The sequence below is a fragment of the Spea bombifrons genome, chromosome 12, assembly GCF_027358695.1.
Source record: "Spea bombifrons isolate aSpeBom1 chromosome 12, aSpeBom1.2.pri, whole genome shotgun sequence".
NCBI lineage: Eukaryota > Metazoa > Chordata > Amphibia > Anura > Pelobatidae > Spea > Spea bombifrons.
This window is the reverse complement of record NC_071098.1, coordinates 27900857-27972945: the sequence shown is the minus strand read 5'-3', so window position 1 is coordinate 27972945 and position 72089 is coordinate 27900857. Positions and strand designations below refer to the sequence as shown.

At 41.4% G+C, this 72089-nt stretch overlaps 5 protein-coding genes across 5 annotated transcripts in view; all 5 read left to right on the top strand.

Annotated features, from left to right (window-relative positions):
- Positions 1 to 24326: 24326 nt before the first annotated feature.
- Positions 24327 to 27149, top strand: LOC128470581 (C-X-C chemokine receptor type 3-like). Its single transcript, XM_053452463.1, has 2 exons — positions 24327 to 24413; positions 25934 to 27149. The coding sequence occupies exons 1-2, from the start codon at positions 24402 to 24404 to the stop codon at positions 27020 to 27022; spliced, it is 1101 nt and encodes a 366-aa protein (XP_053308438.1). The 5' UTR covers positions 24327 to 24401; the 3' UTR covers positions 27023 to 27149.
- A 5263-nt stretch (positions 27150 to 32412) lies between these two features.
- LOC128469716 (C-X-C chemokine receptor type 3-2-like) lies at positions 32413 to 34141 on the top strand. The gene is made up of 2 exons (XM_053451519.1): positions 32413 to 32457; positions 33110 to 34141. Exons 1-2 carry the CDS (start codon positions 32413 to 32415, stop codon positions 34127 to 34129), a joined length of 1065 nt encoding a protein of 354 aa, XP_053307494.1. The 3' UTR covers positions 34130 to 34141.
- Positions 34142 to 36290: 2149 nt separating this feature from the next.
- On the top strand, positions 36291 to 42915 carry CEACAM19 (CEA cell adhesion molecule 19). The gene is made up of 6 exons (XM_053451518.1): positions 36291 to 36376; positions 39866 to 40231; positions 40355 to 40392; positions 40661 to 40853; positions 42107 to 42150; positions 42398 to 42915. The coding sequence occupies exons 1-6, from the start codon at positions 36328 to 36330 to the stop codon at positions 42404 to 42406; spliced, it is 699 nt and encodes a 232-aa protein (XP_053307493.1). The 5' UTR covers positions 36291 to 36327; the 3' UTR covers positions 42407 to 42915.
- Positions 42916 to 47306: 4391 nt separating this feature from the next.
- On the top strand, positions 47307 to 60705 carry BCL3 (BCL3 transcription coactivator). The gene is made up of 8 exons (XM_053452707.1): positions 47307 to 48586; positions 53193 to 53367; positions 56105 to 56213; positions 57039 to 57234; positions 57556 to 57644; positions 58342 to 58419; positions 59498 to 59665; positions 59865 to 60705. Exons 1-8 carry the CDS (start codon positions 48211 to 48213, stop codon positions 59955 to 59957), a joined length of 1284 nt encoding a protein of 427 aa, XP_053308682.1. The 5' UTR covers positions 47307 to 48210; the 3' UTR covers positions 59958 to 60705.
- Positions 60706 to 65302: 4597 nt separating this feature from the next.
- CBLC (Cbl proto-oncogene C) overlaps positions 65303 to 72089 on the top strand; it is an 11616-nt gene continuing 4829 nt past the window's right edge. Inside the window, exons 1-3 of the mRNA XM_053452704.1 lie at positions 65303 to 66032; positions 69649 to 69798; positions 70547 to 70703. Coding sequence (XP_053308679.1) covers positions 65731 to 66032; positions 69649 to 69798; positions 70547 to 70703 — 609 coding nt within the window. The 5' untranslated portion in view covers positions 65303 to 65730. The remainder of the gene's footprint in view (positions 66033 to 69648; positions 69799 to 70546; positions 70704 to 72089) is intronic.

Here is a 72089-nt window from a genome sequence, read left to right as displayed (position 1 = left end):
TATCAGATTAAAACAATGTTTTACCCAGTTGTGGTTTTTGTCCCATTATATATAATGTTCGCAGACAGCTGCATATTAACCATTTCCACTAAACAACCATAGCTGGGGGGCACTGTAGGAACAATATATAGGGGGGCACATTAGATACCACAGTCAAAACTGAGGGGGGGATTAATAATTCCCACTATTAAATCATACCACTGAAAAAAACATAAATATACATACATATACAGTATATATATATATTCCGGTCCCTCTGATGTAACAAAATGAGTGTCCACTTATCTATCGGATCTCTCAGATTACCAGCCATGGCTAAAGGTTTGAATCTCACCTTCGCGGCAAACCAATCCTTTTCACTGGCATGCCTCTACCCCTTCGGCTGTTCCATGTATCTACTACCATCCATAGGTTCACCATATGGGTAAATACACAAATGTTTGTAAATATATATGGGGGGTAAATGTTCCAACCCACACCAGCCAAAGCATATAATAAAGAAAGCAATTACTTTTCCTATCTCCTATATAAAACATCTTTATAAATTGTTCTGTTTAATACAGGCAATGAATGCAAATCGTTACTTTGTTATTAGTTATTTATTTCATATACAACCAAAAAAAATGTTTGCTCTTCTGTGCAATCGGTGTAATTGTTTTGGTGATATTTTGGTTAAAAACAAAAGAAAGATGAGAGTTGCGGCAACTAAACCTGGATATCAATGAATTTCCTGTCCTGGAGTTATCTCTCTCAGACTTTTTTTTTTAAATAATGCTAAAATGTAATATTTGAGAGACATGGCAGATCTGTTTTTATGTGGTCATGCACTGCAGCAGTGAAAGGGTTACTGCGGCAGTTAAAGGATAGTTAAAGGGAGTTAAAAGATGGCTTTGCATATTTTGCACTGATGCGCCCCTGGTGGTAGGTTGAGGAATTACTCTGCTGCTGCAGTGAACTTAATTAATTGTAATTAATAAATTAATAAATAAATTGTTTATTATAATTCTAATAATTATTATTTTTTTGCCAATCCAACTGTAATAAAGAATATATCCAAATATGAATAAAATTAACTAAATCTCTAAAGCTCCAATGATTCATGGTGGGAGATTCACATCAGCCGCACTTTTTTATTCTAATAGATGAACGCATTCATGTTTGTAAAATGGTTTATCTTATCAAAGAATACAGGCAATGAATGCAAATCTTTACTTTGTAATTATTATTATTATTAATTATTGTTATTTATTGATTGATTGCATCATATTCCACAGCGATGTACAATGGATAAACAAGCAGCACATAACAAAACAATTTTGAGCTTTTAAAAAATGACAGTTTTTATTAGTTATCCATTTCATATACAACTAAAAATTATTTTGCTTTTCTGGGTCTAATTAGTCTGATTCTATTATTAAAACATTCAGAAAATATCCTGCTGGTATCTAGTAACTAAGCCCTGCTCACAACACCAAGCTCCTACTATTATGTCACAGAATCTTTGTGATGTCATTGTTGATACCCATGTAAGCTCAAGTCAGACAAAGCTTTCCATCAGTAGAGCAGCAGGTGGTCAGGAGTGTTCTACAGATCCAGCTTTGGTGCCATTGCTCTTAGCGAGTTCTTCAGGAGATTAACCATGGATGAGAGATACGATGAGGTATGAATAGTTTGGGCCAGATTTCATTTCTACACAAAGATTATTTCTATGACGATATCAAAATGTGAAGAAAAAGATGCTTTATGTTCTTTCTATTTGCAGGCAAACTATTTCACAACACCTCCACAGTTTGGTGTTAATGAGGAAGGCCTTTCTGTCCTTACCATCACTGAAGGTGGCATTTTCATCACCACCTATATGGACGATGGCCTTTCCATCATGAACATTTCCTACTACGGTGTTTTCATCCTTACCGTTAATGTCTACGGCATTTCCATCACAACCATTACCAGAGATGCCATTTCCATCATTACCATCGCCGGTGATGAAGAGGAGGAGGAGGATGATACTGGATATTACCCCGAGCCTCCTCCCTTGGAAGAAATAGAGACTCCCTGGGCCCATACGGTCAGTTCTTAGGTTCTGTTTAAATAATTTACTAATGATTTAATTTTATAAATTTAATTCAATATTTTGAATTCATGATAATTTTAAGAAAAAGATGATTTACTTTCTTTCTATTCGCAGGCCAATAAACTCCCGACTCCTAACCCATTTGGCTTTGAGGAGGAGGACTGTTACATCATAATGCCAGATGAGGATGAGGAAGAAGACGAGGAGGAAGACAGGGAGGAGGAAGAATGGGTGGAGGACAATGACCTCCCGACTCCTAACCCATTTGGCTTTGAGGAGGAGGACTGTTACATCCTAATGCCAGATGAGGATGAGGAAGAGGAGGAGGAGGAGGATGATACTGGATATTACCCCGAGCCTCCTCCCTTGGAAGAAATAGAGACTCCCTGGGCCCATACGGTCAGTTCTTAGGTTTTGCTTAAATAATGTAATAATGATTTAATTTTATAAATTTAATTGAATATTTAGAATTCATGATAATTTTAAGAAAAAGATGATTTACTTTATTTCTATTCGCAGGCCAATAACCTCCCAACTCCTAACCCATTTGGCTTTGAGGAGGAGGAGGACTGTTACATCTTTATGCCAGATGACACAGAGGAGGAGGACGAGGAGGAGGACGAGTCGGTGGAGGACAATAACCTCCCGACTCCTAACCCATTTGGCTTTGAGGAGGAGGAGGACTGTTACATCTTTATGCCAGATGACACAGAGGAGGAGGACGAGGAGGAGGACGAGTCGGTGGAGGACAATAACCTCCCGACTCCTAACCGATTTGGCTTAAATGAGGAGGACTGTTACATCCTAATGCCAGATGAGGATGAGGAAGAGGACGAGGAGGAAGACAGGGAGGAGGAAGAATTGGTGGAGTACAATGACCTCCCGACTCCTAACCCATTTGGCTTAAATGAGGAGGACTTTTACATCTTTATGCCAGATGACACAGAGGAGGAGGATGAGGAGGAGGACGAGTCGGTGGAGGACAATAACCTCCCGACTCCTAACCGATTTGGCTTAAATGAGGAGGACTATTACATCCTAATGCCAGATGAGGATGAGGAAGAGGACGAGGAGGAAGACAGGGAGGAGGAAGAATTGGTGGAGTACAATGACCTCCCGACTCCTAACCCATTTGGCTTTGAGGAGGAGGACTGTTACATCCTAATGCCAGATAACACAGAGGAGGATGACGAGGAGGAGGAAGAGTCGTTGGAGGACAATAACCTCCCTACTCCTTACCCATTTGACATTTTCATCTTAATGCCAGATGAAACAGAGGAGAAGGACAAGGAGGAGGACGACTCGGAGGAGAACAACAACCTCCCTACTCCTCACCCAAAATATGATGATATCATTATTTCTGATGATGATGCAGATGGGGAGGATAAGGAGAAAGAGGAAGAGAAAGAGGAGGATGAGGAGGAGGAAAAGGAGGATGAGGAAGAAGAGGAGGCTGGCAAACATGGGTGCTTTCCCTGCAAATGGAGACCCAAGATCAGATCAAGCCAAAAAACACCTGGCCTCCTGAGCAGACTCCTGTCATTCTGGAATAGGAGGATTATGAAGAAGGGCGTGCGTGTGGATGATTAAGTCATCGCATTTGTTGTTGCTTGTAGAATAAGTTAGAATAAGTTAGAAAAAGTTAGAATAAGTTAGAATACGTTAGAATAAGTTAGAATAGGTTAGAATAGGTTAGTATGTTAAAAATAAAAATGTTAAGTTGCATTAAACACAAGATTCTGTCTTATATTATCTGTGAAACTCAACAATAAACTCTCACCAGATCCTTCCATCACCAGGACCAACCCCACAGAACTCTCTGCCTGCTCCGTCCAACCATTTACTAAAAAACCCTACTTTACAGCAAACATAAAAAACACGGAACCTGCCGGCAGATCACTCACTGTATTATCCTCTACAACTCCAGCTGTTAGGCTGTTCCACTCATCTACTACCCTGTCACTAAACTAAAAGCTCTTTACTTTTCATCTAAGCCTCTGGCCCTTTAGAATGACACTTTCTGATGACCTTAATGCTCAGGGCTAACAGTTCTGGCAATTAATGGCCAAATACAGGTTCTAACTAGATAGCCGAATGCTAAGTAGGCAAACAGGCTCTTCTTTTCGAAGAAATGGGGTCTTCCAATAACGAGTGCAGACGGGGGGCATTGGGGTAATTACCGGATTGATGCGGCAACAAGGTGTTGTACTCGACGTAACCGATTGCTAGCTCTTTAGCTTTTATAGAACCTTAACGACGACGACTAAGGAATAAATATAAAAATATTGAAGTTGAACTGAAGTGACATCTGTAGCAAAAGCCATATTTTTGGAGCGTATTTTTCTTGCCTCAATTAACAAGTAAGATTTTGTCAAATTTTTCAAGATTTCTCAAGCAGAAAACATACTTCTGACAACAGATGTGATGTAGGTCATGAGAAGACATAAGAGTTCTGGAATTTGTATTTTTCATTTGTTTTTTTTTTCAACTAGCGCTGTCAAATTTAAAAATCATGTATTTTTAACTCTGAAAACAAAATATTTGTTGCAGTTAACGGCTCGCTTGCAGAACACCGTGCTTTCAAGATCTTGGGGGGTCCTTATAAAAACTATGATTATATTTATTATAATATAATCATATTATAGTTTGTATATAAATGTGTATATATATATATATATATATATATATATATATATATATATATATATATTTATATTTATTTATTTATATGCCACTCCTGAAGCAAGAATAACAAGAATCTTGGGGGGTCCTTATAAAAACTATGATTATATTTATTATAATATAATCATATTATACTATATATATATATATATATATATATATATATATATATATTCAGGGCCGGACTGGGACTGAAAAGCAGCCCTGGAAACATTTGGAGAGCAGCCCCATATAGTTTATCTCGCGATTGAGCTCTTATACCCACACGCACCCCTTATACACACCCGAGTCACACTATTTGCCATACAAATAACTATAAAACATTCTTTTTATCATATTATTTGTATTAAAATACCAGAAAGCAAAACTGTTAAAAGGCCCTAATAAATGAAATATATTACACATAATGGGATCAAAACATTTACTACTTCAAACATTTTTAGATTGAGACATTTTTTGCTTTTGTTTATATTTCCTTTTATTTGCCAACCTGCCCCCCCAGTTATGCACATCTGCCCCAGACTTGCCACTTTTAACCCCCTATATGCCCCTCTGCCTCCAGAAATGCCTTATAACCCCTATATGCCACTCTGCCATATAGGGGGTTAAAAGGCATTTATAGAGGCAGAGTGGCATATAGGGGGTTAAAAGGCATTTATAGAGGCAGAGTGGCATATAGGGGGTTAAAAGGCATTTCTGGAGACAGAGTGGCATAAAGGGGGTTAAAAGGCATACCATGGGGCACTCCAGAAAAGCCTTATGCCCCCCATATGCCACTCTACCTCCCTGATATGCCTTATACCCTCCTATATGCCACTCTGCCCCATGATATGCATTTTAACCTCCTATATGCCACTTTGCCTCCAGAAATGCCTTGTAGCCCGTATATGCCACTCTGGCATTTAGGGGGTTAAAAGGCATATCATGGAACAGAGTGGCATATAGGGGTATAAGGCATTTCTGGAAGGAGAGTGGCATATAAAGGGGCATAAGGCATATCAGGGAGGCAGAGTGGCATATGGGGGGGCATAAGGCTTTTATATAAAAAAATATTATACAGTTTGTTAAAAAAATACATTTGTTTACTGACCTTCTACTTCTTCCACTTTGGGGCTTTTTCATCCTGGCCTCCGTCCTCTGGTAGCTGCAGGCCGCCGTTTTCTATGTAAACAGGATGTCAGTGACAGGACATCCGGTGCTCCAGCAGTCTGAGTGCGAGGGGGCGGAGCTTTCACCCCTCACGCTCCTCCCATCACTATGCGGCCATCAGATTGATGGAAATTTAATCGAAAGGGCCGATGCGTGCTTTTTTAAATTGAATATGCCGGATCGGCTTGCCATATAAAGTAAAATAAAAAAAAGTATTAAAGTAGCTCCGGCCGGCGGTGTCAGCACGCATCGGCCGTTTCGATTAAATTTCCATTAATCTGATGGCCGCATAGTGATGGGAGCAGCGTGAGGGGTGAAAGGTCCTGCGAGGGGGCGGAGCTTTCACCCCTCACGCTGCTCCCATCAGTAGGCGGCCATCGCACACGGCCGCTGAGTGCTGATGCCGCCGGCCGGCGCTGCTTTAATACTTTAATAAAAAAAAGAATTGAAGTAGCGCCGGCCGTTTAGATTAGATTTCGGCCAGCCGCCCGGCCTACGAATCTGCCGGCCCACCGGGAAATTCCCCGGTATCCCGGTGGGCCAGTCAGGCCCTGTATATATTTATATATGCCACTCCTGAAGCAAGAATAACAAATACAAGTAGCCATACAATTCCTATAGCTCAGCATTGACTAGAATAAATATTGCAACATAAAACAAAAATAAAGGAGACAGCTTTGGCAAGTCTGCTAAGTGATTCATTAGCCATCTGCGGTAGCGACTGTTCGGGGAGGCCCCCAGGAGTATACTCCAACGGGGGCAGGCTTCGATCCTACCCCTAAAATCCATATCGCTACAGCGTTGCTGATTTACAAGTTACTGTTTCACTTCAAAAGAGCCATCGAAGAATCGATTTAAAGGGAAAGACACCAAGGAAACGCGTGGTTAGGATGGTTGTTATGAAATTGTTAGGAAAGACAAATTAAATATCTACGGTCATCAAATTATTGACGTATTAGTAATTAATTATATATCTATCTATATATATATTGTATGTACATAATACACACACACACATATATATATATATATATATATATATATATATATATATATATCATACATAGCATAGTTCCAAATATATCTGAAAAATAGAAAAATAGTAGACATTATAAAAAATATAATTATGCTAGGCATCTATTTCTCTGTAGGAATCATCCGATTGTTACATTTCAATCTGTTTTGCAGAGTATAAAACCCTCATTCCCTTTAGTTCATGGCGACATTTGTAGAAGTCCTCGTTGCAGATTTTGGGGCGGAAGCACAGCTTTTCATGCATGCCTTCTATATGTCAGGCAAATCCAGATTGGGCTGATCCCTGTCCTTCCCCAACATGGCAAAGATGGTGGTGGGGGGGGCGAATTGTCAGCCCAAATCCGAGCAGAGAAAAGAAAAGGCATTGCACTTCATGGAACGTGACAAGCCGTAGGGATATTAGGGAACCTCGGCGTGCTTCGCTGTATTTTTAACACCTCTGGCTCGGTTGAAATGGCTCCATCAGTCATTCCCTAAGTCTAAACAGACAAGCTGTGATTTTTCTTCCAATAACACGCCGGTGACAGCGAAAGGAAGCAGAGGTACCGTTTAGTACCAGCGAGCGAAACCCTGCTTGCCAGCTCATTACGGCGTTTTAACCCCTTAATGACAAAGCCCGTACATGTACGGGCTCAAGATGCATTGTTTTCAACGGGTTTAGGGACCGCCCATTGTCCTTAAGGGGTTAAATCGACAAACCAGGTGTTAGCTCTTTGGGGGGAAGAAGTAGATAGGAGGACACGTTGTGGAATATACGTTACGTCTTTAGACTACAAGCTCGGTCAATAATTAGCGGTGGGTACCGCACGCAAAGCTCTGAGTCTTTTTGTCTGCGGATGTCCATCACTCGTAGTCGTCACCCTGGCTGATTGATTGTTGTTTTTATGAGCGAAGCCGCTGATTACTAAAGAACAACACCGGGAATTAGAAGGTTCTGTTCTAATACGTCTCTAAAAATCTCCCATACCATTATAACGTTTTCTTTAATAGAATGTGAAGCCTTCCGGGGCCCCTAGGCACACATCCACGTACAGAACCACCAACGAAGGTGGACCTCTGGTACGTTGGAGGGTATAGTTGACCTAAACTTTGACTTTTTACATTGTTGATAGCTATTTATGTTATTGGGTAAGGCTTCCAGAAGAAGGTCTTTAGGGCTGTAGAACCCGGCAATACTCTCATACCCAGCAAACATTCTAACCGAGGGATTAAGGTCCCAAAGTGGGGAAGTATCTTCCAAGGAGCCTCACGCTGGCCTTTTAGAACTCAGTTTAGATCGTGGAGACACTTTAATAGCTCTAGTACACCTCCTCAAACTATCCGGCTCTGAAACTACATATTAAAACGCGCTTATTTATTCAGCAACGTACAGCAGCTCAATGGAGGGCCTGTAAACTCACCGAGGCCTTCACTCAGCAGGAAGCTCGATACCGCAAACTTTTATCCTGGCAGGAAACAGGAAGCATCAAGTACCTGTCTGTTACCCTTTATACAAGATGATTTATGAAAGAACTTCGTCTCTTGGATTTAACCCACAGGGTGTCAAATAAGTGAGAAATTATGCGTTGTTGGGGATATGGTACCCAGGATTAGCATCTCGGCAACCAACATGGCACTGAAAGGGTTTCCCCTTCAATAGTATCATACTTCGGACCTTTCTAAATGAACTGACCCTGAGATTGTTTGAATGTTAACCCTTTAATACCCCACTGTAAAGATTATGTGTAGTGATTGACCAAATGGCTCCAATACCAGTCCTCATGGAAAGATTGACCCACCTGCAATCAAGGAGGGATTTCAACCATAACATGCATATTCCCAACTGGGATTCTTATATATGACCACAGTAGTGTAGAATAAGAGGTTCCATGTGCCCCTTTACCCTGTAACCCTTAGATTGGGGCAAACCACCTGAGACTCAAGGTGTAAACCCAGAGAGTTTCCAGGTATCCATAGGATATGATGTATTTTTCAGAATTCCTGGTGTGATTTACAACTACACTTTTTCTGGCAAAGTGTTTCTTCTTTAGTTAAACCAAAAGTTACATTGTAGACACACAACTGTATATAAGGAAAAATAAATCACATGCAATTTACCCCCCTCCCTTGTCCCTTAATCAGTCTCCAATCCAGAAAGCATTGTGCTTCGCTCAGCAGGAGATACAAACCTAATTTAGACATATAAAGGTCAAGAACGTCTCCAAAGACTAATGTAATCTAAATTGCGCATGAACGTTTAATACGATCAGCAGGTCAAGAGAAACCTTGTATCAATTGCAGCGCACATTTTTCTACTATATTAGTGCCGTTCCAGGTTACAAATAACATCACCGATCTGTCGTTCTCATTATTTATAACCCCAGGAACTGCCTTTTAGTTTCTGAGATCATGACACATGGTACGAGTTGCCAAAACTTTCCAAAATAGCATGGGGAGTCACGCCATAGTTGACATTCTCCTTAAGATCTTGAAATGTCGGATAACTCTAGGGTTGTTCCGTCTCCCCTTCCTATCAGAAATCCATTGTACGGTAACATGTACAAATCCCTTGATGCCTTAGGCGACCTAGAGAAGAACCAACCAGTGGTATCCCCACCAAGGCCAACGTCTTGGTCACTTACATGGTTGGGCCGGCTGGTGGATGTAGGGGCCTAACGCTGCCTTCACAAGTACAAACAGAAATAAGAATGGACTTGGAATCTGTAGGAATCTGAAAAACATAGATTCTGCTGTGAAAATCCACATTTCAAGTATTTATGGATAAGAATTAAGCAAAATGAGATGGTTTGGCTACAAAAGGACGGCAAGGTTGCCCTGGGTATGTTCACTTTTCAACTTTCTGACTTTTAATGCCTCATTGTTGGAGGGCTTAGTATAGTGGGTGACGGAGACAAAAAATATCATGTGCCTAGAGGCCTGTCACCATTAGACCCAGGCATGATGGAGTCAAGTAAGCATTTCGATTGATCTTTATTTTTTTATTGTGTCCGTATTCACTGCGTTGTAAGGAGTTTTGGCTCCTCCTCGTGGACTTGTCTGTTACTGCAAAAGTAAAAAGCCCTCGATATATGACATACGTGCACCTCGGTTCATTTTGTGATACTATGTACAATTTGCAAATTAAGGACGTTAGATTTCGTAGCGTAGTAGACCATATGGTCCATAATCAGGGATTTTGAGTACATATTAGTTTGTAAACAGGTACTGTAAGTAACCTAACCTCAAAAGAACCCCAAAGTGGAACTCCATGGGCTATCTGGCCAACATAAGAAAGGATGAGGACATCAGAAGGACCATTTAATGGTCCTAGGGGAGCGGAGATATTGGGCAATGATCTGGGAGAATGTTGTCCCGTCTCATGTTCTAGAACTGATGGGACCATCAAATGTTTTTGAAACGCTCTCCTACTTTATGAAAAAAGTTGGAACAGCCATCTAATATCATTCACCTGATTTATAACCACTCAAAATATCCAGTCCTACTCTCAGACCAAATATACTGACCGTAAATCTGGAATAAACAACAGAAAGGCCCTGGTAGTAATAAAAATAAATACAAAAAAAAAAAATATCAAGTCAGGATTCACTGCATCGTAAACGTCACTTCAAGCTATAAAACAGAGAAGAAGATCAATGCAATCTTTTGATGCCTTCAATTTTCTTAAAGACACGGTTATAAAACCCCCGATCTAAACGAACAACCGGTTTACTTAAAAATGGAACAGGAGTGAGAGTTTGGTTTGCTTTTATGAAGTGTTAACAGCTAAAGAAGGTTGCGTGAATGAGAAACGTACTCCAGGCTAGCAGCGGATATGTAGACATGTTGTCATGGCTGGTGAAGAACCCTCTTTGTTCTCCACGGAATCTGGTGATACCGTCAATAATTCCAACAGGAGCAATAGTTCAGATCTAAGACCTCTATCGATCCCATGGAAACCTCTTAGAAGTTTGCCGTATCCCAAATTTATGACAAACGTTACCCCCGAGATGGAGTTCCATCCGAAGAAGAGACTTCAGATGTCCCCAAACTCCACGTCATTGGCCAGATACATAGAATCGGAGGCATCGAGGCAGTCAACCCATCAAATATTTGAAATTAGATCTCTGCCTCACGTACAGAAGATATTCCATAATTAAACACAAATGAATCATCGACGCAAAGAGTTAATAGAATAATATAAAGAGCTTCAGAATTACTAATTTGCTCTCAGGCTTACTGAACCGCATGCTAATTAATTCAAGGTACCGCTGAGTATGTTTTATTAAGTACTCCGTCTACAAAAACAAATATCTATTATCATTATTAATAGTGGAGCGTTGCCTAACCAGCAGCCTCCATGTGCTTCAGGCTCCAACCCACGACACTCATAGTTAAATATGATGTTAACCAAAGCATATCTACAATGTAATATTTTTTTTAAAGAAAAAAATCTAAAAGTGCCATTTTTTCCCCGTCAGGGTATTCACATATACATAATGACTGTTCTCTTCCTGCGGGAACGCCGGTGTCCATGAAGTACTGCGGAAACAATGTCATGAAATATATGCTCGTCTATGGCATGCACGCGGAAATTATAATTATTCACATTAATCTAAAGTAAAGGTATGTTAGTGTGTGTGTGTGTAGGTTTGTTAATGTGTTAGTGTAAGTGTTTTGCTGTGTGTGCACCAGGATATGATGTCATAACCCGGCACTCGGAAGAGAGGATGGCGGCGGGTAGACGAGCGCCACTGTGGGTTGTGCCATCCCCAAATCTAAATTACACCATGGACGCATTTGTGTTTGGGTGTGTGTTAGTGTAAGTGTTTTGCTGTGTGTGCCATAGTGAGTGTTTGTGTGTGTTAGTGTGACTGTCTGTGCATGTGTGTTACTCTGAATGGCAGGTGGTGTTAGAGTGAGCCTCTAGGTATGTTAGTGTGAGTGTCCATGTGTGGGTTAGTGTCTGTGTGTAGCAATGTGTATGGTTGTAGCAGTGTTAGTGTGAGTGGGTATGCCAGTACGAGTGCCTTTGTGTGAGTGTGTTAGTGTGAATGTCTGAGTGTGTGTGGCTTGGTGTGCGTGAGTTTCTAGTTGTGTTAGTGTAAGTGTCTGGGAGTGTTTTTGTGTGACTGTCTGTGGCAGTGTAAGTGTCTTGTTGTGTTAGTGTGAGCGTCTGGGTGTGTGTTAGTGTGGGTGCTTTTATTGAGGTCATGGTCTGGAACTGCCCCTGGCCCCCTAATGACATACGTGGGGCCAAAGGCTGGACATGACATTTTTATACTCACTACGATGGTTGAACTGCCACTGGAGCACAGATCAGGTGAGTATTGGCCCAGACTAGGGCCTGGTAAGGTTCCTTTAAGGGAGGGTTGATTTATTACTTAAACATTTGTCCGACTTGGAAAGGGTTTTCAGGCACTGAATATGAAACTTGATTTCGCACTTTTCCTGTAAGGCAGACATCTAATTGTTCAGAGCTTCATCCAGTTTCTTAACGGAAGTAACCGTGGTAGATGCAATTCAATAAAATAAGTGCATAGCGTAGAGCGAAGAAGCTCTTGATAACGTACAATATCTCCACAACGCTATGTTTACCAGCTGTTGATCTTCAGCGTTCCATCAGCAGCCCTCTAGGCACAAATACTTCTATTCAGCAAGCATTTGCTTACCTTCTGGGTATTCTGTTATAGCTTAACATCTGGTATATTAAGTAAACAATCTTCTTAGTATGCATTAGTATTCATGCGCAGGAATATTTTCTGTGGGTTTCGGTAAGAATGCTACGGGCCTGCTCGTATTGCTGTCATGAAAGGAGTCCATGATGAGCTTGGCCACCAGAGCACCCCATGAATTATAAAGTGAAACATTATTGTGTATTTCGTGACATAACTAATAAGGGTTGTACAGGGAGCAGCTGTGACCGATATCTCTATACCATCTGTACCATTTTCTCCAGAGGTAAAGAAGCAGGAATGAGCCTGATGATGTCATTTCTCAGAACAAGAATGAAGAGTAAAGAATGTATCTTAATGCATAGTTACATTGTTGCAAAATTAGTAAGAAATACGTCGTATAACATCTTCTTGTGAATCCCCATGACGGATTGTCACCTTCAGCCTCCTTAGGATGTGGTATCCATGCTATGGGTCCTCAAGAGGAAGAGCACCAGGATATGATGTCATAACCCGGCACTCAGAAGAGAGGATGGCGGCGGGTAGACAAGCGCCACTGTGGGTAGTGCCATCCCCCAACCTAAATTACACCATGGACACATTTGCCGATTCTGCTTTTTTTAGGACCAAAGGTAGACTGATGGGTGAAACATGGAATTCGGTTCCTCTGGTGTTACTGAGGAACCCTCACAATGTTGCCACCTTCCACAGTAATACCCCGGGAACACAAAACTGCCCCCAACAATAGTAGGTGGAAACTGGCCACAGGCCCCGTGGCGCTCATGATGTTACCGGAAACGTCTTGTGTATCGTGACATCACAACGGTTGTGAGACAATGAAGACCCGCTTCTATGGGGGGGGGGGGACAATACTTGCCAGTATATTTTTACGATACGGGCAAAGCTCTTTAGCTGTACGCCTTAGATTTGGTTAGATACGCACTGCGATCATACAATATTATGTAAATAGGATTTTGAACAAATGCTACACTGAGGTCTACAGAGAAATCGAGGTAGAAGGAGCAGAAAGTAAGATCTCAAAAACCCTACAGCAATGCAAGCGATCTCCAGAGGAGAAACGTATATTATTATCATTTTTTTCTTTTGCTGAAGGTTATAACTACGGCAACCTGTTTCATTCCATCAGCATGAAAGACAAGATACAGAAACAGAGATGAATCTTTTACATGTTTTGCTGCTACGAGACAATATTCTGAACTTACATACTCCCGTAGCAACCGAGACAAATAAGATGCAACACGAGCGTGAACGGAGGAAAGCAAAACGGCTTGATACAATAAACAAACGAGCACGTCGCCAGACACAGAATCTCTATGCAACTAAATAAAATATACCGGCACGTGGAGGTGGAACAGGGGCTAATGCGAGAATAGAGCCACGTAGAACAATTACTAATGCCGGAATATTGAAACAAAGGACCACACAATGCATAGAGACCATGTATCATCTCCGTTGTATGTTTAGTAAATCGTACTCTGGAGGCCGTCAATCCAGCCAGAGCATTGCATGGTCCGGACTGGGGCAACACTGTTTCAGGTTATGCTGTTAACAAAGTGGGCTACGGGCACTTCAGAATATCTGGAAACACTCTAGGTTTGACCCAGAGTCTCCGGATGAAGTGCTGCTCTACTGAGTGTCAGGGTCAGTTTCTTTTTTTTCAGGAGGAGGAGCAGATTGTGACTACGCCCACTCCCTGCCCATGTTCTGCCCACTCTCTGCCCATGTTCTGCCCATCCCTACTCATGTTCTGCCCAGTCCCTACCCATGTTCTGCCCACTCCCTGCCTATGTTCTGCCCACTTTTCCCTTGCCTCCAAGCCCAATTCTCTCCCACTGAAATCTTTCCGTAACCAGCCCTGACCCTACATAAAACCACTCTCCTAGAAGAAGAGCTCCAGGAAGTCCCAGATATAAATGTCACATCTTGTAAATTCACTTGACAAATGTTGTTCTTTAGTTTATTTTTATTATATTGACCTAATTTGGGACTTTTTTTAAAAATCCATCATTTAAAGAAATTCTCATTTTGCTTTTATAATTATTGTGCCATATATTCTCCTGGTATAGATACCCCCTTCTTGTTCTACTTTGTGGGTCAACATACAGTGATGTATCCAGGCCTAGACCCACTAGGTTTAGGACAGACAGTGTCCCGCTGCATAATGGGAGGGTTACAAGGGAGGTCTTTTGTCCACAATCTTCATTAAAGAGCGCTGCTTGCCCTTAAGACACAGCTTGCTGGAATATGACATCATAGCCAACATTCCATTTCATGAATAGAGCCTATTATTGTATTTGGGATGACCTCAGAGAGGGGGCTGGAGCAGCCCCAAAATTAAATACATCACCATGTACTTCAATAGTGAAAATAAAAAGTTAGACATTATGATTCAATTAGCTGAGACATAATGTAACATCTTTTTTAATAGAAAAAGTCTTATACAACCATTTCACATGAACTGGTAGCCGACAACAACAGATTTATTTCATGGACTTCCATTCCACCATATGTAATTTATTCATCTATCAACAGCTCGATATTTTGATTCACTTCTTCTAATAAGTGATGGATTTGTAGAATGATGTACAGACCCAGCTTCCTATGCGGCCCCCCCGGACCGGTTCAGTGATTAATTAGCTTCATACTGCATACAAACCCAAGACTCACCATCATTCATTTGTAAATTTCACTAAAGTGTATTTTCCTCCAACCAGAGACTGAATAATCATCGATGCACTGCGGAATGCACATCACGCGGTCACAATAGCTAAACACATAATATTGATCTGATATAATAACAAATCTATGTCAGATATACAGTTTCCCCATAATTAACGCCAATATTCCCAAATCCTTCATTTTTAATTTTAGTACAATAAATATATCTATTGCTGATTCACCATATGATGAGAGCTCGTATTTTTTTTTTATTTTATTTTATTTATTTATATTTTTTATTTTTATTTTAATTGTATTTTTATGTTTTTTATGTTCATGTTATTTTTAAGGATCCTTGTGATTATTCAACTTCATGTATGTATCTTCACAATATTGTTACATTCCTTATTGCTGTTGATTGGTCCAAGCAGCCGTTGTAAGTGTTGGGGAGGAGAAAGGAGAGAACTTGAGGACGCTGATTAGATAAAGCTGGCTCTGCCACAGGTTGCCACCAATCTCAGCCTCCGATAGTTGAACTAAATAATTAAATTGGCAAGCAAAAAGCCACAACAGTTCCATTTTTAAGCAGCGTAAGACCCTTCTAGTCTAGGCTTCGAAAATTGGAGACACAATCCACTGTCCTACTAGGCCAACTTAATGAAGGGTACAGATATCTCTCAGTTACAAATAAGGATTCAGATTTGCACAAAAGGGTATTTTCAGGCAATTAAAATGAAATCCTCCGCCATAAGGACTTTTCCTTAATCATTAGGACATTATGTCAATATCCTTCCTCTTAGAACCTCTTCTGGAGCTCGTAATGGTGAGACACGTCAAACCACTTCTCCTCTCCTGGTTTTTTTCACGAGTTTAAAAGAAACTTACATATCTTTTCTTAAAAATAGAAAATATAAAGACCAGACAAAAAAGAGGAAGCAGCTGCATGAGGGTAAAAATCATATTTAAAACACAAGCCACAGAGTGCAAAAATGCGTCTTAACATCTGGTTTGCTCTTAAATTAAAATCACAAACTTATCGAGAAAATTAACGATCATTAAGTATATATTTTGGATCACAGGCAATACGTAATCTTTACATCATTGTAAGGTGAACTTACTTGGAGGTAAACATCAAACCATCTAGTTTAGAAAACGTTGAGTTACGGTTGAGTCTCCTTGAGTGTGAATCTCTGGCACTATTGGTGGTCAAGCTGGACAGCTCTGTTATGAATTCTGGTTCCACTTATCTCAAGAAGTCAAGTTTAAGCTCTATTTCAACTTGATGTTACTAGATACATAGTGATCAACCCAAGATGAGTGAGTAGCCACATTGGGATGCTCACTACAAGTTGGTGGTGGGTCACTTTGGGTCTTGAAGTCACAACCCAATGGTCCATTACCACTTCCACCAGGAAATCTAATGCAAACTCATGGTCATTCCCGACCCCTTGGTTTACTTAATCATCTATCCTCCTTCTAGTCTTTGACATTGGCTAGAAACCTGACTTCATCACTCCAACCACTGAGCTCTATTATGAGGGTTGAACCTCGTTTCCTTATGGACAACCAGGAAGTCCTGGGGCCATTTTAACCAAGAGGCTCCACCACGGAACGTTCATGACGTGAACTTGGTGACGGATTAGAGAGAATCCCAGTATGGCTGCATTTTAAGGAGGGGGATGTTGTTGAAAAGCATGCCAGAGAAATCCCAGGTTACATAGCCAAGTGGGTACTAAAAAATATATGTACATATATGATATAATTATATCCAGTCACATGCGTGTGGAGCGGTTAGTGATTTAGAAACTACACACGTGCAGAAAACCATTAGTTGAACTTAAATTTGATATTGAAAGTGAATGCTGGTGGTTTTAGACCAACAAAATGTTCCGGGTGTCCCTAATTTATCATTGGCGGTATTATAGTATAGTATATCTAAGATATGTTCTAACAATTGTTTTACGAGCTTTTGTGTAACGCGACAAATGCTCCTGGCAACAACTTAAAAAAAAAAAAGGAATACATTTATTTGATTAAAGAATTATTTCTGGAAAGGGACCGGGCAACGAGAAGTGCTAGAAATGCTGATTCTAAAGCTACATCGAGATACAAAAGAGTTCCATTTAGCAGAGTAAGTAGAATGATTTTAAAGCGTCTACAAAACTTCACCAAAACCACACGTCAGACGGAGGTATTGGGGTTAACCCGGATAAGGTACTGTTCCTTGTATGTCGTTGTTAAAGATTCTACGTGTGCTGAAATGCAGACTGGTTTTGGCCTGGATAGGACTGGTTTGGAATGGTTTACTCTTTAGTAAATTTGTATCACAGTCACTCGAAGCTCTGGGCTCAACCTACGGTGGCACGGTCATCATATCCCGATCCCTTACTACCAAATCTTTACGTCATAAGATCCAGCTCTAGAACTAAGAGCTAGAACCTAAGTTCCGATACTGCTTGCGACCTTCTGCTTTAGTGGTGGACCCATACGGGTCATTAAAAGATATAAGACTTCTAGTTGGTGCTTTTGTTATGGTTTGTATCCCTGCTTGAGTGCAGGTGACTCATTTAAATGTATCTTTAAATAATGACAAGTCAAGGTTTCGTTATTGGTGCCATTTAGTTAAGTGGAGTTACTAAATATCAACATAGAAGGTAATATTTCAAGAGTCTCAGGGTCAGCTGATTTAGAGAGCTACCATGTTTGCTGATGTTTTGCTATCACACATGTGACTGGCTGCACAGGAAGTGCCATGAGAGCCCTACTGAGCATGTGCAGAAAGTATGCTTCCGGCGTACACTTCCTGGTTTCAGTAGCGGCAGCTGGGGGAGGAGTTAAATGAGACAGAGGGCTTCCTCTTCTAACTCCAATAACTCAACCCCTTAAGGACAATGGGTGGTCCCTAAACCCATTGAAAACAATGCATTTTGAGCCCGTACATGTACGGGCTCTGTCATTAAGGGGTTAAGAATGCCTGCACCGATTTGAATGCAGTAAAATGCATTGGGGTCCAGGAAAAATGCATTAAGAAATAAAAATATAATTTTGGGCAATATATTGATTCTTTAACTGCGACAGTACGTTGTCTGAGAAGACTGAACCAGGGACTAAGGGTTAAAATACTATATTTACTAAAATCTTGTATAGGGGTCTAGCATTTAATGATTTCTTTTTACTTGAGGAAAATCACTACATAGGTCATTTAACCACTTGGCAGCTTCTCAGTCACCAGCTCTCACTTCCTCCTTCTAGGCCAACTTAAAATTATATATAAACATAATTTTAATGTATATATATATATATATATATTTATTTATATATATTTATACACCGTGATTCATCAAAACAAAACGGTATCGCCGTATAATACTGAGAAATGAAAGTCGTTGTATTCTGGCAAAGTGAAAACTGACTCTTATAGTGGGTTTGAGCCAAAACACAATCTACACGTAAGGTATGAATGTAAATATTATTGTGGATCTGAATTATCGTAAACTTAGAAATTACGACTCAAGGTAAACGCTGAGAGGATGGTTCATGATATTATTTAAAGTGGAAAGAACTAATGAAATCCTGAAGCATTTACTAAAAAAAAAACCCAAAACGCAATGCTGAACGCTGAAAGATGAGTTCTTTACTTTTAAGGGAAAGGAGTAAAGCTGGAAATTAACGTTAATGTGAATTTATTTCTGTCGACAGTAAGACTTTCTATGTTTCACTTTTGTTTTGTGTCTAACTGTTATTACCGGTATTACCCTGATTAATTTCGATACCAAAAACTATTGAATTCTGTAGTGAAACATCCAACAGACAAAGCGAGAGAGATATACACAGATAGATGAGTAATAAAGTCACCCGATGACTGATGGGGGGGGCAAAAAGAACACACATAAACCGCACAGATGACGACATCTGAAAGCAGTTTACAATCTTCTGATCTCCCTAAATGACCAGCGATCCCCATTTTCCAAGCGGGAAAGCTCAGTGGGACAGTGACTTAAAATCAGGACTGTCCAGGGGCACAACGGGTCTGGTGGGAGGTATGCATATAGACCACATCCAGCTGGCAGGTGGTGAATGTCCTCAAGTTGGCCTGGCGGGGAATATTTGTTTAACAAAGCTGTGGCCAAACCCTTCCCCACATATTTGTGTCTGGTGTCTTACTGGGGAAGAGTAAAGTTATTCTACTGGTATCTGTATAGATGCTGTAGGTCTAAGCAGCCATACCCTATAGAAGCCCTGTAGTTGCGCCCTTAAAACCCTTAAAAGCCCTTAAAACAGTGAAAACAGTTTGGAAAATTGTACAGAGGTTGTTTTATTTACACTGCCCTTACATACACCTGTCCATAAACACACATATACACATAACGTTGCCTTTACACACACCTGTCCATTAACAAGCATATACGCATACACTGCCCTTACACACAACTGCCCATAAACACACAGATACACATACACTGCCCGTGGCGAATCACATTGCTGCCAGTGATCTCCCCAACCAGTCCTGGAGGCTGCAGCTGCTTCCTACCCTTCCTATGGCCCTGCTTTAGACCATAGTCAATCATGTGGCTATTCACCATCTATTTCTGCAACGTGCCCCGCCACTTCCTCATATTTACTGGGATATCCAGGCTACAGAAATAGATTTAAAGTACTTCTCCTTTCCGACAAGTACGCTAAAGAGAAATGATACCCAAAGAAACAATTCAGACTGGCGTATCTTTATAAGAAGCGTTTCATCATCAGTCTCTTTTTGGCAGGCAAGGAGGACGTTATACATCATACATAACCATTGGGCTGGTAGGTAGAAGGTCAAGCCTAATACTCTATTAGTATAATGGTCCAAGCCTACATGCCTCAAAGACAATCTTAGCAGACTCATTGCTACGTATTGAGTTTGCCCAACATAGTCTCTTTAAAGGACCGTAGAAGACCATAAACCGAGGTTTAGAATTTTAGAATTAGAACTTTGGTGGAAATGTTGCCTTTAAAGCTGGTTGCACATTCCCCTAGATACTCTTACGACGATATAATGACAAGCAATCCAGAAAAATGGGACAAAACTAGTCAACCAGGTTTATGGACTTACCTGATGGCTTTGTCTGTCATTGGATCATGGACACATATCAAATGACCCTGACTACGATACGTAGCCCATCCAACAATCAAATAATCTGATTCCATGAGCGTTGAACATCAGAAGACCAGGAGATGCCCAACTTTGTATAAAGCAGGACCATGGATCTTGGTGTTATAGGCATTTTGAACCCTGAAAATGAGCAAACAATGAAATTAACTTCATTAGATACATTTTTGTTCTGTTAGAGGTAGGTTTTCGGGGTCACAGATGTCCTAGGTATTACCTTTCCTTGACTTCTCAGAAAGAATCGGATTAACAGTATCATCTTTAACATTGACAAACACGGTTCGTCTGACTTATATATGGGAGGTCTGAAAACCCCTAGACCAACAATTTTTGGATTTTCCATGTTGACCACAGGCATCTCAATTCCAAAATTAATGAAACTGCTTGTTTTTGGACAAGAATAAGCAGAATTCCTGGCCCTCAAAGATTGGGTCCTGCTAAAACTTCCACACACCCAATAATCCCATACCATGGAACATCCATGGAAGACAACCATGGAAGACATCAACGTCAAAAAGTCTTAAATTCGCCTGAATTTATTTTATTTTTTTCTTAATTACTCAAAAGGTAAGCGACGCAGCTCGGTGCTCTTGTTAAATTTTCACCACAATTTCCTACGGTAACGAGGTGCTTCACACCTTTACCGCACGGAGATGTAGTTCAAGGAAAACCACGTACAGCTTAGAGGGTACAGTACACAGGAAGGTCTTCACAAGAATATTATCTCTTTGTACTGTTGACATCTGTTTGTAGAATATTATCGTTCACTTGTCTATAAGTTAGTTTTAATTGTTTATGCACAAATATTTTGCAAATGATCATACTGGTCTGAGTACTGGTTGTCCCGCATTAAAGGTGACACTGTTTATTTTAAGAAATAAATATCTAAACAAAACATGTCTAATAAAATTATCATTTCTGTTAACAAGCAAGTTCCATGGTTTCTAAACTTAAGCAGAAAGCAATATATCCTTACAGATCGGTCCTGGTAGTTGTGGGAATCAGAGTTGATGATCAGACCCATCAGACGGTCTTTAGATCTCCAGATGAAGTCCACCTTTCAATGCCCACTAAGGACTAGCCATAGTTTTATGCATGGAAAGCCCTCTCGGGTGGGGGGACCTCTGGATCAGCACACCTAGAACATTTTCAAGGACAGATAAGATCCATTTGGTCCATTTTTTTTCTCTTGCTGTAAAATCCTCAAACCTTATTGGTCCTTGGTCTTGTCAGCCATATGCTTAGCCAATGCATGTTGAAATTTCCTAGAAAATTGCTCAGGGGTCCCACCGTGCCACTTTTGCCCTTAGCAGCTTATCAGTGCCACCCTAACCCCAAACAGCCTCCCTGTGCCATCTTTGCCCCCAAACAGCTGGTCTGTGTCTTCTTTGCTCACCCTTCAATCAACACTCTGGCACACTTACACAATCTAACACACACACTCCCTTTCAAACTACCTATACATACACATCCCTGCTCACACATAAACACAACACATACACATCTATGCTAACACACAAACACGCACACATTCATGCTTACACACACTCCATCTCCCACCACTTACACATAAATGCTCACACACAAACACTTACACACTAAATGCTTTCATATACGCATCCATGTTAACACACACTTATAAATACACATTCATGTTCACATGCACTCATACATAGACATTCATGCTCACATACACTTATCTGTTCTAGTTCATGCCAGTCAAGTTCTCCCTCACCAAACTCATCCAACCATGTTTTATGGAGCTTGCTTTGTGCGCTGGGGCGCAGTCATACTGGAATAGAAAAGGGTCTTCCCCAGACTGTTCCCACAAAGCTGGAAGCAGAGCATTGTCCAAAATGTCTTGGTGTGCTGAAGCATTAAGATTTCCCAAACCCTGATTTCAATAATTAAGAGGGGTGTCCCAATATTTTTTCCATATAGTGGTGCACAGAGCAAGGTCCATAAAGACATGGTTGGATGAGTTTGGTGTGGAAGAACTTGATCGGCCTGACCTCAACCCCATCGAACACCTTTGGGATGAACTGGAATAGAGATTGTTGGCCAGGTCTTCTCATCTAACATCAGCTCCTGACCTCACATACGCTCTACTGGATGAACGGGCAGAAATTCCCACAGAAATCCCCCAAAATCTTGTGGAAAGCCTTCCCAGAAGAGTGGAAACTCTTGTAGCTGCAAAGGGGGGCCAACTACATATTAATGTCTATGTGATGTCATCAAAGTCTCTGTTGGTGTAATGGTCCGATAGTTTTGCCCATATAGTGTATGTGGAGACAATGGAAACCAATTTGTTAAATTATTCTTGCGTGTATGTCTGTTACATGGGGTATGAGGCCGTAGTTGACCATACTATGTCGTCGAACTTTTGTCATTTGTAAGAAAATATAAACTGATCAGGTGTGGGTTAACACGTGTTTTAAGTTTGAGATACTCGTTTGTCTTCACAGGACAGGAACCCACAAAATGAGCAAACAAAGATCTGCACCAAAGGTGTGAAAGGTGGTATTAGTGTTTACTACCCACAAAGCTTGCATGCGCAAGTGTCGGCTGTATAGAAAGGCATTCGAAGCCATCCACGCCTCGCCTGTTCAATCAAAGCGAGAACAGGTGGTGCAGACAGACAGGAAGGAATTTGCAGGGGGTTTCATCATTTTCAAATTGGTTCGGAAAATAAAGTTGTTAGAGATTTGAGACCAAAGGAGGGACTGTCCCTCTTAAGTAGGGACACTTGGGAAGAAGGTTTATATTATAATAATTATATAATTATAATAATCTACATATTAAAAGAGCCTTGAAAATAGAAGCCCCGTGGAAAACTTTTTCTACTTGAACAAAAATATTTTTCTAGTTTGTACAGTAATAACCCCCAGCGCTGTATACAGTAATAAAACCCCCCAGCGCTGTATACAGTAATAACCCCCCAGAGCTGTATACAGTAATATAACCCCCAGCACTGTATACAGTAATATAACCCCCAGCGCTGTATACAGTAATAAAACCCCCCAGCGCTGTATACAGTAATAACCCCCCAGAGCTGTATACAGTAATATAACCCCCAGCACTGTATACAGTAATATAACCCCCAGCGCTGTATACAGTAATAAAACCCCCCAGCGCTGTATACAGTAATAACCCCCCAGAGCTGTATACAGTAATATAACCCCCAGCGCTGTATACAGTAATATAACCCCCAGCGCTGTATACAGTAATAAAACCCCCCAGCGCTGTATACAGTAATAACCCCCCAGAGCTGTATACAGTAATATAACCCCCAGCACTGTATACAGTAATATAACCCCCAGCGCTGTATACAGTAATATAACCCCCAGTGCTGTATACAGTAATATAACCCCCCAGCGCTGTATACAGTAATATAACCCCCCAGCACTGTATACAGTAATATAACCCCAGCGCTGTATACAGTAATATAACCCCCTGCAATGTATACAGTAATAAACACCCAGCACTGTATACAGTAATATACCCCTAGTGCTGTATACAATTACCCCCCCCCAGCGCTGTATACAGTAATGTCAGTATTCCCAAAAAATGCTTTTATCCCATTTTGCCCCAATAATCTCCCTTTATCTGCAGACCTGGAGCCGCCGTTGCAGTCAGTCATGTGATGTTTTGGGTGACTTTCCTGCTCAAACTCCACACTGAGCTGATGCTTTATGGCAATGCTAATGAAGTCCGTTCCTGCATAGACTTTCATTAGTGAGCGTGTCCAGCTTGGTGATTATACCGCAGGGAGTATGATAAGTAGTCCCGGGTTTTTTTTTTTTGCTTTTTTTTTTGTTTTTTTTTACCAATCCTTCAATATATCATAGCAGCGACATCTGTAGATTACCAGATACCTTGCTATACATCAACCACAAACCAAAAGGAGGCTGCAGAGCTCACACATCATACAAGAAGTGAAACAACGGACTGAATTCTGAACACAGGAGCGGCTGCAGAAATCATGAGTTACACGGTAAGTGCAAAAGATTCCTGGTAGAAAAATACTGTGTAGGCGGCAATCATTTTGGATTTTATTATATTTTCAAATATATATAAATATATATATATAAAAAAAAAAATTCTCTCATTTTAGGGAGGCATTTAAAAAAAAAAAAAACTAAACATTTAATTCAGGGAAAAAATAGTTTTTTATTAGATTTAAAATATTATTATTACTATTGTTATTATTTTGATTAATATTTTTATTATTATTATTATTACTATTGTTATTTTGATTAATATTTTTATTATTATTATTATTATTACTATTGTTATTATTTTGATTAATATTTATATTTTTATTATTATTATTAATATTGTTATTATTTTGATTAATTTTTTTATTATTATTATTATTTATATATTCAAGGGGTATGACAAAACTAGAAGTGACAGACTAAAACAAACCGATACAATAGCTGGAGAAGGCAAACTTACAACCTCGAGGAATATAGATAAATCACTAAGACGCTTTTACTGATACAATTATCCCTATCACAGACACAAACACTATCACTCACATGTGCAAAAGCACCATCCATCACATAAATAATACATTACACGCAGGGATATGCACTAACCCATACGCGTTATTATCGAGCACACAGCGCCTTCATGGTCACACGGATTCACACTCAAAGAAATTGCCCAACTGCTTACAAAAACACTGAGTAATAATTATGTAAATGATGAAAAACAACATCATCAAGCAATGCGGTTCTCAGTTAGGACTGTGACTCGCCTCGGCGATAAGTGGAACTGACCCTTTGTGCCTTTGCTGGGATGTTCCTCTGTCTGAGACTCTGAGGGTTCTGCTGTAGAACATCAACGTTCCATCCATCACTAATGTAGCAGAGAGTAGACAAACGAGGTGGGTCTATCCAGTTGGATGTATATCACGTAGACCATCAAGCCACAGAGGGTGCAAAGACTCTTGGGACTTGTCTAAATTACAGAGGAACCAATTAGTTCCACGACTGGGTTTGGAGCAATGGTCTACAACTTCTCTTTTGCCTAGAAGGTTTGCGAAAAGTCAACAGCAGCCTATCATTTCTAGAAGGGCCATTAGAATGTACCAAGCAACGAGTCATATTACGGGGTACCCCTAGAAAATAAGGAGGATGAGAGAGGACATAAGAGCAAACCCCATGGGTCACATCGATACATTAAAGGAACGTATGGTGGAAAAGTAGTGGTGTAGAGATGGGAGCTACGGTAGAACAGAGCATGACTTGGAGGTTTAGCGTTTAAAATGTGTCCTAGTAAATTGAATGAAACTGAAAAAAATGTTCATTTCTTGAATTGTTATCTTTAAAAAAAAAAAAAAAATCAGAAAAGTCTAATTAATGCTTTGTGCAACTGAAACAGCACCTGAAATAGAGAGCTTCAGATGACCGGGGCGTTCTATTTTTTTTTATGTATCTCCTGATTTACAAGATGTTAGCTCTACATCTTCATTGTTACTAAAACGCAACTTATTTCACTTCTTTACAGGCTCTGTATGGCTCATTTGCACCACTTTTCCAGGAAAACAGTAGCATTTTTGAGTATGAAAGTTCCTCGGACGTTGGCGACTACTCTCCATGCAACCAGGAAAAAAGCAAGGTCTTTGACCGAGATACCTTACCCGTGTTCTACGCCATCCTGTTCGCCGCGGGAATAATCGGGAACGCCCTAGTAATGATTGTCCTGCTGCGTAACAAGCGCAAGCTCCAGAGCAACGACATCTTTATCCTTCACCTGACGGTAGCCGATATACTTCTGGTGTTGACTCTACCTTTTTGGGCAGGGCAGGCTGTGACCGGGTGGCATTTTGGTGGTATCCTATGCAAAATTGTGGGCTCCATTTTCAAGGTAAACTTCTACGCTGGCATCTTCCTCCTCGCCTGCATCAGCTGCGACCGGTATTTGTCGATAGTCCACGCCGTCCAGATGTTCAAGAAGCACCGAACGAATCTCATCAACTGGACCTGCCTGGCTGTTTGGTTGTTTTGCATTTTACTTTGCATCCCCGACGCGGTGTATTTCGATGTCGTACCTGAATATCGCACCAACGTGACGGAATGTCAGCCTTCTTTTCCGGCATCAAGTTCTAAGGCCTGGAAGCTGTTCATGTCGTTCACGTTCCATATTCTGGGCTTCTTGCTCCCGCTCGCTGGCATGGTGTATTGTTACGCTCACATCATGCTCACGTTGGTCAAATCTCAAGGTTTTAAGAAGCAAAGAGCACTCCAAGTTGTTATAGCTGTTGTGGTGGCATTCTTCTTGTGTTGGACGCCATACAACATGGTGGCTTTCATCGACACGCTGATTATGCTGAAGGTGGTGACCATCAGTTGTCAATCTGAGGAAAACCTTGACTACGCGCTAACAATAACATCCGGCTTATGTTACTTCCATTGCTGTCTTAATCCGGTGCTCTATGTCTTTCTTGGAGCTAAATTCAAGAACTACTTCATGGAGCTGCTGAGCCAAGCAAGCTGTCTTTGCCCCGGTCTCAAGGAACGATACATGAAGCGCCAGCCTTCGGCGCGGTCTTCAACTTGGTCGGAATCTGCAGAAACATCTCTATCCAGGTTCTGAAACCTTCTAGCTAATGAGAAAATCAAGGGCTTATGGACATTAAAACTGCCGTGGCATTATTGCTAAGCCCTTAACATAGATCCATAAAGGTCTAATACCCCCAAAATGTCACATTAACCAATGAAAAGCAAAGAAGCCTAGAAAAACGTTGAGGAACAGTGAGGTAAAGTGTATCCCTGTGATATAAGTAGCATTCCGGTGAGGAACGTTGGCTTGTTACCTCCCCATTGTCCCCTGGAGTCTAAGGTTTGGGTGGTGACCCTCTTATAGTCCTTCCCATAGTCCCCTGGAGTCTAAGGTTTGGGTGGTGACCCTCTTATGGCTAGGAACATTGGGTATCTGGGCATAGGGAACATTTTTACGAGTTATCCAGGTGCGTTTCCCCCTTATGGTTGAGTTTAGGATTAAATATGGTGGTGTCTGGTCAGTATGATCTGTTCTTTAGGCTGGGGGAGCATTTCTGCTTATTGTTTGCCATTGAAACATTATAAAATTTACAGTGAGAAGCGAAACAAACACAAAAACTCAAATGCTTAGAAGATAGAAGCATGTATATGGAGCCAGTGCTGGAGCCACCAGCCTTAAAGCGCCAGGGCTGCCTTGTCCTCCCTTCTTCAGCGGCAGTAGCGCTAAAGCATGCTAATTATCATAACACAGCTGTAAGCCAATGTGCATTTTTTTGTAGCCTCAACAATTGTCACCATATGCAAATTATCTTTTATCTGATGTACCCGGTCATTTGCATACGGTGCCACCTAATGAAGTCATACAGATATTTTTGGTTGTTTTTTTAGTATCATTGTGACGGTTTCTGAATCAACATGACTACTTGGTAAAGCTCAACAAGGTGGGGTTGAGCCCCCCCCAGCTATATGGGTAATATTAAAATGTCTATTTTTTTTACTAAAAACATCTAAAATGTAAATATTTGATGGAAGCTAATGTATACTGATATTAAAAGGTGAATTCAATTATTTCTTCTGAGTTATGTATCATTAATCGTGTGCCATGGCCCTTCTGTTGAATGGGGGCACAACTTTTGTAAGCAAGGGTATCCATTTCCCAGGGTAGATGCATTATTTTGATAGTTATCAAAAGAAAAATGAGCCAAACATATATATGTATACACACAACTTGATACAACTTATGTTATTTTCCAAGAAAACAGACTTAAAAAAAAAAACTACCAATATTCAGCAAAAGGTGCTATTCACAGAGTCGACCACAAGAGGGCAGCAAACAGCAATTAATAAAGAAAATATCTATAACACATATCTCTGGATATTAAGCAATTAATTGCAACAAATATGTTACCTTAAACTTACCTTATGTGGATACTGTTAAATCTGCAAATTTAATGAAACAAGAGATGTGCAAGACCCCCAAAAAAGTAAAAATGATACTACAACAACATTTTGAATACATTGCGGTGCAATTAAATTAAAAATTCATATGTATTTCTGAAATAAAAATCTACTACCTTATGACTGGGTGGTACTTGATATACACGGATATCAATTTTATTCACGATAATCAATGAAAAAAAATAATAAATAAATAATGCATTGCACACAGAACGCGTTTGTGACCGCTTCCGTATACATCTAAGATACGGTATACACCTAAGAACGCGGTGGACATTGAGACACTGATCACATACCTATTCTGTATTAATATATCCTAGGACGACAGGTCCCGGGGGTAGCAGTCCCCCCGCTACAAAACTGGAGACCCCCGGTATCCCACTACACAATGTGCCGTTACATATCTCGGAGCTACGTGCCTTTAATGCGTTAATGATGATGACCGTAGGTGAGGTCCTAGGGCACCCCCAAAGATAAATACATCACTGATTAAAATGGTAATTACGCATTCGGTTGCGTTGGCCGGTTTGGGACCTTTAACTATTCATGCGAAAAGGCTACTCCCAGCTCACAACTGGACAACTGGGTTTATTTACTAAAAGAGGGATTTCCAGGTAAATAAAAACTGGCGAAGGTCCAAAAAGCTTTTGCAACTTTAGGTTTTTTTCTATGGTCGTCCAATAAAAAGTATCAACTTCAGTTAAAGACTCCATCTTCTCTTACACCGATACTACTATATGCATCGAAGGAGAGTTCAGGTTTCCAGTCATTAAATTATTTTTGCATTTTGATCAGCCAACCCGTGTTGAGTTTCTCCTGCAAGAAGGGGTGAGCCGGTCCTGAATAATGAATACCTAAATCACAGAGGAGACCCTTATGGATGTTACAGATTTGGCCGTGCTGGGGCAGCCACTACTAACGGCCATTCAAAATGAATCAACAAGTTACAACTCTTCTTCCGGATCCACTTTTAACAAATAGATCCCTTCAGCCAACCTCAACAGTGAAGATACTTTTACAGTTCGTATCTAGAATGTGGTTTACATCAATCAAAATCAATCAAAATCAATCAATAAAAATCAATTAAAATCCAGCATGGGATAGGTGAGTGGGGTCCCGAGAATACACCCTTACGGCTTGAGCTGGTCCTTATTCAGCGATGGCATTTTTTGGAACGTTGTAAGCTGTGGGTTGTGTTTGTGAAGTTGTTTCATAACGTTCATCTTCAGTTTGGTCATTTATTGTGTAAATGGTTTCATATCATCCTAAAAGAGAAGTTAGATGAGCTCCCGTGCGAACTCACGAAGAGAATATCTCTTATTCGACAGACTCTGTGGTTCTGAAGGCTCATGAAACTCTTTTATTGGACTTTGTGTTGGCCTAATAAAGGATATCACCTCCAACTAAAGACTCCCTCTACCCAAAGCTGCCTCAAAGTAAGCGTGGTGGTCATAGAACATCCAAGATTATGCATGCCCTACGAAAGTCAGGGCTTAAGACGACGGTCCCTTCATCATGAAGTTCCTAGAATCTAACTGGATCTTCACGTTAAGCTGAGCTCAATGTGACAGACAACTGCAACAATCATGAACCTTATGTGTGAGCAGCATCTGTTCTCCTGAGTGTATGGGGTCTTCCAACAGACGGCACAAACACTAATTATGTAATGTCTTAGAATCTCCTGAGTTGTGACCATGTTGGGGTTTTATCTGATGACTCTCTGGTCTGCATAATGTCCAGTGATGTATCAATGCCGCCATCGCCATCCACAGAAGGGACTATCCTAGTGTTTCTACTCCCTCCCTCTTAAAATCTGCCTGCCACCAGCTGATGCAAATAATTTTGGCCTTTGTTGGTCAACATCTTGGATTGTTCTGGAAGCTCAACCATGTCTAAGGTCCATTCCAATTGGTCTCCTCTAACATTATTTTTAAAAAACACCAGATTTGTCCAGTGCTGCTTCCCCATTAGGACTGAAGTCACGTTCACACTACTCTAGTTTACTTGGTTTATGTGAGTGTTGTAAATGCTTCGTGTACGTGCAACCACTCTTCCCCACAATGAAGACATATAACTTCTTTAAACTTACATGTTCCTGGGTTGTGGCAATATCTCGTTCATCTTTTTAACACGCAGGGGGTGGGAGTCAGTGGGCCCCTTGTTTCGATACTTTGTACACGAGTGTGTTGAATATTTCTTCTCTTTCTCTATTAGTTATACGTATTGGTGGTCCTAGTGCTGGTAAATACTCAAACCCAAAACTGAATTTCTTAAATAAATGTAAGATTCTGCCTAATTTATCATTTAAGGAACACACAAGCAGGTATTAATAGAATACATAAAGACACATTCTGTCTAAGTGGAACAGCAAAGCCTACAAGGTAAGTCCAAGCCAAAGTTGACATACCCAGCTATAGTCATTTCCTAATTGCCCCATAACTGCCTAATTGGCAGAAGTTTTAGGCATATCAATGGTTCTCAGATCAAAGCAAATCTGAGAACCATTTATTAGGGGTTGGACCTCTTTTTGCCTTCAGAACTGTCTTCATTCTTCGTGGAATACTTTTTACAAGGTGTTGGAAACGTTCCTCAGAGATTTTGGTCCATAAGGACATGATGGCGTCACGCAGTTGTCGCTGATTTGTCTGCTGCACATCCATGATGCGAATCTCCCGTTCCACCGCATCCCAAAGGTGCTCTATTGGATTGAGATCCGGTGACTGTGGAGGCCATTGGAGTTCAGTGACCTCATCGTCATGTTCAAGAAACCAGTTTGAGATGATGTGAGATTTGTGACATTTTGCATTATCCTGCTGGAAGTAGCCATCAGAAGATGGGTACACTGTGGTCATAAAGGGATGGACATGGTCAGCACCAATAGGTGTCACGTTTAAACGATGATCAATTGGTAGTAAGGGGCCCAAAGTGTGCCAAGAAAATGTCCCCCACACAATTACACCACCACCAGCCTGAACCGTTGATACAAGGCCGGATGGATCCATGCTTTCATGTTGTTTATACCAAAGTCTGACCCGGCCATCTGAATGTCGCAGCTGGAATCGAGACTCCTCAGACCAGACAACGTTCTTCCAGTCTTCTATTGTCCAAATTTGGTGATTCTGTGCAAATTGTAGCCTCAGTTTCCAGTTCTTGGCTGACAGGAGCGGCACCCGGTGGGGTCTTCTGCTGCTGTAGCCCATCTGCTTCTAGGTTTGATATGTTGCGCGTTCAGGGCTGGTATTCTGCATACCTTGGTTGTAATGAGTGGTTATTTGAGTTACTGTTGCCTTTCTGTCATCTCAAACCAGTCTGGCCGTTCTCCTCTGATGTCAAAAAGGCATTTCTGTCCCACAATTGCCACTCACTGGATATTTTCTGTTTTTCTGACCATTCTCGGTAAACCCAAGAGACGGTTTGGGTGAAAATCCCAGCAGATCAGCAGTTTCTGAAACACTCAGACCAACCTGTCTGTCACCAATAACCACCATGCCGCGTTCAAAGTCACTTAAATCCCCTTTCTTCCCCATTCTGATGCTCTGTTTGAAATGCATTGAGTTGCTGCCATGTGATTGGCTGATTAGCTATTTGTGCTAACAAGCAATTGAACGGGTTTACCTAATAAACCGGCCAGTAAGTGCATTTTATAGGTGAAAATTTGATTTAAAAAAATGTTAATTAAGGGTTAAATACATGAAACAAGGTTTCCAAAGCCCCCATTTGCCTTGAAATAAACAGTAAACAATTTAGGTGCTAACACTATGTAGAAAAAGGGAAATTCAAATTGCATCAAGACTAGAGGAGTCTCAAGACGTTGAGCGCTATTCTGCGGTATCTTTTTTTTTACAAAAAAAAGATCAGAAATTTTGATAAACTGCTAAACTTCCTTTTTTTTTGGCACAAACCCTTATTTTTTCTTTATTACTACTCGCCTTGTGCTCAGAACCAAAATTCATCCCAAGTGAAGATAAGAAGCATCTCCATTAAGTTAAATACTTAAACATAGCCTCGCGGAGGAAGTGCTAAAGGATGGCAAGCGGCGACAGCTCCTACTCCTACTACGACTATGATTATGTAAGTATTGCTAATTGATAATAATTATTATTATTATAATCAGAGAACTGAATCATTAAAGGGTTAATAATAATAAATCAGAGAACTGAATGAATATTTTGATTCAAGTCTATAACTACTGGGACTGAAGCATCAATGGACCTTATTGTCCCTTAAATAAAATTAGCTCTTATTAAGAAGATCCTGAGTATTTTAGAATTATTTGAATATTTATTATTACTGGCATTCCTGTAGTACTTGAATATTACCTTCATCTCTTAACTAAACATTTTAGCCTTTATTTTTAGTCCCTTCTCCATGATCTGCCCCTTAGACCTTTGTTCTTCTAGATTACCACCAAGTCTCCCCCACTCAGTGTATGCCCCCCCCATTTGTATCCTTCAATAATCTATATTTAATCTCCCCTAATTTTCACCTCTCCAAAATATATAACCCCTGCTTTGATTTGACATCCACTCCCCACTGACGGTGAAGAAGTGGATGGGCCATGAGGTTGTCTTCTCTGTGGAAAAACAGCATTGGCTCCATCTCTTGGCAAATGGCCATCATACATCGATCTAACTCCCAATTCTGCATGGGTTATATTATTTACTGGATTATTCTTGGAATTAGACTTCTAGTATAAAAATCTAAAACTTTTTTTTTCCCCCAGAAAGAATCATTTACCGATAAGCCATTAATCCCACCTTGCTTTATGGACTCCACTGCCCAAGTCAACCAAAATGTAATCTCTGTAGTGTTCTTGCTTGTGTTTGCTCTGGATATTATGGGTAATGGACTGGTCATATACGTCCTGAGTAGAAAGGGCAGCAGCTGGCATATATCTGACCACTACTTATTTCAGCTGGCCGTGTCGGACCTTCTGCTTGGACTCACTCTGCCATTTTGGATAACTCAGTTCCTCCATGGTTGGGTTTTTGGTCTGGTCCCATGCAAGCTGTTGGGGGCACTTTTCACCATTAACATGTACAGTAGTATCTTCTTCTTAGTCTGCATCAGCTTAAATCGTTATCTTTCCGTTGTCCTTGCGGTGGAGTTACATGGAAAGCAGAGACCCATCCACACCTTCATCATCTGTGCCCTTGTCTGGAGCACGGCTTGCATGTTGTCATGGCAAGAACTTTACTTCAGAGATGTTAGGTATATGGGACATGTAGAAAACGCTGTCTGTTATTATAACTTCGTTCCTCAACAAGCTGACACGTGGAGGATTACGCTGCGACTCATAAACCTTTCCCTGGGTTTCATGGTTCCTTTAGGACTCATGACTTTCTTCTACTCCAGAATTTTCTGCACGCTTCGGCAGTCTAGAAGCAACCGTTCAAGGCGACCCCAAGTAGTCATTGTGGGTCTACTGCTGGTCTTTGTGCTTTGCTGGATGCCATATAACTTACTTCTTTTCATCGACTCTCTTCAAAGGCTGGGCTTCATCGAACGCTCATGCCAGCTGGAGAAGATGTTGGACACGGCTGTGACGGTCACAGAAACCATGGGCCTCGCTCACGTGTGTCTCAACCCCTTTGTGTACGCGTTTGTGGGCATCAACTTCAGGAAAGAGATCTACAAACTTTTCAAAAGAAGATCAGATCCCGCCAGACGGATGAGCGTGCTTAGCAGCAGGGACGGAACAGTCGAGACCGAGCATAACCCTTCATCTTCCAAAATTTTGTGATTGCAATGTTCCTGGTATTTAACCTGCCCCAATACTACCATAATTCTACAATACAAGCAATATATTCTTAGCCTTAATCCGTGCTTGGTCTCGTCTTAGATTTAGGACTGATAAAGGTCTGAGTCTTTACAGGCTGGACGAGCTGAGTCTGATCTGCCTTCAAATTCTACGTCTCAATAGAGCATTGACGATGTACGGTTTCAAGAGGTTCAAGGAAGGGCGAATCGTCAGAATTCCAGAACGTGTATTTTACTATATGCCAAAGTAGTTGTAGAATTTGAATCTTCCCATCTCTGTCAGCGTAAGGCAAGATTTACTTTACTGAGGGGGTAGTAGATAAGTGGAATAGTCTCCCAATAGACATGGTAGAGGCTAATAAAATAAGGTGGGATTGGCATATGGCTCCTGAATCTAAGACAACAGCGTGTTGTGGGTACTGAAAAAAGTTTTTAAATGTGTTTATGTAAACTATTAGGACTTTACTGCTAATATTGGTACTTTATATCTGTTAACAGTGAGCTTGGAATAAGTGCTAAAAGTGAGATGTTTGGCTGAAATAAACCCTGCTCCATTTTACGTCTCCTGTCTTCATTGGGTAGCCTGATCGGGATTTACTGGATAATCGCCTTCAGACCCTCAGGGGTATAATCAATGATGAGCGATCGTCCTTTTCACTTCAAAGCAGATCATTTGGTTTATGTTGAAATAAGCTCAGAATGACTAAAAAAGGATTTATGGTGAACGAAACCTGTCCACGACGCATGTAGATGAGGAGGAACTTCTACATATATGTGAGCTACATTTCCATTCATCTTAGTCATAGAATACATAAGACAAAAAAACACTTCAGGACCATCTAGTGGTGGAAAAATAGGACGACAGAGCAGAAAAAAAACCAGAATAGATGCCTCCAGAGAAAATACCCAGAGGAGGATCCAGAGTTTTTCTGGAGAAGATAAAGTTGGACAAATAATTGTAGAATTCTTACTTGGAACCTATTTTTGGAATGTGTTTTGGTGTCCAGGTGAAGGAACGTAACGCTTGATAGGTTTGGTTGGTGTAGGGTTCATTTATGATGGTTGGGTGCTGTAGACCCTCTCCGTTTTATAAAAGAGGGATCATTCCCCAAAATATTTGAGCAGCGCTTGTACCCCTTTATTGTGGTGGATGTGGTTACTTCTTCCTGCTAAGACGCTGAGTTACCCTTATGCCATTTATAGATGATATTCGGAAGTCAACATAAGCGACAAAGATGTGCAGGTCGGGCATATTGGGCGCATGATCTTCACTGCCCACAAAAGCAGTGAGCCGTCTGTCCAGGACAGCGCCGGTATCTCCCCACCTTCTCCGCGGTCCTAAGATTCCAGTGATTCAGTAACGTCGTCAGGCGGCCGCGGCATTAAAGTTTGAGGGACCTACCAGTTATCATATACATTAAAGGTCTAACGTCCCATGCAGCACAAAACACAGCTTTTCATATATTTACTATATATATATATATATAAAATGTGTGACCTTGTCATCCAGATGTTTGTAGCTGACACCACATAGATTTTTATAGATTTCCTCAGCATCTCAGTAATTTATTTCATCAGATAAAGAGTGGTGGATAAATGGAACGGCCTCCCAGCAGAAGCGGTAGAGGGTAATACAGCACGGGAACTTAAACATGCATGGGATAGACATACGGCTCCTGAATCTAAGACAAGACCAACGACTGATTAAGGTCCGAGTCTTTACAGCAGGAGAAACGGGCATTTAACGCGTTTGGGGTAAATGTTTGGGGTAACAGTAATTTCGTTATTGTAAATGGGCAGCTTTTTCAGTGCAGTCCATCACCCCAGGATAGCTGTATTACAACGATTAGGTAAGATTTTATATGTGGAGATTCCCCTCTAGATTGTAAGCTTGCGAGCCGAGCCTCCACCTAATGTGACGGTTTGTCTCCGTCTGTCGGTTCCCGTTTTGTCAGACCCCTTGAATTTATGTATTGTAAGAAGTGCTGCGTAAAGTGTTAGCGCTGTATAAATAAAAGATAATAATAATAATAATAATAATAATAATAATAATTCGGAGCGCTACAAAGAAGCAAAGTGCTGGTCTGGGGAGGCCGGAGCTTGAAAGCGAAAGTGAAACTTATCCACGAAGCTTCTCCTCCTCCCTTTTCAAAAGACAGCCCTCCAATTCCAGAAGACAAGATGTGGTACAGCAAAGGAGCCCCCAGTAGCGCCTTAAAGCTATTATCAGGTAAGCCCGATCTGTCACACTGACCCCCCCCCCCCCTTATGGAACCCCTTACAGTCACAGAAGGGTTAACAGCATATGTTTAGGCTTAAAAAACATGACCAGTTGCCATTCTTTTGTGTAGCCATTCCCCGCCCTAGGCTTATTATTTGATCTTTGACTTGCTTTTGTCCCTGTGTGACTTCTTAGCAAACCTCATGTGTCCTTAACCCTTCCTGGACCAGAAGGGAGAGGTCAGTGTGTCCTGCCACCTCCTTCTGCCACCGAAGGGGTTAAATGCTTCTCATTAACCCCTTAATGACAAAGCCCGTACATGTACTGGCTCAAAATGCATTGTTTTCAATGGGTTTAGGAACCACCCATTGCCCTTAAGGAGTTAACAGCCACTGCTTCATTCAGGAAGTAAAAGCAGGATGTTGTGCAGTTTTAAATTGCAACATAAGGTAGAAAAAAAAGAAAAGAAAAAAAAAAGAGGGCCTGTACCAATTTAACCCCTTAATGCCCACTTAACATAATGAATTCCACAAGCTCCAGTGTATGATATTCATATATTTGTCACTTGCCCCTTTCGGAAGCGGGATTTCAGAGAGTTTAGTATTTTGGCACGGCTTGTTTTTAACATGAAAAGTAGTATTGAATTTAAAAAAAAAACCAAAAAAAACTTTAAAAAGTCAAATTCATATAACTGTATATTATATAAATGATATACAATATATTATAATATTATGTTTATTATTCTAAAAGCAAATCATTCTACTCATTAATTTAACTAAAAACTGCATTATTACTCTTTTCTATGTATTTTGTTTCCTTAAAATTTAGTTTAAATCCATTTTTACATTTTTCTGTTTTTTTATTTTTTGTTGTTGTTGTTTTTAACAGCAGTTTTAAATGTTTACTGATAACACGGGTGGCTCCACGCAGACACACCCACACACCTTCCTTTTTAAAATTAACCCCTCGACATATAGATTTTTGTATTTAGAATTTACATCGATTTTAGTGTATTTGGTCCATTTTGGGTTTGTTTTTATTTTTCATTATTTGTTATTATTCCATGATTTCACACCAGCGAAATAGTCAGTGATCGGCGTTAAGGAAATATAGTAAAAAATCCACACACCTATGGGGTTAACCAGAGGTTGCATCACCGGACAGAACTTTGTACTTGAAAGTCATCGCTGGTGGTTTTAGGCCGAGATCAACAAATCTCGATGACGTTTTGAAGGTCGCTCAAGCTAAATTCCCCGACGCAGGTAGTAGAGATGATGCACCTCCTCTGCATCCTATCAGTACCCCAACCCATCCATGCTTTTGGCACCTTAGCCTCTACAATAACAGTTAAGGGGGGTTTAGGGTGAGCGGCCTTCCACACTTCTCATCATGGTGCCGCCATACGCAGTAGAACATTTGCTTGGCAAATTTGTTAGCTTCACTGATCCATGGAATGAAGCCAACCATGACGGCTACATTGATGGCTCTAAATAATTCGCTAACAATGAACTCTGAAAACATTTTGTATATAAATGCAGAGTTGTATTTACCTTTGGCGCTGCCCCAGGCCTGACCCAGGTTAGAGCCCCCTCTCCGGCCGCCATGCTCAATACGGAGTGATGGGACATGACGTCATCCTGTGTCCCAAAGGCAAATAGGGCCTTGGATGCAATCTATGGACACGGGCCTTCAAAGTCTAAATGGGATGGTTGGGGAGATCTTCTCTGTAACCAGCCCATCGACCGGCAGCGCACAGGGCCCAAGAACCGGCCCAGACCAGAATTTCTGTGCTCCTCTATCCAGCCATATCGGCAGATTCGTATTGTTTTTCTAACAATTACCCAACACATTGAATCAGAGTGAATAAATCATCCCTTACAAAAAAAATATTGCAGTTTTTCTGAAGTAATACTGCAGTTTTTTGGACATGAAAAAACTGCAATACTGCACTTTTACGGCAGTATTACTGCACATTTACTGCACATTTACTGCATTTGTACTTCACTGTACTGCAGTTATTTTTGTACGGAAGTACAAATGCAATAAAGCTACAGTACTTTGAAGTACAACTGTAGTTTTGCAATATAAAAAAAGTGCAGTAATACTGCAGTAAAAGTGCAGTATTGCAGTTTTTTCATGTCCAAAAAACCGCAGTATTACTTCAGAAAAAACTGCAGTAATTTTTCGTAAGGGATTGGACGCATCCATTATGTATTAGTGTGAAAGAATATCAGTTCCTGATCCATTAAAGGGACACTCCAGCCATCATGCATAATGTTGATGGCGTCATCTTTAGCAAATGCCTGGGGGAACTTCTGCGGAATCCCCCCTTTATACATTTGCCCCTCAGCTATTTTCCATGCCACATGTGCTTTGCTGATCACGTGTTCATGGACGCATTATGTGCACCAAGAAGCTCCAGCGGTGGCTCAACAAACACTGCAGACAGTGGGGGTCTGTCATGGCCCCTTGCATATGTGCAGAAAGTGCCCCCTTAATTAAATAGGTGATTCGCTACAAGAGTTTCAATTTTATCGGAGCTGTGTGCGTTGAAGGCCTGTTGTTGCGTAACCGCGCCCTGCCCTTAAATTGTTAATAATGACTTAAAGAGACACTCCGGTGGAACACAGGAGTGATGGGAGTGATAAAGGGCCATTGGAACACAGGAGTGATGGGAGTGATAAAGGGCCTCTCTACGCCTGTGAAGAGATTTCATTAAAAAATCATCCGTTTCCAGCTACAATAGTCATTTACAACATTAACCCGGTCTGCGCTGGATTACCGATCCATTTCAGTGACCCCAAACTGTTGAACAGTAGTATATATTCCTGAATAGTGACCAACAGTCCAAAAAGGAGTCTTATGTCCAGGCTTTTTCCGGCCTCAGTTCATTTTAAGGTTCAACTAACAGACGTTTTATTATGTTGTATATTTTCTGGCTAGAGGGGGCCTGCAGTCTCGGACCTGCAACGGGGTGTAAGCTCTGTTGGCCAGGGAATTATTGAGTCAAAGAAACAAACTGTGAGCACCTGCTTTAGCTGGTGGCCACCTGCCTCAGGGCCCAATGTACTGCTGGAGCATTTGCCGGGTGTGCAAGATTCCCAGTCCTGTGTCCCCTGCCCTCTGTTTTAGACACCTGCCAGTGCTGTGTTCGGGAGGTCACTATCCGAGGCGTGACCCGTACCGATGGGCCCTCTGCTGCTGTGCATCTTCTCTATGCATAGTGCCGGGATAGGACGTCCTAAAAAAGAGACGATGGAGCTTTGCACAGGACTGTCCCGCCGAGAGCTGTGTCACATTAGGGAGGGCAATTGCCTGGTAGGCTTCTCTGTCCTAGTAAAGCCCAAGGCCACCGGGCCACCAACCTTGGCCAACATACAAATCTGATAGCTGCTCCCCAGTTGTATAGTAGAGAAGCAGCTGCCCCCCATGTTTCTGTATTAGACACGCTGATGTTCTCCTCCTGATTTCCATCCTTTTCATGATTTTGTCTTCCAGTTCTCCTTACCTTATGGATGCCCCTATGCGGTGGAGTGAACATCCAGCTAATTCCCAGCGTTCCACACAAAAACGAGACCGTCCTTCTGAACGTCATTAATGTGGCTGAGAATATATTAAGCATCAGCTGGTATAAAGGAAGCATGCCCAGCGCGTCAACCCAAATATTAACCTATTTACCAGGTTCTTCTCCACCGCAGATAGCAGGGGCTCAGTATTTCCCTGAAGCCAGCTGTTTTGCAAATGGCTCTTTACTCATCATAGGTCTCAAAAAAGAATTTGAGGGGAATTACACGGTACAGATACAGCTGAGCACATTAAAACAGGACACGGTGTTCCTACGAGTGGAAGGTGAGTCGATTCCTCGTTGAAGGGAAGGCATAGATGTTTTCACTGTATATATCGGGGCAGTGCCCCATGGTAAACAGGCATGTGTGGATACCCTCAGCATTCTCTTAAAACTCTTGCCATGGGTACCGTCCTGAAAAGGAGAAAAGAGAAAAAAGGAGTCTCAGAAGAGCGCAGAAGTACCTGGTCATTGCCTGCCGAAGCATTTTCCCTTACAGTCTTCGGCAGGCAATTCGTTTTTTCGTTTTCTCCTTTTTTCTCCTTTTCTCCTTTTTTCGTTTTCTCCCTTTTTCCCTTTCTTCCTTATATCTCACAAGGACTTAAAATGTAAGTCGTCATCTCCATAAATACACATAATATTACCTCTGAAAGGTTGAAATCCATGGACTTGAATCTTGTTTTGATTCTAATTAAACAACTATGTCACCACTTTATGGCCCGTAGTAGTCCGTGATTAAAAATGTTCTATTAACTCTTTGCATTTATGCAGAAAAGGTTGGAACTCCAAAATACGACGGCCTTACTCCTGGTGCGATCGTCGGCATCGTCATAGGGGTCCTCGCCATATTATCCATTGTTATTGTCATCGGTTTCCTGTTTTTCAAAAAGGGCAAGACTCAGAGTGAAGCGGTGTCACGAGGTAAGGATGGGTTTCCTTTTTTATTTTATACGGTTAGGGGGAAAAAAATGGTTCATTTATTCCATTTAATGCGGACTTGCCAAACGACAAAGTATTAACTTACAGACCATAGAAAAGCTGTAAATTATGGTAAAATTGAAAAAAAAAATGATTTGTTTCATTATTGTAAGACATAACTTTCTTCTCTCCTGTAATCACGTTGTCCGTAGAGAGTTCTTGGACTGATTTCTTTAAACTGGAGCTTCTCACTTAAATTTCCTTTCTGCCAATCAATGAAGAGAAGGTCAGATTCAGGTTGCTGACCATAAAGCGTCGCTCCAGCCATCTTTAATGCCTATGGTTCTTTTTTTTCACGTGATGCGGTTGGTGGATGCACGCGGGGGTCTGCGGTTTGTATGGATCAATTCCCATTGCTTTCGAACGGAGCCCTTTCCTGCCACTGATTGACAGCTCCGAGCAGCCAATCAGTTGCAAGAAAAGTGAGCATATAAAAAATATCAAAATAATTCCCCACTGATGTCACCATTACGGGGAACCTTCAAGTTCCAACAAAATGTAGTTAACTCCTGGAGCAGGGAGACCGGTCGTCTCCCCAGGCCGAGTTTCAGTACCAGGATTTTCAAAGTCCGTACGAGAGACTCTATTGGCTGCCAGCAGGGGGCTCATCTTGCATCAACCAATGAAGAGCAGCTGCACTTCATTGGTTGATGGCAGTGGAGGCCCCTGCCGGCGAACAATAGTGTTCCTCGTACGGACCTTTAAAATCCTAGCACCGAAGCTGCTGCGTACCGCGTTAACCCTGTATTAACCCTTTATAAAAAAAAAGACGAAGAAAAAAACGAACACAAAGAATATTCGCCCGAACCGAACACTGGAACGGGTGAATATTCGCAGAACACGAAGATTTTTTCCCCCCCGCGAAGACGAACACACAGAGTTGGTCGGCGCCCAAGTCTAGTTTCCAATACAAATGATTTATTATTATTAGCTTTTATTTATGTAAAAGTTGTTCGTTTTCCTTATTGTGATTTATTTGTGATTTATTTATTTCCGATTTCATGGTTTTGGTCGTTTAAACCCACGGACTGTTTATGATCTCCCTAAACAGCCCAGGATGTAGGGGCAGCGTCCAAAAATCGTGAATAACAACAGAAAATCATCGTAACCTTTCAAGGGTTAACAGAGTTAATGCTGCATGTAGACAGCACTAGAGACGGATGCGGCCTTGATTTGTCTTTCTATTGACGTTCTAGGTTCACCACCAAGTGGCTATAAACATGCGGAAAATGGAGATAATGTAAGTAACAGCATTAGAGCATTATTACCCGTGTTACTCTGTGTGAGCCTGTGTTCTATTTCCCTGATATCCCCTACAAGCCCTGGACCAGGGCTGCCTTCAATGGGGCGCAAGCACTACCCGCCCTATGCGACTAACCTGATCTGCCCCAAAGTCTGTAACCCTTCTGTCTTCCTCCGTTTACTCTGTTGTACAAGTATTCAATCTAAAATAAGGAAACCATGCTAAAGTGTTTGTCTCTTTGCAGGAGCCGTGACTTAAAGAAGGTCTGTCCCTTTAAGAAGATCCGCGGTCAGATCGCAGACTTTGATTCCTTTTTGCGTTTTGAAGAACTTATTTATCAGTTGGCAGGCGTTTTAACTGCCCTTATTCACGTTTCATTAGGAACGGCCATCACTAGCAATGTTTCTCCAACCGGAAGGCCCCATATAATGTATAATCTAACGAGAGAGGAGACTTTGATGAACTCTCATGGTTTGGCTATACATTATACATATATATATTAAGTTACCACTACTTGTAGTTTGAGCTTCGCATTGTAAAGGGGACCTGAACCGTGTTATGTTGCTTCACATAAAACTCTTCTAGTTACAGATACACTGTTACAGCAAGACCAAAATCCTCTATACAATTCCCGGTGTGTATATGTGTGTGTGTGCTAGTATGGTTTTTTTTTATATAATAAAGCGCTTGTTTATATGGCTTTATACATTTGATTTGATTGTAAAGTGTTGAATATAATATTAAACGCACGTGTTGAACGGACATATCGGCTGTCACGTGTACTTTAAAGCATATGATAACTGTGTAGTCCCCTTGTAAATTATGCAGAAGGAATTCTGTACAACCCCCCCCCCATATAAATATTGGGAGGATAAGTAGGTAGTAGACACGACCAAACACCCAACTTTGCCCCGGAGAAAGCCTGTCACTGCAATAAAAGGGTTAAATATCCAGCCCTGTTTCTTAACTCTTAAAAATTCATCCATTTTCTATGGCAACAACCCAGTCGTGCTTGCTTCCGTGTCACGTGACAATTATGTGTTCCCGGCAAAAACGACGAATGACGGAATATATTACACGATTACACAATTAAACCGTTATTTCCAGGATAGGTTTGGGAACTGATGTTTCTGACGGTGCATTTATTTACGAAAAGTATCAATGTAAGGAGAGTAGGTCTTAAAATGCAGCCGAGGACTTTCACTACTCATTAAATTTAATGAAACTAAATTTCAATAATAAAAATAAACAAAAACAATCATTTGTTTTAACAAATTTCTGATTTTTTTCATGCAAATGATGTGACATTTGCATAACTGCTTGAAACTATCGCCTGTCATGTTAATTTGTTTTTGGCCACCAGGTGGCGACATATTTCTATAAAATTTCCAACGTTTTTCTACATAGACCATGGGTAAATTATGAATTTTATTTATTTATATGAAGCGTAAACTTATCCCATTGATAAAGGTGACTTTTACAACAAAAAGTTGGGGACTCTGGGTCTCTTTTCTGAACTTCCTGAAGTTCGCAGTTCTGCGTATATTTATTTGTATATGGCTGTAGGTATATGTGTCTGTTGTGAAGTATAGCTTTCCGCATTCATGCAATAAATCTAGATCTGATTCGTATACTGAATAAACTAATATGGGGCTCCTCTGGCAGCTGCCCTTCATTGGTTGATGCCGGACGAGCTCCCTGCCAGCGACCAATTGAGTTGCTCTTATGGACCTTTAACTACTTGAGCGATCCTACGGATTCACGTTAACCCCTGCTATACTACAAAGACTTAAGATAGGGTAGAGGCAGTGACTTGTACAGGGGGAAGGGACCAGGGAGATTAGCTAGAAGATATTTATGAAGACAAACACGAATAAACAAAAGTAAACACAAAGAGAAAAACAAACACAGGAATACAAAGATGTTTTCCCCCAATGACGAACATAAAGACTTTGCCAGCACCCAAGTCTATTTATTATTATTATTTTTTTTTTTATTCACAAAAGCAGTAAAACAGCATTCTTTTGCATTTAAATAGGTTTGCACAGGCGTTAACCTTTTGAGTGCTGGGGATGGTTGCTAGAGTCGAGACCCCGAGGGTGAAGGGAGGCATTTGAAAACTAAGCTTTGATGTGGATGACGAGGCACCTGGAGTCTTCAACTTAGGGTTGTCAGTTTGTGACAATGTATATGCCGGAGCCAGCGCTTTAACCCCTTAAGGGCAATGGGCGGTCCCTAAACCCATTGAAAACAATGCACTTTGAGTACATGTACAGGCTTTGTCATTAAGGGGTTAATCATTGAAACACTGTATTTGCCTGCAGATAAGAACCACTCGGACCATGTAGTCTGCCCGTTTTTCCTGTTGGAAGGACTCAAACCTCAAAGGGAGCTTCTGAAGATAATTCTTCAGTCTCCTGTTATTAAAACATTTTTCTAATTCCACCTATGGCACCAGAAAGCCATTGTACCTACGATGGAAGGACAGCCGTGTCCTCTGTATGAAAGGCCAAGTGTGCTCTATACGATGTATTGGTTTAGTGTAGAATGCCATAAGCTTGCAATCACACATACGGCGAGCACCAACGACACAATGTTTATCAGGCGCCTTACACAAAATACTCATTATATTACATTTATACGGCGCCAGCAGATTCCATATTGGATCAGGAGGATACATTTAAAATCACAAACAATAATAACCTGGTAGAAGGAGAAGAGGGAGAAGCTGCTCCTGGGAGCTTACAATCTAATCGGTGGAACAGTAGGAGAGGACGGCATCGATGGGGATGAGTTGGTTGAGTTGGGATGAGCTGTCAAGGCTGTTGGTTGTTCAGATGGCTTAGACTGGATGCTGGCTGTGAGTGTTCACTCGCATGAGAATGGACACAATGTACTTAATTAATAAATACCTGCGTTTACTCAAAGATCGGAAAGGGCCGAGACCCAAAACTAAGGGCAGCCAGGTTTCAAAACTAGGACATTATCTATGTAACCAGTTCTAATGCTGAGCCCCATCAGATAAGTAATTAAAGAACCTCCAACAAATGAATCCAAATGGAGTAGAAAACTAATTTAATATTTACAAAGAAGCCCCCACTGTTCGTTAGTGTCGTGGGACACGGGACGTTTGGCCAGAAGAGTTGTTGCCTGCTAGTAGCACGGTAGCCATCAGGAATTTCGGGACCCAGTTGGGGTGTACGTGCCTCGGCCCTCCATCAGCGTTATAACCTCTCCCCATGTTCTCAGTCCCCTATTTCCAGTTCCCCTCCTGCAATCGTGTCTTTCCTTTTACAGAATATTCCAGCGTGAGATTGAAAGGAAGAAAATATAATCCGGGAATCCCCAAAAGCCCGTTCCAAGTATCCAGCGCGCTCCGTAAAACCCACTTATCGTCTGAAAAAGAATTCTCATTTCTATTTGTATAGCGCCAGCAGAATCCGTAGCGCTGTTACAATACGGGACAGTTCGATTATCATCACTTCTGTTCTAAAAGTGTCCTTAACTTATAAAAGGGACGATAAAAAGGAGTGTGAGCGAGTAGTCAGATTGTATTAAAGCACAGCGATGGTCTTCCCTCGTTCAGAATCGCCAACGTGGCAAATGGTTTATTGGAGAAGTAAGCGTAGAAACAAAGAACCTGCCGGCAGATGCCATGCATGTTTAAATTCCCTTGGAGAGTCCAGATTCACACATTATGCCCCCCTGCCCTGTCCCACCCATGCCTCTCCTATTGCTCTGCCGAATGCTCCCACTGGTGCCACCAGTCTCAAAAGCTCCCACCGGTGCCACCAGACCCTAAAGCTTGCAATGGGGCCACCAGTCCCAAATGTCCAGAAAGAAACTCCTGGCCCCCAATCCCTGGGAAAAAAAGCCATCCCGGCCCCAATACCAGCAGGTGCCCAGATACGGGCATTGGGTTGAGAAAGCCCCGTTCCAGGTAACAGACTACATGAGCCAACGAGGAGGCCAAGGGCAGGTCAGCAAGGCTGGGCACCCCTGCTTGCCCGGGCACCATACGCAGCCATTGGTTGTACCCCCATGACGTCGGCCCTCGGTATGCATCCTTTTCATGTGACTTTGTAGCCTAGTGATGGATATTCCTGTAACTAGGCACAGCATTTATATATAAATCTCATCATAGGAAACATCTAATGTATCCAATCAATTAAAGGAGAGGAGGCACGGGCCAACTTCCCCACCTCTGGGGACACGCTTGCCCAGTACCCAGCTTTGCCCTTCCCTTCTTACCCAACGCTACCTCCTATTATCTCATAACTACCCCATCCCCATCATCGTTCAGAAAGTCCCTTCGCTCCCCCCCTACACCAACGTTCATCAGAAGCGCTTTACAGTCATACTGCTCCTTGCCGTTTCTTTAAAGGCTCGGAACGTTTCATCACAACAACCAAAAATGGTCTTGCGTATAATTATTTTTAACCGGATTGTACAACTCCAAAAAAAAAAAAAAAAATCTCTCTCCCATTCCCTGCCCCCCCTTCCTCTATCTCCTCCTTCTCCGTGTTACAACAAGCAGAAACGTCTCCTCCTCCGCGTTGTCTTTTAAATTCCAGTGAATTTCACATTTCCTGGAACTCAATTTTACAAGGGAGGGGTTGTGGGGTTTTTTTTTTTTTTTTTATTTTTTACTTTGCTGATAAGGTAGTAGATAAGTGGAACAGCCTCCCAGCAGAAGTGGTATAGGTTGCATGGGATAGGCATACGGCTCCTGAATCTAAGATGAGACCGACGGCTGATTAAGGTCTGAGTCTTTACGGGGATCCCGGCATCACGTTGACTGGTGTCTGCGTCCGTGTAACCTGCGCCGACAGGACGCGTTCTGTTTGTATTGTGTAATCCCTGTGTGATTAAGAGAAGAGGCGTTAAGTTTTCCTCTTCTTGGACGCGGTCGAGTGCCAGGGAAAGGAACGGCACGAAGCCAACAAGATTAACTCTTTAAGAAGAGTAGAGGGTGGCCGCAAGTGGTCTCAAAGAGGGTGGCATTGACGACAACGACAGTCATTAACAGACAATGTAATATAAAGCAATTTAGAATGTGCGTGGGGGGTCAAATGTTACCCAACCCATAAAGGTGGCAGGTATCACCCCTATAGGGTATAGGGGGAGATCTGCAGCTCTACGATAAGACTTATCTCTATATATATAGGGGAAAGGGTGAATTGTGGTCAAGCGCCGGGCTGATCTATGGAGGGTGATTATGCAAGTGCAGGTTAAAGGGAGCGCTGAATGAGTAACTGCCCCCTCCCCTGGTTTCCTGCCCCTGCTAGGGGAGGGACTGTTCAGGGAACGGAGTGAGAAAGCACCTGGGTGTGCGATCTGACGGCGGGGAAGTCCCGTTCTGAAAGCTGCTTCCTACACGGGCTGTCAGTCTGAGAAATTGTTAGCAAGAAAGAGGGGGACACCGGGGGAGGAACAAGAGCTAGAAACTAAAAGCAGATACAAAAAAAAAAGGAGTCGGTAGGGGGTGTGGGAATTAAGAAAATGCAAGCGGCTCCTTAGACAAAAAGGGACAAGAAAAAAGAAAGCTGGGGGTAAAGAAAGTTAAAAAGTATCGAAAAGGAGTGAAGGGTGGCACCATTGGGCTTGAGTGAGAAGACCAAGTGGCCAAAGAACAGGTGGTGAGACCAAGGATACTACACCAAGTGGTAAAAGTGGGACCCAAGGAAAGCGGTAGAGGGAACATGGTTCTAAAGCAGAGACCAAGGGATAAAGAGATTTAGGCAAATGGTAGAGGTGGGGAGACAGACCGAGACACCACGAAAATGCAAGTGACCCAGAAACAGAGGCGAAAACATAGACAGACTCATAGATGTTGGAGAGAGCAAGGGAGGAAGACCTAGGCAAGCAAAAGAGACAGTTCCACTTAGAGGAGGGTGTCGGACCTGATAAAGGGAGGGGGGAAAGAAGTGGAGCTTTGAAAGGTAAGGAAGTCTAGATTGGTGGGTGACGAGGAGAGACAGAAGAGCACCTGTTCCTGTTTGGTCTTGAGAGTTTCCATTAATTTCTGAATGGAGTGATATTAGGCGACGTTGGCCAATGGATACAAGTCATAGACCCTGCATGGGGGGTATGGAGACCTCCTCTCCCTTGGACCTAAGTATCAGAAAGACTACAGACATGTTTGGTATGGCACCAAAGAGCCCTCATACGACATGGTCATGCGGAGACATGAAGCTCTTACATTGCTTGAAGACGACCAGACATGAGAAGACAACGCCATCTGAAGATGGGTCGGTGGAGGAACCTGATGAGCGCAAGAAGCAGGCCTGCCTCCCTATCAGAAAACGGAGGTACCCACCGTCCCCCGAGGATGATAGACCCCCAATGGAGCACATGGACCACTACCCAAACTGGATGAGGAAATGCTATCCTTCACCTTACATGCAAGTTCCATTATCTTCCCATTACCAAGGTAACCGTCCGAGGAAAGCAGGGCAAAAAGAGAATACTGTCATTATTGTACATGGTGGGTGAGATACGGATAAAAGTTGAAGTTTACTTGATTGTCATAGCAGGACTGATGCCAAACAGCCTTCTCAAATGCCTCTTACATTATTCGTGGCTTCCTAAGAACCACATCTTAGGTCATTATTTATTATTATTATTATTATTAACCGGACAATATTTCGGACCATCCATGGGAATTACCAATGCCAATAATAATTTAATATTTAATAATAAATTAGACCCCATCTGTAAGCTAATTAGGACATAGAGAGGGGGACGCAACCCATGGGTTACTAAAGACTTCCTCCATAATCACCAGGATTAATACATACTTACATGTATGTAACAAAAACACACGTTAAAGGATTTTAAAGGGCTTTTGGTTTTGAATAATGTGAAGTTCAGAAGTAGTTATTATAATTTTCTTATAGTATTGTCTATCATCCCACCCCATGGCGTAAAACTATTAGTGGATTAATCGAGGTACCAAGTGGCCCCCAGGTTTCATTTCGTTGGGAAGGTTAGACTTATTTAGTAGCTTGATTCTTTACGTATAGAGTGATGGCTTCTTGAATCTTCAAGGTTACCAAATTATTATTTTTTTTGGGGAAAAAAATACATTTTCTATATGTTGAAGCTACTAACGACTACTTCTTCCAATGGTATTTCAACCGAACGCTTTTAATTATGTTTTATATCGTAGAACATTTTAAGAGAATTAAATTTTTGGGGGGTTCTGCGCCTAATCAAGGAAATGTCACGTACTGCGACGGTTACAAAGAATTTATTTTGCTTGCTCAGAAAGCATAACCTTTAACATATAAATCAAACGTGCTGCATTTCATTTCACGTCTGTCACTCATGTTGTCTTTTTTTTTTCGGAAATAGCAGATATTTCCAGATTTAGAAATGCCAAATTTTACCCGAGGCCCGGGAGGAGTTTAGCAAAATATTTGAAGGTGTAAGCTGTTATTTTATTGTCTCAAGCGTTGCTCACTGGCTTTTAAAGGTGTTGTTCCACTTAGACACATCATTTATTTCTCGTACGTTGAAACAGATAAACTTTAGACGATCTGTCTTTTCAATATTAAAAAAAAATAATAATATATGAATGAGGCTGATTTTTTTTTTACATGATTAAAGAATTAGAGTCAGTGGAACAGCGCCTTTAATTATTATTGTGCTAGCGAATAGCCGGAGACAACGTGATTAGAATTCTGACCGGCGTATGTGTACATGTTCAGTGGCTTGAAGAAGCAGCTTCCTTCCTATTAAGTCTGATTTTCACCTGATTTGACCCGTTCTTCTACGCCCCGTTGATTGTGCCAACTTTATTCTTACTCAATTTCCTGATGGCGTCAGCGACTTGCACATTGGGTTAATTCTGTGAAAGTACCGATGCGTAAGCCAAGGATAATCGATGTGCATTCATGAAACACTGGAATCTTAGTAAGTAAATAATGGGGTGGCAGTTACACTGGGGTGTGATACAATGTTACAGAAATGTATCTAAAGCTCACACCTCTGCCAACAGTCAACCAACCCAAGCAGTTGAGTCCACGTCATGAGCTTAGTTGGCCACACGTCGCATTTTAATACTCTGGCAGCATGCCGCCATGCAGGACCCGATCTGCCTCGGCAGTGGCAGTAAGGGTGAGCATGGAGAGTTTCCGGCGTGCCAGATGGCCGGATCGTGATGTCACATTCCATAACGTTCTACACAGATTGCTTACATGGAGACCGGAAGCGCACATAGATATTCGAATCGTGATGTCACATTCCATAACGTTCTACACAGATTGCTTACATGGAGACCGGAAGCGCACATAGATATTCGAATCGTGATGTCACATTCCATAACGTTCTACACAGATTGCTTACATGGAGACCGGAAGCGCACATAGATATTCGAATCGTGATGTCACATTCCATAACGTTCTATACAGATTGCTTACATGGAGACCGGAAGCCCACATAGATATTTTTGGTTCCGTTCCAATAAACAATGTACGATGTAAGCATTATAAAGAATGTGTATGGGGAGCAGATAAGAACATTAGCCGGCTTATGGTGAGATGGTCCTAAATGAATGTCTGCGTTTGCCCCCCGTATAATGCGGAATGAAGTGTATATTATTTGTGGTATGTGTGTAAACCTCAAAGAACGAGCCTTTCAAGCTTTTCTCCTCTGATAGAGTTGGTATTTGAATGACACTGTCGGAAAACTGTGGTTTTCACGTTCCTGGTGGGCATTTCAGATGATACGACATGTCTGGGTGGTGGTAGACAACCTAAGCCCTCCACAAAGCACTCTAATAAAATATGAGGACCTTTGTTATATTTGCCCTTTTTGATATTTGCATCATGATTTGGGTAGAGCTGTGTACTAGGGACTATTCTGAGAGCGTTTGGCAGGTATGCCCTAATCACATGCGCGGTGGCAATTGGTTATTTACGTCAGAGGAAAGGAAACATGTTTTACTCTGAATCTCTCAGAAAACCACAAAAAAAACCCCATAAATCATAAGCTGTTTCTCAAACCTAGCAGCTGCTTATCTGCATTACCGTAAACCTGGGGTTCAGTATCTTCAATCTACGTTCACCACATCTGGTTATGCACAAAGTGCTAGAAAAGGTCACCTAAGGCAACATATTAATTAATATTACAATATCTAGAGAGTTGTCCCTTCCTAAATTTTGGAAACACTCAGTAGTGGGTTTTAGAGGTGGATCTGAAGACAAGACATTTTATCACGGCGACTCGACTACGCATTATGCGGGCATTTGGTCTTCAAGCAGGAGAAACTTGGTAGAATGGTCCATCATCAACATTCTGTGGATGCTTGGAGATATTCCTCATCATCATGTCATCATTAAGACTTGGTCAGGGTCAGAAAGGCTTTGTCGGTCTACCCAAGCGTCCTAGTTTTAAAGGCTTCAGTTATCTTTAATGTGGGATACTTTCAGAAGGATGATAATCGTGTTTCCCCTTTAGAAGAAGACACTGATGGAAATGCAAACCGTTACGGATTTCCTGGGAGTGCCCATGGTTATAAACTGTCCTTTTTTGGCCTGTTAACCCTCCTGTTAAAACTTCAGGGACTTTCCAAGCCTAGCTCAACATTGTGTAATATAATTCACCCATACAGAGACCTGTTTTGTGTAATATAATTTACTCAAACATTATGTCAAGACCTTTTGGAAGCTTGTCATCTTCATTAGAACTTGTCCCAAATTCCATGGACCTGGACAAAAAAGTCCATTGAGTTTTATCTAATGTAGACTGTTCTTCCTACCAAGGGGGTTTGGGTTACTATAAATTTCTATAAATTTCAGTAGGTGAATGATGTTTTCTGCGTGTTCTTGGTTGCTAACACAGGATGGATCCTCGTAGAATTGCCCCCCCCACACCATCTCAGCTTCCTAAGCAGCTGGCCAAGTTTGTCTATATGGTGCCTCAAAGCCAGTCTTTTTATTGACTCTGGTGGGACTGGTTGAGTGTTTCATACTCAAAAACCGTCGGCATGTGCCGATTCTTTCTCCAAGTAGGGTAAGACCCAAGATGTCTTCCCTCGCCCCTTCTTTGTTTCATCCATTTATCATCACTATCTATTTTTACCCTCATTTTAATTCTTCAGACTTGGCTTCCTAAACTTGACTCCATACCATTGCCTCCACTCTTTATTCCATTCTCTTTGGGTTGCATTGGAGGTCAACTGGATGAAATGTGAGAGTGAGAGTTTTAACAACCTTCTCTCAATCCAGCTGCGTCGCAGACTTTTATAAAGTCGCGTAATTATCTGTTGTCTGGCGACTTAATACCGCACTTGTCACCAACAATTCAGCAATAATTGCGGTATCTTAAAAAGTCAGGTAGTTTCCACAGCTGGCAACGCTTCCCACGACTTCCCATCATACAAACTAGTGATAACAATGACAACAATGCATAAGAACTAAATAACTATTAATATTTCTGCCTTTTTAAACACTCGGCTCAGAAATGGAAAGCGGCGTGACCAGGCAAGGGCCTTAAATCCTTGTAGGCTGTATTTACTCTTGTTTTATGAGGGTTTGGTATTAAAATGGTACCAACGGTCAAGCCAATAAATACTCAAACCTGGATGGAACCAACTATTTGGCTCGACTCGCCAACAGAAGGGCCAGACGGTCTTCCATGTGTTGGAGGCCACAAGTGGAAACCAAAATCTGTTAGAAGGTTGACAACGATTATGTAAAAGAAAATCGTCTTGGCTTTAGGTGATTCTTAGAACCAAGTCAAAGCCTGGCTGGTTCTGTCTCTGCAATTATTATTATTGGTGTTGCTATTGCTACATTGTTCTTCTATATTCTTCTCAGAATTTGTCTTCCTCTGGACAAGATGTGGCCTAAAATGTTTGTGTAAGGTCCTAAATAAAAAAAAGAAAAAACAATTATCATAAATGTAATAAGTAATAATAATAATAACAGCAGCCACATCTTGAGGTTCTCAATAAAGCTGAGAACCTCAAGGAAAGATGATTAGGTGGGTATTTGGATGGAGGCCCCTAATGTCTGTTCCTCCTCTGACTTCAGGTGGTGCTCCTGCTTATTGGACCTCGCCGTCTCCATTCCCAACTCCTGCCCCTGCGCTAGTGAATGCACCGCTTCTAGGATTCCTGCCACCGCAACACCCAATGCTGCTACCTGCCGATATGCAGATACAGGCTGACATCATTGCGGCAACTCAGCCCGACGAGGACGGAGACACGTAAGAGGCCAGAAGTCATTGCTACACCCTACTGATGTCTTACCTCCATTCTTCACCACACCACCCTGTGCTACCACCAATTCTGCAAACCCATGCCACCCATCCACTGCAGCTCCCACTCTCTGCAACCTGCAAAGCCCCATAAATTATTCTCACTTTTTTAATCCAGATCTGCCTTTTGATTACGTCTCACCCTGGGCTTACCTTTGTATGAGCTGGCGCTGGAGTTACTTGTTATATATTTTTATGGTGTAACCGATGGTAACCACACCTTTTTGTGTCTTAAATAGAATCCTATAATTCAATTTTTTGGATGGATTGAAATCCATGTACACAGGTTAAAGTTCTGAGAAGTGTTAAAATACTTTGTACCCCCCAACAAGCCTAGTGGGTGACCACGTAGGGAATACACACCATGCCCTGCTTCAATGTCAAGTTCTGCGTACATCTCAATATTTGTCTAAACTCTTACCATATGCTTCCTGTGTAAGCCGTAACGCATGGACTTTCATTCCACACGTTGGTTATTAACTTAATGTATATCACAACCGCATTGTTGCCCCCGAAACTGAGCTATGGCACAAAGGAGACCCTTGTGGCTTCCTGATTACGTACCTTAGACAATGTCTCTGCTGCTCTGTGTCATGTGTTATGTGATATCTGACTTTGACCTGTGGTCTCTCTGGTAATGATGTTACTGGAATACAAGATATGGGAGAGAGCACTAAAAACACCGAACGTTCTGTTAGAAAACCACAATTATTCCCCAGCCTCACCACCAAGTCTCATAGACCGCAAGCTTCCTTTTTCCCTTCATGGGGTTCTGACTTGCACCCTTCCCCTTTACCTTCTTCATACAATTTCCGTCTTTGACCACATGATTCCCCCTTTATCTCCCCAGTTTGAATACTTTCTCACAATCTTGCACGGACCCCTTCATGGTCTTCTCCCGGCTTTCTCTCTCTCATGGCTTCTCGGCTCCCACCCCTTCAGAGTTTTTATTCTCTGTTTACCTGCCCTTTGCACCTGAATTACCCACGCCCTTCCACTTTTGTGCTGGATTCCTGCCCCATGTCCAACAACTTCTTTCTTATTGTGCTGTTCACCCCAATTATATAATATTTCATTAGTTTAGGGCTTGGGGCGGAACCCCTATTAGATGCCTTCAAAAGAACATCAGATTGTAAGCTTTCTAGAGAAGACTCTTGTATCTAAAACAAATTGTAAGCTGTTCGTTCATTTTGTGTAGACATTTCCCTTCTTAAGTCGTTCCAATCTACCTTGGCAAGTACTGGGTTTGGACCCTTAAAGGTTTTTGTCCAAAAAAAAAGTCTCATCTTCTGTTTGTCGAGTGATTCAACCCTACAACAAGTTCTCAGTTTAGTTTACTTCTAGTTTAAAATTGTATGGACAGAAATCTGTCGCTTAACATAAATGTATCATAGACAAATCTGGAGAATCTTGGAAAACTCTGTGACAAAGGAAAGGACCACACCTCCGCGAAGGTCGAGTCCACCGCCTTCCACAGTCCAAGTCTTCTAAACACCTTCTCCCCCCCCCTTCAAAAACTAAGTTTCGCTTTAAAGTAAAAAGGCTGTTTCTGTAAAATCACTTAAACTTCCTAAAACTGATGCAGTGATAATCATTTCCCCCCCCACGCACACACACGCGTGCATGCTAACCTCTTTAACACTTTCTACTCCAGCAGATCTAGATACAGATTTTTATGCACGCTGTATTGTGTTGCATATTCGTCTTATGAGTACCACAAGGTATAGGTAGGTAGTTGTGTTACTGTCCATTTAGACAGCAGACACTGAATACAATTCTGCTTTTTTGCAGTAATAATAATAATAATAATTTGGAAATGCCCTGTGGCTCAAGATCAGCAGATGTTTCACTATTCTTAGAATATGGGTGAAATTCGCTGTCCACCCAGTACTTTTCACTGTCCCTCAATAACCTTGCTTTTTTTAATATAGGCGAGTGTTTTACTCCCTCACTTAGCACCTTATATTCACCTCTTCAATCAACCATTATGATGGTCAACATAAACCTTGGTTCCTCAACATCTGCTTCTTCTTTGAATCTTTTGGTCTTCTTAAATCCTTGCAATCACTACATGAACACCAACACTCCCATGCCTAGCCACACCTGTACCTAGTTCTACCTGTACCCAGCCCTACCTGTACCCAGCCCTACCTGTAACCAGCCCTACCTGTACCCAGCCCTACCTGTAACCAGTCCTACCTGTATTCAGCCTTGCCTGTACCCACTGCCCAGCCCTACCTGCAACCAGTCCTACCTGTACTCAGCCCTACCTGTGCCCACTGCCCAGCCCTACCTGTACCAAGCTCTATCTGTATCCACTGCCCAGCCCTACCTGTTCCCAACCTACCTGTACCCACTGACCAGCCCTACCTGTACCCTGCTCTACCTGTACCCAGCTGTACCTGTATCCACTGCCCAGCCCTACCTGTACCCACTGCTCAGCCCTACCTGTACCCATCTCCACTTATACCCACTGCCCAGCCCTACCTGTACCCACTGCCCAGCCCTACCTGTACCCACTGCCCAGCACTGCCTGTACCCACTGCCCAGCCCTACCTGTACCCAGCTCTACTTTGACTATTTCCCCTTTTAGGAGATGACCTTGGACCCTAATAGCTGCCCAGTTGCCCTGTTGTCTTTTTCTAGCACATTAACCTCCATATCTCTGCCTTTTCTCTCTAATCAGAGCTCTTCACATTGCTGTGGTTCATGGAAACGTTCCAGCCGTCCAGAGGCTTCTCTCGCTTTTTCTTCATGTGGGTAAAGACCTGGATTGCCTCAACAACCTAAGGCAGGTAAGTGATCCAACCAGAGAATACACTCTACGTATCACTACATCTCCATATTGCTCCACATACTGGTCCTTAATGGTCTTCTGCCAATGCATCATTATCCCGTTCTAATCCGATTATCCTCTTCTAAATCGGCTCATTGACCGCATAAAGCCTCGTTCTCTAAATCCAAGGCCCCCAGATTCTGACAAACGCAGAGAAGTTTATTCTCTGTGAACTAGTGTGAGTGGTGCCTCGTCTTACCATCAAGCCTTCCTCAAATGTATCTCCTAAAGCTTGCGTATGGACAATTGCTCGAATTCTTGTCCCCCTTACATCTCCTTCATCGCAACTGGAACACAAATGTTCTCTGATACAATGACACACACCCTTAAAATGAACATTCCAAGAAATCCAGTTCTTCCCATTGACGATCACCATAATATTCATTAAATGCTTCCCCAAATATTGGGGTACTAATACTTATAAAATATAATATATAAAATATTAAAAAACAATGGTGTCTCACCAATGAGTTGGCTACTTTTTCACGTCTCTGAACTCGTATTGTTTATACTTGGTGTAATATAAATAAAAACGGGCATCGTTGGTATGCCGTAGCTGTTCTATGACAATTGGGGAAACTGAAAACATGAAATTCTACATAAAGAGGAACAAATGATCTTCGGTTCCCCTCCACAAACACCCAGGAAGCCCATGAGACTTACAAAAACTTTCATCCATATCCAAAAGTAGCCCAACAGGGGCTTTTTCAACACCCATTTCTACCATTGTCCTGTCTGCCATGGTCATTCCTTATCATGTTCTCCTTATCTCCTGCCGTCGTAGACACCGCTCCACCTTGCGGTCATCACGGATCAGCCCGCCCTGGTCTCTCTGCTCCTGGCTCATGGCTGCTCTCCTGATATCCCCGATCGTAATGGCCAGACGTGCATTCTTCTAGCGTGTGAAAACAGGAGCATAAACAGCCTGCAACTTCTACTCAAAGGGAGGACGTGGAACCCGGAGGCCACCAACTACCAAGGTGTGAGAACAGACGGACGTGTGTTTGGTGGACATCAGCATGGGCGGTTATTTGAAATGCTCAAAATAAAACCAGAATCCATATTTTTTTCTGGAATACAAATCTTGAGTTTTTTGGGGGGTTTTTTAAGTTCTTTTCGTGTATGTTTACATTAAATGTTTATACTTTTTCTATATAATGTCCAGGCACAGAATCAAATGACCCTCGGCTTTCACGCCTCGGCTGAATATATTTCTGTTTCTGAGCATGTTGATACATTTACATACATGTATGAAGGATCCTCTGTCATTCACGTGCTGTGCTCTATATGTTGGTCCCCAGGCGTGACGGCGCTACATATAGCGATCAGCACCGGACGCAGGGATATCGCCCTCTGTTTGCTGGAGAACGGGGCCGACGTCGACGCCGTGGTATGAGCATTCTAACTTTGGCAATAATTGATAATCAATGGAATCATGTAGCTTTTTTATTGATAGAATTTTATTAGCTGAGTCATCTGGGTTGACAATTACAAAAATGTACAATTACTGTCATTTAGAGTAGTTTACCACAGAAAAATATTTTTTATAGGCCTTCAGAATTCAGAAACGAAAGGTTTTAGTATAGTAATATAATTCTAATAATAATAATGCCACCGATTAACCAAAAAAACATTGCCTGGGGTTCATAAGAAGCAGGTTCCTAAAAATCCAGAAAAATAGGAAATTATTCACTAAGCTTTGGGTTGGTCAGGGAGGAGAAGCCTAGGAAGTCATGACTTGGGTATTCACATACCTCTTGCTAATTTTTTATCCAAGTGAACTCAGCATTTAACTCACTTGAGTCTCTTCTTGACGTGTAGAGGCTTAATTTTTAGAGAGACCCACTGTCACCTAAGTTCGATGAGCTACCTACACCTTGAGGGTCTGATCTCCCACTAACGTCACCAGCGACACCCCACAGGAAGGAAGCGTTACTTGGTTAATAGTGAATCGACCAATGTGGTATTAGGGGTAGCGGATTTTAATGAATAGACCGGCATCCCTGTGACAGTTATGGAATAGGAATAGATGTTCCGTTGCTGAAATTGCATCATTCGGTAACTCCTCGTCTTCCTTGTCTCAATAGGAAATGAAGAGCGGCCGGACTCCATTAATCCAGGCAGTGGAGAGCGGCTGTGAGGAACTGGTAGCTCTTCTGTTACAAGTGAGTGATGTCATAACGGTCACTATTACATCATATTTATTGTTTAGGAAAGTCCCGGGGTTTCACATAAGGGAAAACAAAAGTGATAAAAAGACACCTGGGATAATATGACAAAAGTAGCGTTCTGTGTTGGCTTTATACATCTGTATACATGGAAAGACCCCAAATACCTGAGTTTTTTATTTTTAAAATTTTTCTTTCACTTTGTTAAAATGTTCTTAAGTTAGGGAGAGTCCCCCCCCCCGCTGCGGATCACGGCGGATCGGAGCTGTTGATGTTATCCACGGCTAGCACCAAACAGGCCTGGACTGGCCATCCGGCACATTAGGCAAATAACCGGTGGGCCGTTGGCCGCCATTGCGTTATACTCACAAACTGCTGTGTGTGGCCACTGGGTGGACATCCTCGGCCGCATAAAAATGAGCTGAAGTCATTCGGTGACCGCCGGACCTAAAATGCCAAGGCTGCCTCGGCGTTCCCAGTCTGGCCCTGGACCCAAAGTATAAGGGCCTTTGGCTTTCTTTAAAAGATGCCAGCGTTAATTGAAGATGACTCTTCAAAGCAGTCCTTCACCCGGAGACTCCAGGTCAAACCTGGCGAGTTCTCAGGTACGGCCTTTATCAGGGTTGACGTTCTCCTTCCCTAGGAATGCCCACAAACAATGAATTATAGATGAATGCAGCCATAGTTCCAGTACCTTCTACAAACAGCCCCATTAGAGGTGAGATATGGTTCTCTGCTCCCTCCTCCTGATCGCAGAGGCAGGTCGGGGCTTGTGCCGTATTATGGCTGAACAGACCTCTCTCTGCAGCGTAGGAATGGATCTGTTCATTGTTTTAAGTTGGAAGGAAATTCCAGGAAGTAAATGGAGTCAAGAAGAATTCTAATTCGATCTCATATTCCAGAATATTAGCCAAACCCGGGAACAGTGTGTGGAGTTGACCACTTTATCCTTGAATGAATGATACTTGGACATTTCCGAAGGTGGTCTTCTTTGTGATGTATTATTTAATATTAGAATGTTCGTGACTGTGATAATCACTTATAGAATGTTCATGCGATATCTGATATTCCATAGCGTGGCGCCCAAGTCAACGCGCAGACCTACGCAGGTAACACGGCACTGCACGTGGCAAGTGGACGAGGCCTTGAAGAAATCACGCGGATACTGCTACGGAGCGGAGCAGACAGCGGAATAAAAAACTGTCACAATGACACCTCCATTACTGTAGCAAAGGACAAGAGGGTGAGTTCCATGTCTTCTTGTCCCATGACGTCTCTCCTACTCTTTGCGAGATATGAAAATGTGGAGAAAGGAGAGGTCTTCGGAACTCTCAAGTAACCGTGTCTTAATTACACGGTGCTTGAGGTACACTTTCGTTGAAGCTCGTGCTCTGATGTTATTGCCCCTTCTCATCCTCAATGTTCTTTGTTTTTGTCATCAGATTACGAACATTCTTAGGGGCAAAGCTTCCTCTCCGCAAGCTCAATATGAAATGTTCTGCGAAGAAATAAGTGACAGCAGTGCAGATCCTTGAGGACCAACACACAACTCAACCAGCCTCCTCCATGCAGATGGCGTCTCGATAACTATCCCTACCTCAAGAATGGACATTAATCTGCCCTCTTCTACTTAAATCTTACAGGAGAGTATAGCCACGAAGAGCTTTATGATGTTCTACTGAATTGTAGTATGTGATAAGACTATTAAAAACACTCTGGGTTCAACAAAAAGGCAGCCCCCCCCCAAAAAAAAACACATATGGACCAGTATGGCATCAGGATGAACCTCAATTGCATCACCATGGGGCGTTCCAGGAGATAATGGTGTACTTACCACTGACACTAGGACCAGCACCTTCAGCCACCCCACCACCGCGTTCTCCATTCTCAAGTGGAGAGCCGAGGATGTGACGTGGAGCGTTTCCGACATCTTCCACCTAAAATGTTTTGTGAATAAGGACAATTCGCAGGCTAAGGTGGATGAACTCTAAGAGGGGCACCAACCCATGTGACGCCGAATAAAATTTTACCCATTATATTCAACACAGACATTCCAACTACAACGATTAAGCCACCAAATCCACGCCAGTTCTTCGCTTTTCCAGCACAAGGTGGAAGCTGAAGCTTCATTAGGTGGCCACAGGCAGGGGGTTTTCTATGGTTAAGGCCGGAGCATGCTTTGGGGTGAAATGCATTAGATATGGTGGGATATCGCTCTTCCATGTATGTGTATTCATTCCGTAAGTTATTTAATATTGTTTACAATAAATATTTTTATATTAACCCCTTCTGGACCTTCTGCTTTTGTTTCAGGACAAACAAGGCTTTTTTTAAGACACGTTCATCTATATAATCCATCAACTAGTATGAAAAATATTAAAAAAATATATAAAATAAAAAAGACTATTTACTAAACAGTTTCAACTCGTATAAACTGGATAGAATGTTATATTTATTGGTGAAGCAATGGGGTCAAAGACTACAAAAAACATGTAATGAGGGGCAGTATTACATTATAGGGTTTTCATTTTTTATTTACACTTTTTTGCTCTTAAAACATTTTATTTTATTTTTTTTTTATATTTTTTCACCATAACTAGTGATCCCATATGGGATCTTTTCAGACCCCATGGATCACTTTTGGAATAGTGAAATCCTTGTCAGTCTCGTCTTAGATTCAGAAGCCATATACCTATCCCATCCATGTTTACATTTCCTCGTTGTAGTAGCCTCTACCACCTCTGCTGGGAGGCTGTTCCATTTATCTACCACCATCTCATCTCAGCAGCCTTCCAATAGACCAGCAAAGACTTTGTGATTCATCTAGAATATGTATCCTTCTGATCTACGGCTTTTCTTTTAATTGCTATTATGCAGAATGTAAAGTACAAAGGAAGAACACTCTTATCCTAGGGCACAACTGGAACATTGGAGCTACTCTTTGAGACAGAGCGTGTGCGCGCGCCAACATCCGGACTTTCCTTCTCTCATGCCCCAGGCCAATGTCTTGCAACCGCTCCAAACTTCTGTATGAAAAACTATGTTTCCTATCATTTTACCGGGGCCAACTTAACCCTGTAACATCATGGTGATAAAAATATGTAAAATAGCTTGAAAGCACTTGGTGTATAATAATAATAATGATAATAATAATAATAATAATAATAATAATAATAATAATAATAATAACAACAATAATAATAACAATAATAATACTACTACTAATAATAATAATGATAATAATAATAACAACAATAATAATACTTATTATAATAATAATAATACTAATAATAACAATAATAATACTTATACTACTTCTACTACTACTAATAATAATAATAATAAAAACAATTATAACAACAATAATAATACTTCTACTACTACTAATAATAATAATAACAATAATAATACTTATAATACTACTACTACTACTACTAATAATAATAATAATAAAAACAATAATAACAACAATAATAACACTTATAATACTACTACTACTAATAATAATAATAATAAAAAAACAATAATAATAACAACAATAATAATACTTATTATAATAATACTACTACTAATAACAATAATAATACTTATACTACTACTACTACTACTAATAATAATAATAATAACAATAATAATACTTATACTACTACTAATAATACTAATAATAATAACAATAATAATACTTATAATACTACTACTACTACTAATAAAAATAATAAAAAAACAATAATAATAACAACAATAATACTTATTATAATAATACTAGTACCAATAATAATAACAATAATACTACTACTAATAATAATAATAACAATAATAATACTTATAATACTACTACTACTACTACTACTACTACTAATAATAATAATAATAATAAATATTTTTATTTTCTTTGCCATTTGGAGTAGTTAAGAGTGCATGCTATTAAATAAATTATTTAACAGGACTGGAACCTTGGCATTCTATTATTAATATTATTAATATGAATTGATTATAATATTATAATATTATTCCCCCTATTATCAGATTAAAAAATATATTTTACAAAATAGTTTTTTAAACCAGTTGTAGTTTTTGCCCCATAATATAATGTTTTCAGGCAGCTGCATATCAGCCGTTTGTATTCTCGCTCTGTTATCTACTGATCTACTAGACAACCCCCCCCCCAACTCCTTATCACACTGCCTGTGGGGAAGAATGGAATGGCTCAGTCTTAATACCCAGCTGGACTCTCTGACTAATGAAAGTCTATGGAGGAAGGGACCTAATTTGCATTGCCATAAAGCAGCAGCTCAGTGTGGTGTTTGAGCCGCGACAGTCCCCCAAAATATCACATGAATGACAGAAACGGCGGCTCCAGCTCTGCTGATAAAGAGAGTTCAAATCCCCTCACTGTGTTAGCCTCTACCACTTCTGCTGGGAACCTGTTCCATTTATGTACCACCCTCTCAGTAATGTAAAACGTCCATGCGTGTTGACTTTCTTAACTTCACAAACAAACTGTTTTTAAAAGCAGAACAGAATTGACAGGATTAGCACGATGCACAGATCTGAGTAGCCTTTTACACTTTCTCATCCCCCCCCAAAAAAACAAACATAAATTAGTCATTTGTTAAAATTCCCTATTACCCTTTACCACTCCTACTGGGAGGCTGTTCCACTTATCTACCACCCTCTCAGTAAAGTAAATCTTTACAAGGCTACAGCTCAGCGAACACACACGGTGTTTCCCTTGGAGTGGGGGGGTAGATAACTTTTTGGGAGTTGGTTTCTTATCACATTGCATACACTGCACTTACTGCGCCTTCATTACTGTAACGTTAGCGTGTACCAGACACGGGACTCAAATCACATCCATGGGGCCACCTGCAGGACAAACACGCGCCTTACACGCTTTCACATGTTTGTAGCAATTTAAATATAATAAATAAATACATATTATATATAAATAAAATATATAAATATTATAATGGGGTGTAATGACTGCGCATGCACTAGAATAGTCACTCCCTGACCCAAAGAGCTTACATTTTAAATGGCGTCAGGAGAGTAAGAAAGCCGTATCGTGAACCAACAAGACCCTCGGGTTCTAGGTAAACAACATCGGATTAGCCTAGAACCGTTTGTTCTAGAAAATTAACCCTTGCAGAACGGACGGAGGACGCCACGGCCGTGTGCAGCGATACATCCAGGAAGTCGCGCTCTTCCGAGTCTGGGACGGGGGCCAATAGTTATGATTTCAGCTCAGGAAGCAGAAAAACGAGGGGTTTTCCCTCAAATCTGGAACAGTCGGCAGTTATAAGCAAATAACCGGAAGCTGAACTCTACCTTTGACCCTTTAGGTTCCAGAAAGGCTCTAATCACTTAACCCTGCGCTTTAGCGAATCACATGAATAAAATATCGTAGAAATTCTTAAAATAATGTTTTAAACTCCCCACGCCGTAACTTTATTCATTTTAAAATATTTTTTAGGTGACGGAAATTAATAAAAAAAAAAAAAAATCTCAGACGATATATACTTTTTGTATAATGCAGGCCGAGATCCCCCGTATTACGCGTGCAACCGAGTCAGTCCCACGAGAACCAATCGGATGAATGCAGGATTAAATGGAATCTCTGTTATAGCCAATCAAATCCTGTTATTTTTCTGTCGCCGACCATTTACATGCCTTGATCAAATTTTTTACCCCGCCCCCCCAAAAATATGTTTTTTACCAAATTTAATTTATTTAATTCATTATTTAAGTTATTAGTGTTTGGTTAGTTTGGGGGGTGGGCAGGGGGGCATTTTGGGTAGCACAATGGGTTAAAGTGTTTGGGAGGAACAAAAAAAGAAACTAAAACTAAAGAAAAACAGTAACTTTTTGTATTTATTTATATTTTTTTAATGGTCCACTTTTATGCTGCTAGAGAAGCTTACGCTCTTCCGGTCATCGGATTCATCTGTCCTATGTGATGATGTCATACTTACATAATTTATGATTATAGGACATAGAAATCGGCACACAAGCTGACATTGATTTCGTGCTTCCATCCCACACACGGGGGCGCAATCACCCCGAGCCTGAGGATTGTTGGGTTATCCCGATCGTGGTGGCTCCTGAGATCCCACCATTTATGAGGACTTCATGAGGCCAGAGAGCCAATGAGGTTTGTAACTCTTTATTACTAATTACTTTTCCATCACACACAGATCCCGCTCAGCAGATTACAGGGATCTATAGTACGAGTAGATCACCCATCAAACGCCTTCCCCGGCTGCACTCTACATGGAATATAAGCTTAGAATTACAACAAACCCACCAAACCAACAACCCCTCCCCCCCCCCGGACTCCATATTTGCCTCTCATGGTGCAGGACATCCCCATATTATTATTATTATTGCCACAATAACACCTTCAATCAGTTCTCATCGTGAGTCATCGCCTAACAAAATAATCATTGTAGACATTGAAAAAGGGGTTAAATCTATGGGATTTTATCCTGTAGAATGGGAAGCTTGATTGTAAGCTCATGGGACCACAGCCCTCCTGTCCTTCTGTACCTGTATGTCTATCCCATGTTAAAGTCACTGTTACTTTTGTATACTGTCATTCTATCTCTTTTGGTTAATATTTTTTTACCTATTATTATTATTATTTTTATTATTTTTTTTCACATACCCTTTCTAAATATCTAATAAAACCTGTTTTTCAAGTTTTTCTACTTAGAAAAGAGGTCTGGTGGATTTAAGAAGTTGATCCGTCAGACCTTGGATTCGTTCTGTAAAAGGTTTTTTTTCACTCGGTTTGTTAATGTTCCACGGCAGTGTACAGTTACTGCCAAAAATGTCATCTGTCACCCCAAGGTACGGTGGATTCCAACGCAGAAGTGTGTGTCGTACAAGCACCCTGAAGCTCTTTGCATTACACCTGTGCTGTGAGTACTGTGTTCTCCGTCCCAAGTCCCTGCACTCTCTCTACCTGTCCCACAGGTAAGCCTCACGTGTAGTAGGCGTGTCTTGGTTTAACAAACAGGAAGAGACTGCTTCGAGATCTGTCATCCAAGACAATCGCAGCCAAAGGAGACCCCGGACACCCATTGAGCTGATGCCAACGAACCTTCAGATAATTCTCCATCTGTTCCTCCTTACTCATCCTTCTCCTCATCCCACCACCAGACCCCATCAAGCATTTTTTCCCCTTTTTCAATATTCTACTTCCTCGTTCACTGCTTTTCTCGGCTGTCTTTCTTCCTGCTGTCTCAGAATCACTTCTCAAGCTTTTACCACAATTCCTCCATTGCTTTGTCCCAACCTTCTCTATACATGTCCACCAAACATAAAAGATCACCCCAACTGGACAGGAGGACATGGGAGAAGACCCTAAAGGAATTGGAATCCGTGATGAAGTTTCGGACGGCCCCCCAACTTCACAGAAGCCACCCCTTCATTCCAGACGTCGTGCAGGCCATCATAAACGCCTTGAAACAGATATTGCAGCAGAACCTGTGGTCTGAGCTCAGTCACAACCTCTACCTACAGGTCACCTTAGAGAGTCTTCTCCACAAGGCAGGGCAATGCTCCGGCATGCTGCGCCAGACACATCAAGGCGAAGGAACCTTACCCAGGTAAGTCAGAGTGACCAACTATTGCTTGACTACAAGTCAGGGCAGACTAAGAGTGATGGGAGTTGTAAGTAGTAAATTATGACTCGATTCCATAGAAACCTATTGGCCTCGTGTAGAGCTATAATGAGGAGTGCGTTGTATGTGCTCTGCTGTCTTGTGTATTCTGAGACATGTCTGTTACGTTACTGAGAAGGAGGTAGATAAATGGAGCAGCTTCCCAGCAGAAGTGGTAGAGGCTAATGCAGTGATGGAATTTAAACATTCATGGGATAGGCATATGGCTCCTGAATCTAAGACGAGACCGACGACTGATTGAGGGTGGAATGGGTCTTCCATGTCTCTCGATATCTTCAAGATGAAGACAGAAAAGGACCTTTTGTCCTCCATACCAGGTGAATATGGTGTTCTAGATCAGTATGTACAACGAGAACATGGTTTCCTAGGGTAGAAGGGCCGTATCACCTGTATGAAACATAATGACAATGATAAACGACAAAGGGTCGAGAGCGAAGGCAGAATCGCCGGTACAAGAATAATAATAAAGAGCAAACAGCGAGATGAATGCACTCATACAAACCGGCCGAATGAAGCAGGTGCTCTGACGCAAAAGAAATATTTGTTTATGCGATACATCTTAGGACAGTTCCAATGACATCGTAGATCAAGAATGCGTGCCCTAATAATACACGAGGACCTTGCTTTATAACACAAAGACAATACGGAACATTAACCTGTTAGGTGCCGGAATGGCATGACACTCATTGTCTCCGTATCCCTAGTCACTAGTCAATTAAAAGTAATTAGCGCTCAATATTCTGAGAAGAACATTCTTGTCTTGGGCTATTCTTAGGTCAACTCAGATGTTATGGGCTTCTTAGGTATATTGACCAAAAAAAAAGGTAATTTTAGACATCTAAATATAGTATTTTGTACAGCTGAGGGATCTTTTAGAATCTAGTGTTTCCATCGGTGAAGATGTACTAGAAAATCAAATATTGCTGTAAAAACATAGATAGGCATCGGCAGCAGATCTCAGGGCGTTTTTTCTAGACAAACTTGATACTTGATCTGATAAACTCCGAACCAGGAAAATAGAGACAATTTAACATAAATATTATGCGTCAAAGAATATAAAAAGAATCAGGGTTTTTTTTGTTCACATTTCCAAACAAACAAAAGGTAGAATAACCTGCTATCTCCTTACAATTTGGAATTTTAAATATGCTGGTCAGAGGAGACCAGAAAGCGCGTGACTTTTGGTGATGTTACTGCAGGGGTGGCAGGAGGTCCACCAAGAACCAGGTGTCCCAATGGGGGCTATTACAGGTTCTCCATTACTTACTAACGTGCACAGTTGTGTGAATTATTCCAAATACTAAAATTAATAAATATAATAAAATAAAATATAGCTCTAATACACTTTTTTTTCATGTTTTCGCGTCACCTCTGAAAATGGTCCATTAAACGTAGGCGCTCGTTAAAAAAGTTTTATTTAGGCGTATAGGATGAGTAATAGAATATACAGAACAGCAAGGAATACAATATGGGAGGCCAAAAGGGCAATCCCTTGAATTATATCTTACTCTTTAGAACTTCCATTACCCTCGGCAGGCCCTGTTTGGCATTAAAATTGTCCCAATGTAATTACATTATAGAGTAGGATAAGTAGCCCAACCAATTGGCATTGAGGTTGACATTTTGGGTAGGCGATTTGTCAGAAGCCAAAATTTCATTTGCAAACTTTGAGGGTCGCCTTCTAAAGGTCAAAGTGGAGTTGTTGTCCCCTATAGCAATGTTGTTGGGAGAAAGCAGCTGGCAACTTCTTGATTTCCGACTGCTTTCTCAACATCAAGCTGAAACGGAAAAATAACTTTTTTCCAAAAAGAATCCGAAGTGTTTTTTAATCGATAATGACATATCTTGTGCTCTTGGACCGTGATCTATAGAAGAAGCCTGGAATGGCTCCTCTCACTGATGAATACGTCAGATACGTCAAAGTTCAGTGCAATCCCCCCTTTGTTGTTTTAATGCAACGTCTAAAAGCGGATTTATTTTTTCAAAGTGCGATCTTAGAAATCTGATTATTGACTATTCAATTATGTGATCAGTTAGGGCTGATATAACAGAGGGTAGGAAGGATATGAGGCGCTGTCCTCTACAGCAGTCATACTATATGTCCAGTCCAAGGAATCATAGGTCTTTTACAGAATGCCTACAAAAAAGTTTGGTAAAATATAGACAAATTAAAAAAAATAATAATAAACAACAATGGAGTTTGGTACAACTACTATAAGATATACTAAAAAAAAAAAAAAAAAAAAAAAAAAAATATATATATTGTATATATAATTGTTATTTCTTGCCTCATACTCTGACAGTGATTTAAAGTAGGATAATAATTTGGAATATGATTTCCTGGCAAATCTATAACTAGTATTATCTGGGCAGAGAGGCTAAAATTAGCCGGTATTTCCTTATTGCAAGTTCACACGGAAAGATACATGTAGAGAAGGATATATAACAGAGATGATACTATAGATAATATTATAAAGCAAAAATCAGGGGATGAAAATACAGGAAACATAGAAACATAGAATCTGACATCAGATCGGCCCCATCCGGCCCCCCGTCTCGTCACCCGTTTCTCCTGCTGTAAAGACTCAGACCTTAATCAGTCGTTGGTCTCATCTTAGATTCAGGAGCCGTATGTCTATCCCATGCATGTTTAATACCCTCACTGTATTACCCTCTACCACTTCTGCTGGGAGGCTGTTCCACTTATCTACCACCCTTTCAGTAAAGCAGCACTTCCTTATATTACATCAATAGCCTTTGACCTTTCGAAGCAAATCCACAAAGGAATATGCAGCTGTAACTCTTACAGCGAGGGGGAAGTAGATTATGGATTATAGGCGAGAAGATAAACAAAGCAGAATAGATAAAAAAACATTAACCTACAAACTTTGTACTACCGGGTATCATAATACTTAAACCATTATTTTCCACGAAGGGACTGGAATACGTAACAGTTGCCGGGGTTTTACCCTAACATTTATTTATATGTATCAAAAAATATACATTTATTTCATCAAAAACTCGGTGTAAACGTTAAGGAAGTATTTCGTATAAATGTTTGTGTGGGGAAGGGAAGCAGCCCGTGGATGAGCCAGCATTATCCAGCTGACTTCCTGTTCTGAAGTTCTCTCCCTCCTCCCACAACGGCTGCCAGAGCCAATCAGAAACAATCAGCAACTTAACAGCATCATTTCAAATGGAGCAATAATGGAGCAGGAAACAGTTTATTATAGTCTGTAAACTCCGTTACGTGAATTTATTTAGGGCTAATTATACAAAAAGCTATTATGTCACTAAGACAAAGCATGAAATGTCCCGCCTATGTGTTTGGTGTGGCCAGGAACTACGAAAAATTAAACATTAAGTAAAAACGGACTCGGTTCCGGTTTAATGGCGGATGTGACGTTCCTGTTCCGTCAGTACCGGGGAGATACATCCGTCACGTACTTTTGTTGGGACTGCCCAGCGGTCGCAGCGGTACATGGTGGTCATGTTGTGAGACGGATTGGTTCATAACACACACATGTCTGTCCTTATCCAGCAGGAGGAACCTCAACAGGATGTCGCTGATTTTCAGTCATACGCTCTCTGAACTAAAGGCCATCTTCCCCGGAGGCATTTATCGGGGGGGTTCATATCAGGTCGTCAAGCCAGAAGCTGCAAAATTCTGGACACAAGCGTTTGGGATAAGGTGAGCAAAACCAGAGAAGATGACTCTTTATCATTAACCTATTGTGTGTGTATGTATCACATGATCAGGATCACATGATCTAGGGCTAGATTTACATACCTGATGCCCCTAGGGACAAATAAAACAGATGCGCATCGAACACAAGAAAGCGTGTTCAAAAATGATCAATATGAAGATGGCTAGAACAGGATGGAGATAAATTTTAGTCACACTCGTTCATCTCCTTAAGTTCCACTAAGAAGTAACACTGTAGGTATATAGGGTTTCACCTATGGAAGCCCCAACCCCCCCCCCTGCACTCATAATACGTGTAATTTATACGATTGTAACAAGTATGGTGCAAGGTTCTGTGGGCAAGACCCACAGAACCTTGCACCATACTTGTTACAATCGTATAAATTACACGTATTATGAGTAACACCCACTTCCACCGATGGAAGGCTAAACCCAACTCAACTTTGGACATTCCAGATACTAGGTACTGGCCTACATATATATGACAACGTTCCCTTATCGTGTCACTGGCATGTATTCAGACATCAAAACTCAAGAGATCTGCAGAAGCATGAAGTAGAACAGTTGGCATCATGGTTGCTACAGATTTCCATGTCAAATAACGTCCATCACATCCAAACGTCACTTAACTCTTTTACTCTCCTGGCCACCCTCCCATATGCGCTACGACGACATTTATATCGCATTGTAAAGTTTGGACCCACGCTGACAGTGTTCTCCGACACACTAACAGATGCCTCATACAATGGGCCGAGTTCAAGGCAAGACTGAATTCCGTGCACCCACTGGGCAGTGGACCTCTAGAATCGGCTCTCCGCAGCACAGTTGACCTCACCTGTAATGACCACATCTCAGTATTTGAGTTTGACATCTTCACTCGACTATTCCAGGTAAAACACAATCAGAACAAGATGCTCTAATGTTACTGTACCTGCATGTTAGCGTTTGTAGAATTCCTCTTTCCTCTGACGACATCCTAGTGATCATGGCCTCCAATGAGGTCTCCTTGGCAGGATACGGTTTACACCTTCAGACCTACGCATCTTAAGAAACCTGAGCGTTTCTCCCATTTTGAGTCCCAATGAGATCTGCCAAGAAGTCCTACTTTATCCTGCTTGCTCATCATTGCCCTTTAGACTAGGCACAGATCTTCCTTATTCGTAACTGGGCCACCACAGATAGTAGCCTTCTTCACCCTTCACCTAAAACGCCAGTAATGTATATATATACTAGACTTGGGCACCAGGGGGCTCTTCGTGTTCGTCTTCGTGCTCGTCTTCGGGGAAAAAAAAATCTTCGTATTCCGCGAATATTCGCCCGTTCCTGTCTTCTCTTCGGGCGAATATTCGTTTTTTCTTCGTTTTTTCCGGTTAAGGGGTTAATACGGGGTTAACGCAGCTCTGGCGCCAGTACTTTAAATGTGTGTATCAGCAACTCCATTGGTCGCCAGCAGGGGGCCTCCTGCTGTCGACCAATGATCACAGAACCATATATAGCTAATATATGCTCGGGCAGAATATTCTGCTACTCAACGTAAAACCAACAGAGGGCAGCATTCTGTCCGAAGATATATTAGCCATATGTGGCAGTGTGTTCATTTTCATTTATTAATTATTCAAATAAAATATATTTCCATGATCCGCTGGTCTCCCCACTGCAACAGTTAAATGTCCGCACTCGCGGACATTAATTTTGTCGAACTTACAAACTCTTTTTTTCTATTTATTTTGGTTTTTTTTGTATTAAACTGTTAGACGAAAGGATCATGGGAATAAATGCAAATGAGCACACGGCCCCATATGGCTTATATATCTTTGGACAGAATGCTGCCCTCTGTTGGTTTTACATTAAGTAGCATATGTTTGAAATCCAAAGTTATTCTGCTACTCGACGTAAAACCAACAGAGGGCAGCATTCTGTCCGAAGTTATAGTAAGTTATTTATGCTAAGTTAAATGTCCGTACCGGCGACTTTGTTGGTCGCTGGCACTGACATTTAACTGACACAGTGGGGAGACCACTGGTGTCCCTGCTGTGTCAGTTAAATGTCCGTACCAGTGACTTTGTTGGTCACTGGCACGGACTTTTAAGTTAACTGGTGCAGCAGGGTCCCAGGTTGCTTTTTTTTTTCTGCCTAGCAACTAGTGGTAAGGGGCCGTGCGAGTGAGCCTATTGGTCGCTTGCACAGCCCTTTACCCTACAGATTTCTGCTCCCGTTATCCAACGCAGCATTGCAGGGGTTAACGGGAGCGGAAATCAGGAATTAAAAAGGCTGTG

Excerpts from the sequence above, each read along its gene's own strand:
- LOC128469716 (XM_053451519.1), top strand. The coding sequence starts at position 32,413 with ATGGCAAGCGGCGACAGCTCCTACTCCTACTACGACTATGATTAT. Across the intron at positions 32,458-33,109 it reads CCTACTACGACTATGATTAT|AAAGAATCATTTACCGATAA; the intron begins GTAAGTATTGCT and ends TTTTTCCCCCAG.
- BCL3 (XM_053452707.1), top strand. The coding sequence starts at position 48,211 with ATGGATACAAGTCATAGACCCTGCATGGGGGGTATGGAGACCTCCTCT. Across the intron at positions 56,214-57,038 it reads GCCTCAACAACCTAAGGCAG|ACACCGCTCCACCTTGCGGT; the intron begins GTAAGTGATCCA and ends CTGCCGTCGTAG. Across the intron at positions 57,645-58,341 it reads GGGCCGACGTCGACGCCGTG|GAAATGAAGAGCGGCCGGAC; the intron begins GTATGAGCATTC and ends TTGTCTCAATAG.
- CEACAM19 (XM_053451518.1), top strand. The coding sequence starts at position 36,328 with ATGTGGTACAGCAAAGGAGCCCCCAGTAGCGCCTTAAAGCTATTATCA. Across the intron at positions 36,377-39,865 it reads CGCCTTAAAGCTATTATCAG|TTCTCCTTACCTTATGGATG; the intron begins GTAAGCCCGATC and ends TTTGTCTTCCAG. Across the intron at positions 40,393-40,660 it reads AGTCTCAGAAGAGCGCAGAA|TCCGTGATTAAAAATGTTCT; the intron begins GTACCTGGTCAT and ends GGCCCGTAGTAG.